Genomic DNA, 60,948 nt, shown 5'->3' with positions numbered 1-60,948 from the left:
CATGTGCAAGAAACCAGTCTGAGATGATTCACGCTTTATGACATGGTGCATTATCCTGCTGGAAGTAGCCATCAGAAGATGGAGACACTGTGGTCATAAAGGGATAGACATGGTCGGGAACAATACTCAGTTAGGCTGTGGCGTTGACACGATGCTCAATTGGTACTAATGGGCCCAAAGTGTGCCAAGAAAATATCCCCCACACCATTACACCACCACCAGCCTGAACCATTGATAGAAGGCAGAATGAATCCAACAGATTTAACTGTTTCGTGTTGTGCTATGTACAGTAAGTTAAAATGACTTGTAAAATCAGCTTCAGCTTAAGAACTTAAGAAACCGACCAACCCTTCACTCATATCTTGTCATCTGGACAATTTAAATAGTTTTTTTGAGGACCTCAGTGACTTAACAGAGAAGTTTGTGTACCTGTATAAACTAAAACAGCTAAGAGGGTGCAAACCCATTCAGACAGACTTCAGGCAAACAAAAAATAGGATCTTAAAGTCATAACCAGTCTAGAGAGGAGTTAATACTTTGTAATTACAGCACATAAGCAATACACCTCTAGTTTAGATAATTGCAGATGAGGTTCCTTTTTGCAGCACGTTTGCTGACCACAATTTGACTCACTTCCCTCTTCTCTGAAAAGCTAGACTAAATAGAGGTCTGCACATTATTCAAGTTTTTTTTTCTTCTGATTTTATTTTGTAGAAGATAGCAACACAAGCTTTCTTTGTCAAATCAAAATAATGTAATACAGCATAAATGTGTTCAAATTTCAATCAATGGTGAAAAAATACATCGTATAAAATGCTTTTCCTGATCTACTTGGAATCTAATGGTCTGGATGATCCAAACAGCTTGTTTTGCAGTTGCAGATTCATTTGAGAAAGATTCAGGTTTAAGTTGTTACATGTTAAATGTTACTACTATTATTATTTATTTATTTATTTTTTTTCATGGTGTATTGTCTGGCATGTTGACATGCAATACTGCTTCCGACCTCCAGGGGCACTAGGTTGATTTGCACCCTTATAAAGAGCCACTTACCATAGAGTAAGTAGGAGTGTTTGGTAGAGTCGACACCAAATGTATCCCTTTTGCTACCGGCCTTCTAATTCAGTCCAATGTTTTGAGAACTATTGAAGTTATCGCTCAATTGTGAGTACAGGTGTCTTTTATTTGATGTGTTATGTGTGAACAGTTATTTATGTCATTTTTGTTTGCTTGTTTTAGAAAGGACTGTTTATATGTTGCTATCCTTGTGCCTCTGGTTTGCTGTTCTCACTGGGATATACCAAGTTTATCCAATTTCTTGGGGAGCAACTAGTGGTGGGCAAAGCGAGGCTTCGTGAAACACTGAAACAGTTGAAGCAAATGTGTCGAAGCTTCGAAACGTTTCGAAACCCCACTCTACAGTGACGCCTAGTGGTCATTTTTATGTATTGCACTGGAACAGCTTCAGCGAAGAACAGTTGAGCAAATTGTAGTGAACTTCACTCTGTAAGTTTGAATCCTCAAGTGATATAGTGGAGTGGTTAGGGTTCCTGACTTCCATGCAGGGATTGTTGGTTCGAATCCAGGCGGATACAGTTATTTTGTAATGCTTTAATATCAGTTAGTGATGCTTTGTTTGTGTATCGTTTTGTTTCTACATTGGTCTGACATCCGAATAAACACTTTGTGAATAAATATGGCTTGTTTTGGTCATAAAACAGGGTTGTTGCTAGATCAGATACAGTTGTGAACAGAAGAATTATTTATAATATTCATTAAATTTCCCATTTATTGTATTTTATTAACGTCTACCTAAACCCAACCATCACAGTACTGTAAAATATTAATTATTGTTTTACAGTTACAAAAATGATGCTAAATTGACGGCGTATCTGCAGCTGTATCCTATCTAGACTACACCATAAACAGTAACATGATTAAAATACATAAAATCACGATTTTGGAGTATTTGTACAAGTCGGGATTCGAACCCAAAAGTCATATGAAGACTGTAACAACATAAACACACACAGTCCACTAGGCCATACGTGACAAAAGCTTACTTATGACTCTGTCAGTAAAATGCAGATTCTCCAAGTCTCAAAACGCTTCTGAACTGATCGATGGTTTGAATCGCTTTAGTCACGTGACCTGGGTGTTTCGGATCATGCTTCGGCACAGTGTTTCAAAACACTTGAGCTTCGGGATCTCGACACTGTGTCGAAACGTCAGTTTCACGTCAGCCATCCCTAGGAGCAACACAAAACTCACTTAAACAAGGCAAATTGACTGTTTTTCTACAAACAACCACCTCTCTTCTAAGGAGTCACAGGACATCATACGTGATTTATTGCATCGCTCTCAAGTGCTCTAAGTGATAAGTGGTCACTGGCCTTTTTTTTTTCAGAAAGACTATTTAGTTTCTGACTTTGTTGTGATTTGATGTCTTTTTTTGTTTATTTGGTAATAAATCCATGCATGCGTGTAAAATAAAAGAGTTTACAATTGATATCATTTTGTTTCAAGAGAGTGTTAATCAGTAGAGCCAAATTCTGTAGAACCCCCCTCAGGGTGATACCAAATCGAGGAGAGGAGGTGCAAAGTAATGTTTAATGCTTAAATGATCACTCTGCAATACTGACCTAAAAACAACTTGTAAAAAGCAAAAGGGTGTCAAGCTTGTTGGTTGCAAAATTGCTTACTTCCATAATATATAGTACACTAAAAACCGAGCCGAGTATTATGTCCGAATTCAAAAAACAGTATGCAAGAAGTACCCGCATGACCTACTACTTCCAGGGAGATTTTTAAGTGCACTAGATTCGAATTTCTAGTATTGTGCAAAATCTGTGTTTGTGGCAAACACGTCACACATTCTGTAACTGAGGAATGGTGGACAACGGAGATGACGTTCCAAATGCAGCTTTATTTAGGCAAAGGGATAGTCAGACAGAGTCAACCGGAGCAAAATGGTACAATCCAATAGAGTAAACCAGAAAAATAGGCGAATGGTCAGGACAGGAAGCAAAACAACATAAACAGAAAAACAAACAAGGGAGCAAAAACCGTGAAAGGCAAGACAAGGAAAAATGCTAGGAAACTCACAGTAACCAAGACTCAGGAAAAACGTGAATGTGTGTGTGTGTGCTGTGATTTGATGATTTGAGTCCTGAACCGCTTCAGCTGTGTGTTTGCAATCAGGGGGAATCTGTGCCAGGTGTGTGAGTGAAGTGCATGATGGGATCTGAAATCCATCAAAGTGGCAGAAATGTATTAGGTGAGTTTTAACTCAATAATTTTCCTTTGGCTTAGTCCCTTTATTTATCAGGAATTGACACAGTGGAATGAACCGCCAACTTCTCCAGCATATTACACAGCGGATGCCCTTCCAGCTGCCCTTCCCATTTAGATTATTCAATTCACCTTTAGCGCATGTCTTTGGGGGAAACCGGAGCACCTGGAGGAAACCCATGCCAACGCAGAGAGAACGTGCAAACTTCACACAGAAAAGCCAACTGACCCAGCCGGGACTTGAACCAGCGACCTTCTTGCTGTCAGGCGACAGTGCTAACCACTGAGCCACCGTGCCGCCCCAGTAGGTAAATATAATAAACAATTGAGAGATTTAACTTTTAGACCTGGTTTCCAATGTCACGCACCTTTCCTGTTAAATGGCATCAGAAGTGTCACTCTGAAGACATCGCATGTAAAGTCAAACCAGCAGTTAGCTTTCAAACCAGGAACAGAGAGCACATGCAAACGAGACTGGTGGTTTGTGGTTGTCTACAGGCAGAGAATATGGAAAGTTCATGCTTCCTCTGTGTCAGTTCGTCGCAGTGGAGGAGTGGTAAGCGTTTTCCTTCATTGGCTGATATAATTAAGACCAAACCCTAACAAAAGAGGAAACTATATTTGTCATCGAGCTACAGAAGTTGAACCAACGGATAAGCCTTCGAACATGTTTCTCAGTAGCAGTTTTGGGTGTTTAGCAAGACTAATGGACAGCTAGAGCCACGTTAGTCCTGATCTGATGTCTGTTGTCGGGAAGACTGTCTTGTTGACGGGGTAAGTTTTCATAATCTAATTGTGTGTCTGTTTCTTCCTGCATCAGAAGATTATAAAAATGATTTGAACAATTATTTACTACACTTAAAATGAAGATATCGGCAGATACTAAAGCTTTAAATTAATAAAATAAATAATGCAAGCTCCTTCACTAGTTTATTGTCCAAAAATGCAACGAGTTTTATTATTGATGCATGTATGTGACCATAGTTTGACTCACTTCCCTAAAGAACTAAGCTAGCTGCTATATATATATATATATATATATATATATATATGTATGTATGTATGTATGTATGTATGTATGTATGTATGTATGTATGTATGTATGTATGTATGTGTGTATATGCCAAAGAAATATATATATATATATATATGTATACATGTTAGGGGTGGACGGTACGCCAGTGTCATAGTCATCACCGATGTGACATTGCGCAAGGACATGGATTTTCTAATACCGTCAATACCGTAATAAATCAATTATGTGCCTTGAACGGCTGCATTTACATCAATAATAGCTCATTCTAAATAATAAGGCATTAAATTTTCTTCAAACATTCAGTTGTGGTCTGAATACCTGTCCTTATACTACAGGGCTCTGAATTGCGACCATTTTCGTCGCATGTGCGCCTGAAATGTAATCTATGCGCCCTCATAATATATTTGGGAGCATTTGTGCAACTGAATATAATGGTTGTAGTGCAACCTGATTTGATTTTCTCTAAAAACTTGCTGAATCGCTCTACCCTGCTGCAGTATTGGTTCATATTAGCTGTCAATCACTTAACGCTTCCCGCTGTCAGATGACAGGGAGCTTTTGTTACTGCAGGAAATGCAAACGGCTGAAGAGTGAAAAGTGCACAGGTTTGCAAACCTCACCTAAAGTTATAATAACAATAATGGCGCAGATGACAGCGATCATGACATGAGGTAAATGTTGATCCCCCAGCTGAAATCAATAAAGTGTTTTCGGAGAAGGTGCCAGAATCTCGTTGCGTTGCAGTCACTGCATGTTCAGCGCAAATGTCCGCTAAATGTAAAATCAGCTCATGACGAGACTGAGCATTTAAAATGACACAAACCAAAACTTTTAAAGAGTGATAGAAGTGAGACTTTCTTTTGTCCTTGAGATGTATATTATTTTGCTATTGAAAGTAATACCATGATATTATACATCACCGTTCAAAAGATGAAAAATACCGTGATATTAATTTTAGGTCATATCGCCCACCCCTAATATATATATATATATATATATATATATATATATATATATATATATATATATATATATATATATATATATATATATATATATATATAGCGAAATACTTTTAGAGAGATAGAGATTGTGTGTTTTTAATGTTAATTTTCTACATGAATTGATAATATTAGTGCTCAGAACCATGACCAACTCTAATACCCTCAGCAATGTCGACATATATGAGCCATAAGGTATTAAGAAAATAACCGCTATCACAACACTTGAAGATTAACCGCACATTTATACTTACATAAATATATAAATATTATATATATATATATTTCACCAGCATGGACCATGACACTTTGAGCTAGACTTCATTGTAGGGATGTAGGGATGGCCAAAACCCCTCTTAAACCAGGCTGGTCAACCAGCTAAAACCAGCCAACCAGCCTAGGCTGGTTTAAGCTGGATTTTTCAGCAGGTTAATATAATCAGATTACAATTTTCCTGAAGTAATCAGCAATTTGTAATCTATTATTGTTTTAAATAACTTACCAAACACTGCTTATAACCTTAACTTAGCTTATAAACTTTATGAATTTGATTGTAAGCCAATAATGTGCACCTGAAAAGCACTATACAGATATACTTGAATTGATTTGAATAGATATATCAGATTTTTTTGTCAGTATGGTAAAATTGTATAATATTCATCTTTCATATAAAGAGTAAATTCTTTATACACACACACACACACACACACACACACACACACACACACACACACACACACACACACACACACACACACAAATACTTACATTTATCTTTCTTTTTCTTTCCAGGATTTCAGCTTGCCTTTTTCTATCTGATGCTGACGTGTGACATCACATCCTCCTGTATGCTAAACAGGAAAAGGCCTTCGTGTGCTTAAAGGCAACATCTACCACTTCCTCCACTAATACCTTTACTTTCTGATGAAGTGAAACACAGGACTGTGTTCAAATCAACTTGGATTATTCTCGGTGGTCAGGCTACAGAGACTACAGGTAGTCACGTGAAATAAAGCCAAAGTAACACATCTCTATTTTGACCACATAAACAAATCAAAATGGAGGGTCTAAATAGCAGCATTTGTGTGATCAACGACAACATGGTGCCGTTCGCCACAATCTACATCATCATCTTCCTGATTGGGATGGTGACTAGCTTGGTGGCGCTGTGGGCCTTCATAACTAGCCGTAGTGCTAAAAAGTGCATCAACGTTTACCTCATCAATCTCCTAACATCAGACTTTCTCCTCATGTTAGCATTGCCTGTCAAGATTGCCAATGATCTGGGCAATACCTCCAAAAGTTTGACCATCTTTCACTGCCAAGTGAGTGGGCCGCTCATCTACATCAACCTGTACGCGTCCATCATCTTTCTAGCGTTTGTTAGCATTCAGCGCTACCTCCAGATTACCCGCAGCTCCAAACTGCTGCGGCTACAGGACGTGGGATTTGCGGTGCTGATGTCCTCTGTGGTCTGGTTCCTCGTACTCTTTATCAACGTACCCAACATGGCCATCCCCATCAAAAAGGACATTGAAGATAAAGTTGGCTTGACGTGCGCTGACTTAAAAGAGGATTTGGGCAAGCACTGGCATGCGTTGTCTGTGTTTCTGGGCATGGCTATCTTCTTCAACGCGTCGGTAGCCGTGGTTTTGTCCAACGGTCTGGTTTTGAGGAAGTTTTGGAGTCAGCATGAATCTGAGCCTGAGGAAAAGGCTATCGCCCGACACGCCGTTGTAAACATTGCATTGGTGACTTTGGCCTACGTGGTGAGCTTCGTGCCGTATCATGTTGTGCGCATGCCGTACACCTTCACGCAGATAGAGGTCATCACTAAATGCACCTTAAAGAAGAGTCTCTTCTTGGCTAAAGAGTCTACTCTGCTTCTGGCCATCCTGCATCTGTGCTTTGACCCTGTGCTGTACTTTGTATTTTGTCGCGCATTCAGGTATCAGATCACGAAGGTCTTCACGAAGAGAGACAGCGTTCCTACTGCTGATCCGGAGTGAAAATGGTATCGTGTGAGTGTTAGATGCTTTGTTAGATGCGAATGTAAGGTTGAGAAAAATATCCCAGGATTTATCCTATCATTTATATGCTCTTTCTGATGTACTCCGAGTACTGATGGAGATAGCTTAACTCTGTTTAATGGACGTTGCAGCCACACTGTTTGGTTTCAAACATTGCAGCCACACTTTTTTTCTACTGACGCTCGTGTGCGCTCGTTTGTGCGATTGTACTTCCGATTCAGTTGCCGATGGAAGAAATGACTAGGAATAAAGCTGCGGTCACTGCGGAAATTCTGTTATACGGCGCTGCGAAAAGGGGCGGGATTAAACAAGATGATTGAACGCTTTAAAAAGCGAGCGATTGCTCCATGTTTTAAATTTCTGTCCAGAGGTCGTGTTCTGATCCTCGATTGGTCTCACGCAGTCAAGTGATGCGATTTCGTAGGTCAGAGTTAACCAAGAGTTTCCGGTCTGACGCGTTCACGTGCGTATGAATGGAAGTCTATGGGGAGAAAAGCCCGGTGTGACCGCAGCTACATAAACAGCAGAAAACGATCAAACAACGTGCTTTTTAAACAAGTGAGTTTATGACAATACATAATAAGTTTAGCTATATAATATGGAAATATCAGTTTGCAACATCAAGCAGCTTAACAAGCAGTTTTTAATGTTTAGAAATCAGTGAACGTAAATGAGCAGACCGGAAGTCTTGAGTCAATAAGATTGTAATGGCTGCTCGTACATTAAGAATAGGGGAATCTGCTTAAGTCAAGTCACAACGTATCGGTGACGTATGGTATACTGTTTCTGGGTCCAAGCCGCTACTCATTTGAATTGAGAAAATATTTGTTTATGGACAGTTTTTATTCCTATTACACATTAGAGTGAATTTTCTATAAAATCATGGTGCACTCAACAGTCTTGACTAGCTTCATCAAAATTACCAGAATTTTTACAATTTATAAAAAAATCATCACTTTCTGGCCATCGGATATTAGAGATACAGTTGAAGTCAGAATTATTCGCCCCCCTTAATTTTTAGCCTCGCTGTTTATTTTTTTCCCCAATTTCTGTTTAACAGAGAGAAATTTTTTTCAGCACATTTCTAAACATAATAATTTTAATAACTCATTTCTAATAACTGCTTAATTTTTTTCTCTGCCATGATGACAGTAAATAATATCTGACTAGATATTTTTCAAGACATTTAAGGCTTAACTAGGTTAATTAGGTTAACTAGGCAGGTTAGGGTAATTAGTAAGGCCAGACATAATCTGCAGACATTGTTCTGCTATTTCTGCGCAGAATTTTGTTAAAAATCTGCGGATTTATGCATTTATGCGGATTAAAAGTGACATTTAAAGGCTTAACTAGGTTAATTAGGTTAACTAGGCAGGTTAGGGTAATTAGGCAAGTTATTGTATAATGCCGGTTTGTTCTGTAGACTATCGAAATAAAATTAGCTTAAAGGGGCTAATAATATTGACCTTAAAATGGTTTTCAAAAAATTAAAAACTGCTTTTATTCAAGCCGAAATAAAGCAAATAAGACTTTCTACAGAAGAAAAAATATTATCAGACATACTGTGAAAATTTCCTTGCTCTGTCAAACATCATTTGGGAAATATTTAAAAAAGAAAAGAAAATTCAAAGGGGGGCCAATAATTATGATTTCAACTACTTTAGATCCCAATAGCTGCTGTTTTATAAAATTCTAAAAAACTTGAAAAAACCAAACAAACAAAAAAAATAAACATCAACAACAAAATAAAACTGACGAAATTGAAACTCTAGAACAGAGATGCTCAAAGTAAGGCCCGCAGGCCAAAGTTGGCCCATGGTAATCTTTGATTTGGCCTGCTGTCCCATCTGAGAAAAGCAGAGATCGTCATTTCGAATTTAACGTGACCTTTTGTTTCTTTGATTTATAGCTGAGTTACAAACTGAAATGAATTGATTCAATTAAATGTTGTAAATGAATCAGACTTTTAAAATGTAAGACATCTGCGAGCAAATCAAAGTAAAGGCAGGAGCAGCTCGACTAGTGTCTTCCACATTGTGTTATAAATGGGATTGGTATTATTGTTTTTACTATTATAAGGTCATTATTAAATGTTACCGCATTAGTTAATTTGATTTAAAGCTATGTTTTTCAGTTATTTTGAAATATTACCGAATAAATTAGGTAAATACCTATGTAATAAATCTATATTTGGTCCACAACTCTCAGTCAAGTTTGCTTTTTGGCCCTTTATAGGAAAAAGTTTGGGCACTCCATGGTCTAGAAGCACAATGTTCATTTTGGGGTGAACTATCCCTTTAATGTACCAGACTTTTGTTTTACTGAGAAAAGAAAGACTTTTGTCTAGGATGGCTTAAAGCAGGGGTCACCAAACTTGTTCCTGGAGGGCCGGTGTGCTGCAGATTTTAGCTCCAACCCTAATCAAACACACCTGAACAAGCTAATCAAGGTCTTACTAGGTATACTTGAAACACCCAGCCAGGTGTGTTGAGGCAAGTTGGAGCTAAACCCTGCAGGGACACCGGCCCTCCAGGACCGAGATTGGTGACCCCTGGCTTAAAGTATGGATTTTTGGGAAAACTATTGCTTCAATAAACTGCAGACTGGAAAAGCAAGAAAGAGAACACACAAAGACGTTTGGCCAAAATAAAGATATGCTGGACTTTGCTTACTACTAGTTCATGGAAGCTTGTGTATATACAGTCTGCTTAAATATAAGACGTCTATAGGAATAAAAGCTAAAGAAGACTGTACAATGATTCTAAGAGATATATAGTATATTGAATTTGACATACACTGTAAAGAATATCTGTTAATGAACAGTTTCTGTATGTAGTGATTCACAAGACGATGGATGTGCTCTTCAGTGTTTGGACTTTCCAGCCTGATCTCACAAGAAAACGTAAGTATTTTACGTTGTCAGTATAGTGGCGAATTCGTACGAGTTCAGTCGTACGAAATTGTACGATTTTAAAAAGGAGGCGTGGCACCTAGCTCCACCCCTAAACCCAACCGTCATTGGCGGATGAGCAAATCGTACTAAATTGTACGAATTAGATCGTATGAATTAGCCACTAAATCAAAAAAGTTACGAATTGGCGTGAGATTGCGTTAGACTGAAAATTAAAGTGAAAATTAAATTAAATTAAAAAATTAAACCACACTGAACTGACCTGAACTTCAACTCTGAAAACTGGACTGACACTGTTTCAATTTACTAGAACTCCTATGTTAAGCTGCTTTGACAATCTACATTGTAAAAGCGCAATAGAAATAGAGATGAGAATTGAACGAGTGTTTTCCCTTTATTTACTGTTGTGAATTGCATTACGGGACCTTGATCTCTGCTCTGTCAACTTTTGATGTTAAAACTTCAACTCTACTGTTTAACAAAGTGACTTTTATTGACATTTTAGTGTAGTTTGAAATAATAAAATGTATTAGAAATAATATAAAGAGAAATACGTCTGTAAAATAACAGAAAGTGTACAGGTAGTTTGTTTCAAGGTTTTTGTAGCATAATATACAACACCAAACCAGCCAATATATCACTTTAAACTATTAAAATGTTAATGAAAGTCACTTTACAAACTGTTCAAGGTTAAAAGGTGTTGGACAAAAGATCAATGTCCAGTCGGTGCCAATGGCGTAGTGGAAAGTGCACCGACACATGCACTGTGGTGTTCACGGCGACCCGAGTTCGATTCCAGCCTCGAGGTCCTATGCCAATCCTTACCCTCTCTCTGCTCCCCACACTTTCCTGTCAATTCTCTCAACGGTCCTGTCAAATAAAGGTGAAAACCCCTAAAAAAATTTAAAAAAAATAAATAAATAAAAGATCAATGTCCTGTAACGCAATACAAAAGCGTAAATAAACGGGGAAAATAAGAAATAAAAACATGACTCACCAAATATTAAAAACTGCTAATCAACAGGTCATTTTTACAGTGTATAAATGTTGCACTTTCATTTTTATTCATGTATAAACTGATCACTGAGTAAATGACTTGACTGAATTGTATTGCACATTGGAAAATTCCTAATGCGAATCATTAAATATTTTTCAATAATCGATGTTACTACATACAACAACGTCCAATTTCTCTGTCTTCTCTATCTAATCATGACCTTTCGGGATTGTGTTTTGGCATAAATGAGTGTCACTTCTATGCGTCACCTATTTATTGATTTGACTGTGTCACAGACGTCCTGTGTGGGATGAGTCAAAAGGTCACAGTATATGTAAATTTGGACATTCCCAGGGCTCAAAGATGACATATTAGAATTACTGCATAAAATTCATACAACATTTATACAATAAATACATGGACAATGTTGAAGTCAGAATTATTATATATATATATATATATACATACAGTTGTATACATACCCATTTTTTTTTTTATAATAATAAATTAAGCATTTGGCCCAATCGGCAGTGGCTGGCTGGTTTCGAGATGGGCCAACCCAATCCGACCTAATCAGAGGTTATGCGGATGTAATCAAAATCTGGCAAGAATGTCAAACAAAGAGTAAGTGCAACACAAGCTAATTGTCAGAGATGAACAGTTAAAAGGGAAAGGTGGAGTCGAAAAGCTCAGAGAAAGGTGCAGTGGGTAGCGCTGTGGCCTCACAGCAAGAAGGTCGCTGGTTTGAATGTTGGCGTGGGTTTTCTCCGGGTGCTCTGGTTTCCCTCACAAGTCCAAAAACATGCGGTGTAGGTGAATTAGGTGGGTATTTTCCGTAGTAAATGTGTGTGTGTGTATTCCCAAAACATTTGCTGGATAAATTGGCGGTTCATTTCACTGTGGCGACCCTAGATTAATAAAGGGACTCAGCCGAAAAGAAAATGAATAAAATGAATGTATAAATTTGTAAAAGAGTTGTTTTTGTTCCAATCACACACATTAAATCTTTAAATATCTATTACATATGGTACTGCTTATATTATTTCACCATCTGTACACCAATTTAGGTAGTGAATGTGCGTGTTCGTGGGTGGGGCTGGTGTGGCTACAGTGCCAGGGCTGTTGTTGTTTTTTTCATTATTATTATTATTATTATTTTTATTTATTTAATTGATAGTGACACCAAAAACATTAGATATTTAATAATTTTCTAAGAGAGCAATGCTTAATTCCTGTTTTAAATACAGCAATATGACGTTTGTTTAGCGTTTGTTGTTATATTGAGTGATATTTTAGTAGGCGTATTTTGTAAATCCGCTATGATAATGTATTAAACACAAAATAAATAAATAACAATCCATAAATCCTTCATCACATCACGCTCAATAAACTTCGTTCACAACTCGATTGTAGCAGGGAAATTAAACCCGGTCCAGTGTAAGGTCACATCATGCGCGGTCACTGGCGCGAGACATTCAGAGCGGTTGCTTGGAAACGCAGTTCAGTGAGCGCGCTTGGCGTAACTCTATCCAGAGGAGACATTGGGATCCAACTTTCCTCTGACAGCATCATTTTATAGCATTTATATATGCAGACTCGCAAGGAAACCGACAGCATGTTGGATTACATTAAGATTGTTACTGCGCGTAATAGTGTGGATATCCATTGATGACTGAGGCTGTGCGCGTCGCCGTGTCCAAACACAATGCCTAACCGTCAAAAGCAAGTTATATTCTCCATCGCCGGTGTGCTTTGTTTTGGTTGTGTTTTAGTCGTGGCGACTGCAATGGGGACTCAGTTTTGGGTTCAAGCGGCTGTTTTGTGTAAAACAGGAGCTCAAATTGTTAACGCGTCCGGGGCAGAGCTGGGCAAATTCATCGGAAGGGCAAACTACGGACTTTTCCACGGACATGGGATGAAACAATGTGGTCTGGGAGACAGACCCTTTTATTTTTCATGTGAGTAACTTCATCATATTAGAAAATATTTCAAATACACCATGAATCGAAGGACTAGGGGTTTAATAGGCTGCTAAAACCTCATTACATAAAATAAAGAGGTCTCAGTTTATATTAACTGGCCTTAATCCTACCCAATACCCAAACCTAAACCCAACTATACCTTACTGACTATTAATAAGAAGCTAATTAGTAGTTCATTGAGCTAAAAGTTGTATTTATTGATTTGTTAATTGTGTGAATTGTACATTAAAATAAAGTGACACAATGTACTGTTGACCCACCTGAACCCCCCTTAAACCTACCAGTATACTACTAAACCTGTCCCTAACCTTACCCGTATACAGTGTTGCCAAATATAGCTGACCCTTTTCCACCCTAAAAGTTGTCCAAATACCATTCAAATGCACAAAAAGTGCACAAAATATTAAAATAACACACACATACACAAGGGCGTCTTGGTGTAGTAGCACGTTCACCTCACAGCAAGAAGATCGCTGGTTCGAGCAGGTTTTTTTATTTTATGGCTATCCAAATAGACAATATTGACTTGTAAATGATCAATTGATGGGCTTCGAATGGGTTTCATTTGACAGATCTTTTACGACAGGTTCAGCATTCCTTCCTAATGAGATCTGGAAAAGCCCCAGATTCAAGAGGCCGATGTTTAGCAGAACAAAAGAATATTGTCATCATGAGTTTGTTTTTAGTCACAAGAAAATACATGAAAGATGCTGACAGAAATGTGCGTAGACTGCTTTTAATGAGTCATATTTCATCATATTTCATACTCACAGTACTTGACAGAGTCAAAGGGAAAGATGTAGTGTTATCACTCACAGTTAACTGCAAGAAGAAAAAAAAAGTTTTTGTCTTGTTCTGGTCCAAATATCAAAAATTCTTAAATCAAGAATTTTTTTCTAGACAAGCAAAAAATATTGTCTTGTTTTTAGAAATAATAAGTCAAAATTAAGTGAGTTTTTTTCCTTAAAGGGCCAAGAAACCCCCCTGTTTCAGCCAAGCAGAAACCTCCCGCTCACCCCCGGGAAGCCAATACGGAAGTAACTGAAACTGCAATTCATCAAAATTCCGCTAGTCCTGGCTCCATTATAGAGCAAATTGCAATTGAGCCCACTGTTAGAATGACCAACTTTACAGCAGAAAAAAAGGTGTTTACAGCCTGGTACAAAGAACGATTTTGGTTCATATAGCTATTATTACCCTTCATGACAACTGTGAGGGGGTGAATGTTTTTATAACTCATCCATTTCCTTTATATTAGGTTATATTAAGTTTGCATAATTAAGGGCGTGGCCACTTGAGTGACAGCTAGGTCTCGCTGGACGCCGTCACTTCACCTCAGCTGAATCGGGCAGATTAGCCACTGATCTCGGCATATTCATCGTATTTTTGTGTTGTTTTATGTGGCTTTACACAGTCAGCTGCCTTTTGGACTTATTTCTTACCATTATCAGATGATATGGGATGCTGTGTGCACTTAATTGTGCTCACAAACCATTCATGTGGCCTCGTTTCCCATGTGAGTAAAGTTATATACTTATATACCGTCTCTATAAATGTATTTGTTTTATTTAAGATCATTTATCATTAATATTTTTCCTGTAAAGGACTCCAGAATGTGAAAGATTGATTAGCTGTAGGCTCTAGAACAGTCATCTGAAGCATTATCATACAGTGTTATGCCTGGAGTTCATCAATAGTCTTGCATTTATTAACACACACTATATCTGAAGTGTTTGGAAGTAATTTGCGTTTTCCTCCTGAAGAAAAACGTCATAAGAGCAATGTTTAGTGGCTCAATGTATTACTACAGTGTTTTTAAAAGTCTAAACACTTTATTGATATAGTGTACAGCCAAGCACATGTGGTCAGAACACAAACGAGTCGCAGGTAATAAAGTATCAAGCGTTTCTCCCAAAGTAAAGTCTGTCTGCCAGGTCTAAGCAAAGTGCCAGAAGGTGTCTGTAGCTCCGCTCACTCTCCGCCTCTTTGCCCTTGTTTGGTATCCCGCCGTGGGTGCGATGACTCGTGAACAAAATGGCGACGGTTGGCCGCGCCTACTTGTAGCTTCTTTTGCAGTGTTCAGAAACATATGGGTGAAGTCACGGATACTCCGTCCATATATTTTACAGTCTATGGTTTCAGCAGGGTGTTTTCACACCTCTAGTTTGGAAAAGGTCAGGTAAGTGGGTGTGTCTAGGTCTGTTTAGGTGGGAGTGTCGGGGGAGGGAAAGAGGGAAGGCTTTACATAAAAATGGAAGTTTCCGTTTGGACACGCGCTGATTTTCACTGAGGCAAAACAAACACACAGACGCAGAGGAGAAAGACAGTAACTGTCTTTACATGGACATCAGTAATCGAATTATTTGCCAAATCATTCATTTGTCGACTTTAACTGCAGTTTGGCACTTTCACTTTCATTCAGAAACATTTCATGCATGCCCCCATGACAAACCAGATATTGCACATGAGGAACTGCTGGAAGAGTGAAGTTTTAATGGAATGTTTGATACCGCACGTCGCATAAGAGAAAAAACCCTCCGCATTTCTCTGTAACTTAGAAGCGCTCGGTAGGTAGCGTCAGAAAGCTGTGTGTGTATAGACTGTTCTGTCACAAAATGCGGCGAAAATTCTACACGACGGTAATATTTTGATCGCGGTGTTTACATGTTTACACTCAGAGAGCCGCATTTACAGCGGATCTTTCAGTCTATAATATTGTAGTGATATTAACGTACTGTAAACTTAGTAACTAAATCATTTTGACTAAGATGTGTCTTTATACACTGAAAGAGTACTGCTGACCATACAAACTAACTTTACCATCTGAATGAACAAACAAAGAAAATTGATCACACACTTACCAAATCTGTAGAGACCGGACAGTCAACACCAACTGGAGCCGCGTCTTTATTAAAAGTAGATGAGCGGCAAATCGGGATTTCACCATTTCCAGATGCGAAAAGCTCTTGGGTAAAATATGATCCTTACAAACGTATTTCTGTTGCGTGCACTGTAATCCACACGTGAGTCCAGCTGCGCTCTCATAACAGGAAATGAAAACAAAACCTTCATTACAGCACATTTATAAACGCAACACTGACGACCCGTGTCTCCAAACAATTCTTCTTCTTCCACTTGTTTTGGCAACACAACATGGCGTCTCTCTGCCGTCTGAACACTGTAACAGGTAAAAACAGGAAGCTATAATGCATATTAATGAAGTTGCACCGCATACACAATAGAGCGCGCTGATTGGTTTGAAGCAAGTCTTTCTCATGAATTAATGCTGCACGCCCAGAGACGTCACAATGCACTCGCAGGTACACACGTCCACTCTCCACGCTGGAATACACGCAAGTCTCTAATCGGCGTGACGCAGCTTCAAAAATTCGTTTCAAACCGGAAGAACGAATTTGCTCGAAGTAACGCAAAAACAACCAATTTTCACTTTTTTTGTGACATATATGTGTCCTAATAGTGTTTTCAGCAGCGTGGGACACATATATGACTGTCGACATCTCAAACAATGTGTTTAGTGTTTCGTGACCCTTTAAATCAAGCAAGACAATCTGTCAATTGAAATAAGATTATTTTGGCCTCCCATTGGCAGATTATTTTGCTTGATTTACGAAAAAAAACCTCACTTATTTTTGACTTATTATTTCTGAAAACAAGACAATATTTTTCACTTGTCTACAAAAGGCTTCTTGATTTAAAGGCCACCTATTTTACCCCTTTTTCGAGATTTCAGATAAGTCCTTTGTGTCTCCAGAATATATCTGTAAAATTTCAGCTCAAAATATTCACCAGTTTATCCATAATACCTTTTTAAATCGGGGATATTTGAGCTGTTAAGACATTGTAGCTGTTTTTGTTGATGGTGCCTTTAATGCAAATCAGCTAGTTCTTCCCATCCACCTTTTCCACGTGGGTGTCAGAGCCATAGAGATCTTTCAGTATTTATCTGATGCATGTAGCCTTCATGTAGATACACAGCACAGTGACAGACAGAAATGAAGCAGATCTCCCTTACTACAGTAAGAACTTTCCCAACTGTTATTTGATATATTTGTTGTGGAGTTAATTCAAGCCTTTCTGCTACGATAAGTCACACACAATGTCATTATAAAGTTTGCACACACACAAACACGTTTAGCTTTGCATGACAAATATGACAGGGTACACATTAATATACACTGATTTATGGATATCTGTTATGTTAATGTATAAAATAAACCTGATTTAAGTCCACAAACCGGGATTTAAGCATCTCCTTTTATACTGACATGCGGCTGTGGTGATGAGTTACATCGATTTTACTGTCTTTATTCCAAACGTGCACTGTTTTAAAAACGTTTTGAACCTGTAAAACTCATGGTGCAGATGATCACAGAGAGCTGAACAGATCTTTTAATCCGGGTTGCTTTGCCCACATCCTGTCTTGTGGATATGATTATACGCGTTACTACAGAGACATGTTAATACGCATCTGTCAATCAATTCGGTGGGCGGGGAAACCGCACTCCTATGTCACTATGCCTCATTGCGGTCGGCCTCAAAATGGGAGGGATTAGGACGCAATTTCACAGGAAATTTAAAAAAGTGACTTGTTAGGTTTCTATGACTTCAATATGACTATGGACACACTCTACCTACACACAGTTTTGTCCAAACATAAAAAACAAGTACAGTTTCCTCATTAGAATATTCATTCATTCACTCATTTTCTTTTCGGCTTAGTGCCTTATTTATCTGGGATCGCCACAGCGGAATGAACCACCAACTTATCCAGCATATGTTCAACACAATCTTACGGCAATTCGTAACTTTTTTTTTAGTGGCTAATTCGTACGAATTCGTACGATCTAATTCGTACAATTTAGTACGATTTGCTCATCCTCCAATGACGGTTGGGTTTAAGGGCGGGGTTAGGTGCCACGCCTCCTTTTTAAAATCGTACCATTTCGTACGACTGAACTCGTACGAATTAGCCACTAAACTGACAAAACGTAAAATACTTATGTTTTCTCGTGAGATCAGGCTGATATGTTTTACGCAGCGGATGCCCTTCCACTTGCAACCCATCACTGTGAAACATCCATACACACCCATTCATTACGGACAATTTAGCCTACCCAATTCACCTATAACGCTTGTCTTTATAGTGTGGGGGAAACCGGAGCACCCGGAGGAAACTTACGCCAACACAGAGAGAACATGCAGGCTTGAACCCGCGACCTTCTTGCTGTGAGGCAAACGTGCTACGCACTGCGTCACCGTGCATCACAGAAACACCAACTATTTGTATGAATTCGTACAATCTTAATCATACAATTGAGTACGATTTGCTCATCCCCTAATGACGGTTGGGTTTAGGGGTGGGGTTTGGTGTCACGCCTCCTTTTAAAAATCGTACATTTTCATACAACAGAAATGTTTCGAATTAGCCACTGACAAAACTACAAATTATTTATGTTTCCTCTTGAGATCAGGCTGGATATTTCATATAATCAGTGTCTGATGTTATGCTCTCTTGGCTCTCTGTGTAGTTTTTCCTGACCTGATGGATGTGGTTCCAGCCAGTCTTCACGTGAGCGTAATCTTCTTCTGCGCGGTGCTCATCGTCTTCTCCTCAGTGTGCTGCGGATTCTTCTTTTACAATGCTTTCGGGAGCCCATATGAGACGCTGCATGGACCCCAGGGCCTTTACCTCTGGAACATGATCAGCTGTAAGAGATGCATACAAACACACACACAACAAGTTTAAACAGACAAGCATATTCTTGACTATGATGAGTGAAATTATTTTCAGATTGGATATTCTGTCTACTTACTATATGATATTCATCCTGGGATGCTTTGTATACTGTATTAAAAGGGCCTATTATGCAAATATCACTTTTATAAGGGGTTTTAACACAGTTGTGTGGTAACATTGAGTGAATATAGCCAGCCTCTAATGGTAAAAATTAATGAATTATTATTTTTTTTATAATGACATGAGATAAAAGTCTGCAGAAACACTTTAATTGACATTCTCCTTTTGTATGTGTCATCAAAGTCGGAAAGCCCCGCCCATTAGTGATGATATCTTAGTCATTAGCATAAACAGCCCTGAGTGAGAAGCAGCCATCCGAGTTTTCACGACGTACCTGCTGATGATAATTTCTTATTTTTGTAGATGATATTAATATTATTTATTGCTGTTGTTATTATTATTAATATGATTATTTAAGTTTATTATTTAATATTAAGAGGCATTATAAATGTAAAGTTTTAGAATGCACAACTGAACACTGGTTTTAAATAATGCAATAGTAAATGTTGAACTAGAATTAATTAATAAATATATTTTTATATAATTATTATATATTTTAAATAATTAATAAATTAGTTCATGTACGTAAATAAATAAATTAATTAATTAAACCTTAGTGTAAAGTGTGGCAGTAAATACAACACACTCTGTATAGCCCTTGGTATGTGCTATGTAATATGTATTATAAAAGAATACAGAGCTAAAAAAGGTAAATAAAATAAAATGTTATTAAATTCAGCCTTCATAATAAAACAAAGTACTGTATTACACTAATTAATAAACATAATAAAATGAAAATAAATGACAGCAGACCATAAGCAAAGCAATATATAATATAAAACAATATGAAATGAATAAAAACAGTAGCAACACTGTAAAGAAAACTATTCAGTAAATCTAAAAAGCTTGTACATCAGGTCATAAGCAAAAATACAACTACAGATTGCTAAATAATAAGTTTAATGAACAAAGCTAAATTATAAAAAAAGGTAGTTAGTATAGAAAATATAATGCAATATAACATAATGCAATAAAAGAAATATTTAAGAAATTCAAAACAAAATCAATACAAAACTTAATTAAAAAACTTGTTGTGGATTCCAATTGTAAGAGCAACAAATAATAACTCGACTTCTAGATGATCATTTGGAAAAGTGGCAGAAGGTAAATCTTTTTCTGATGAATCACCTGTTGAACTGCATCATCACAAATACAAAGACCTATTGCAACTCACATGGATCCAAGATTCTCACAGAATTCAGTCAAGTTTGGTGAAGGAATAATCATGGTTTTGGGTTACATTCAGTATGAGGGCGTATGAGAGATCTGCAGAGTGGATGGCAACATCAACAGCCTGAGGTATCAAGACATGTGCTGCCCATTACATTACAAACCACAGGAGAGGGCAAATTCTCCAGCAGGATAGCGCTGCTTCTCATACTTCAGCCTCCACATCAAAGCTCCTGAAAGCAAATAAGGTCAAGGTGCTCCTAGATTGGCCAGCCCAGTCACCAGACATGAACATTATTGAGCTTGTCTGGGGTAAGATGAAGGAGGAGGCGTTGAAGATGGATCCAAAGAATCTCGAGTCTTGCAAGAATGCTTTGCCATTCCAGATGACTTTATTAATCAGTGATTTGAGTCATTGCAGAGATGTATGGATGCAGTCCTCCACGCTCATGATGGAGTCAGACACAATATTCATTCTGTTTCCACTGCAGCATGACCACATATTCTATACTGGACATTATTTCTGTTAAGTGACAAGACTTTTGTCTAAGCAAAGTCAGACTTTACTGTCCTAATTTAATAATTAAAAATCAAGACATGATCATATTGTATTTAGTTAAAATCAGCGTAATCTAGAGGCCTTTGCCTTTCATATGAGCCACTTCTGATACCAAATGATCAACTAGAAGTCAAGTTATTATTGGTTGTTCCTTAAACTTGGATAGAAAACAACTTTTGTCAGGTAGTGATGCCTTACAACAGTTCATTAGTATAAACAACATCCAATTACAAACAACACAAATCCCGAACATACAGGCAATAAAGCATAATAAATAAAACAAAAAGTGTGTGTGTGTGTGTGTGTGACAGAGAAAGTGAGAGTAAAAATCTCTTTACCAGACCAGCACCTGCTTGAATTTCCGAAACTTGGTTGAAAAATCTGGATCCTGAGGAGAACGCGTGATAAATATTTCACACATACATCCACTCTGACAGTCATTACTGAAACACAGCAGATTCAAGCCTCTGCAGTTGCTAATAACAGTCTGTTAGTAGTGAGAAAGTGATCTCAACCGGCTGGAGAAGAGAGAATTGCATAATTAATAAAAAAATTGATGGAAATGAATGCTCTCGGTGGAACTGGCCAGATTTCCACAGCATCTCTAGTGTCAGGTGTCCACTCCTATAGACCATCCAACCCCCAAACATGTCAGCAAAAATTACTGTTAACACTTCATCACTTTTTGAACATAGCAGTCATTAACAAAACAAGAGATGGGGGCACGGTGGCTCAGATGGTCACTGGTCCAAGTCCCGGTTGTGCGAGTTTGCATTTCTGTGTGGAGTTTGCATGTTCTCTCCATGTTTCAGTGGGTGTCCTCTGGGTGCTCCGGTTTCCGACACAGTCCAAAGACATGTGCTATAGGTGAATTGGATGAACAAAATTGGCCGTAGTGTATGAGTCTGAGAGTGTATTGGGTGTTTCTCAGTACTGGGTTGCAGCTGGAAGAGCATCTGCTGCGTAAAACATATGCTGGAATAGTTGGCAGTTCATTCCGCTGTGGTGACCCCTGATGAATAAGGGAATAAGCCGAATAAAATGAATGGAAGAAACAAGAGATAAGACACTATCAGATGTTTAGAAAGTTTAAAGTCTGTGTCAAATCAAAATGTGCACATTTAGGTGACCAATCAATCCATGCTGAAGGTAACAAATTAATGCACTGGATAAAAAATAAAGATATTTTAACAAACATTATATCGTAAGAAATATCATTATAGCAATAATCAAAAACAGTTTGTGACAGTATCATGCAGTTCTAAATGAAACAAATGTGATAGCAAAAAGCAAGACTTTCTGTAAGCAATGACTTTTGGTTTGTTCCTCACAATACTTGTTTTAATCATACATACTACACTGTAAAAAAAAGTTGACTTAACTTAAGGCAACTTGCTGCAGAGCTTTTTGAGTTGACTCAACTTGATTCAAATGCAGTGAACTCAAAAAAGCTGTGCAGCAAATTGACTCAAAATTTTAAGCTGAGTAAATATTTTTTATAGTGTAGTTGTAGTTTCACTTCTTCTTACATTTATAAATCAGAAATCATTTGTAAAACATGTATTTGAAGGTCCTGAAAAGTGTTGATAAGCTTGCTTTTACAGTCATTTAAGATATCAAATGCTTTAAATGTCAAGCTAAAGTTCCTTCACAGAAAAATAAGGATGTGGTAAAAGCCAACGTTACGATTGAAACTTGAACATTGGTTGCTCTCAGGCTTCACTCAATTATATAAACCTTCTTGGGTTACGTGACAAACATCACGGATGATTCATAGTTTGTAAAATTAGAGTTAAAGAATTTATTCGGCCAAAATTTAAATACTCCCTCAATCGATCTATGATAAAGGTTTCTCAACTGGCTCTGGGGGTAAATGAAGGTCTCCTTTTTCTGGAAGATAAATATTCATATTTAAAAACTTTATGAACTATTCTGTGTAACTTTAAATAAGCGGTGGTCATTGTCTTCATGTTTTGAGGTGATTTTTTTGGGTGCATTAGCGCCACCAGCAGGACAGGAGTGTGTTTTGTCTTTTCTCACTGCTTCCATGTTTTTTTTTTCAACCCCATAGTACATAGTACACACTCAAGGAACACATTCCTGCCCAGCTGATGGTGCTAATGCACCAAAAATAAGTGCCTGAAAGAATCTTCTTGTGAAAGAAACAACTCTTAAACACCTACTGTACATAGGATGTCTTGAGTAAATCATCGGATAATATTTATAAATTCAAATTGATTTTAAGATTTTCTAAATGCATCTGTATTCTATTTTGAATTAATTTTAAGCCCAGTTTTTACAGATTGCAGTGTATGGTTTTCAGACAGCCACACTAATAATTAATCAAATGTAAGTAAATAAATTAAAGTTTATTAATAAAATAATAAAGCAATTTATGAGAATCATACTGAGGTGTATTTACATTAATCCTGTCACATAAAGGAAAACTTACATGACTCGCTGAATTTACAAGTGCTTTTCCTCATAAGCATTTGAATGTATGATTTAAAACTAGCCTGGAGCACAATCTGCTGTTAATAATTAATCTAGAGTGTCACTTGTTTTTAAAAACTAGCCTAGACTGCCATTTACTATTAAAATCTGGCCTATAGCACCATTAGCTGTTAAAAACTAGCCTAGACTGCCATTTACTATTAAAATCTGGCCTATAGCACCATTAGCTGTTAAAAACTAGCCTAGAGTGCCATCTGCTGTTAAAAAGTAGCCTATAGGGCCATCAAGTGTTAAAAGTGGCCTTCTGAGGAACTAGAAAATACGGAGCTGAGTAGCAGTATATAATTAAAGTAATATATATGAAAAAATTGAAGATTTTTTTTTTTCAAATGAAGTATGAGCACACATTGATTTTCATCCTATAAACACAACCATGTCTTAAAAAACACTCTGGACCACCCCTTTAAACTGTAGCCTACAACCAACTGCTGTTACAAAACTAGCCTAGAGCACGATCCACTGTTAAAATTCTGGAGACACAAAAGACTCACATTAAATCTGAAAAAAAGGGATAACCTAGGTGCCCTTTAAAACTAGCCTAGCGCCCCATCCACTGTTAAAAACTAGCCTAGAGCACGATCCACTGTTAAAAACTAGCTTAGTGTGCCATCAGCTTTTTAAAAAACTAGCCTATAGCGCCATCTGCTGTGGAAAAACTAGCCTAGAGTGCCATCTGCTGTTAATAATAACTAGCTAAGAGTGCCAACTGCTGTTAAAAACTAGCGTATATCATCACCTATTTAAAACTAGCCTAGAGCGCCATCTGTTGTTATAAAATAGCCTAGAGCACCATCCACTGTTAAAAACTAGCCTAGAGCACGATCCACTGTTAAAAACTGGCCTAGAGTGCCATGGGCTGTGAGAAACTAACCTAGAGTACCATCTACTGTTAATAACTAGCCTATAGCAGCAACTGCTATTTAAAAATAGCCTAGATTGCCATCTGCAGTTAAATTCTAGCCTACAGCAACAACTGTTGTTTAAAACTAGCCTAGAGCACCATCCACTGTTTAAAACTAGCGTAGAGCACTAACTGCTGTTTAAAACTAGCCTAGAGTGCCATCTGCAGTTAAATTCTAGCCTACAGCAACAACTGTTGTTTAAAACTAGCCTAGAGCACCATCCACTGTTTAAAACTAGCGTAGAGCACTAACTGCTGTTTAAAACTAGCCTAGAGTGCCATCTGCGGTTAAATTCTTGCCTACAGCAACAACTGGTGTTAAAAACTAGCCTAGAGTGCCATCACCTATTAAAAACCAGCTAGAGTGCCATCTGCTGTTAAAAACTAGCCTAGACCATAATCTGCTGTTAAAAACTAGCCTAGAGCATAATCTGCTGTTGGAAACTAGTTTAGAGAATCAACCACTGTTAAAAAAAACAGTCTAGAGTGCATTCACTGTTTAAAACTAGCCTGGAGGCCATCTGCTGTTAAAATCTAGCCTAAAGCAACAACAGCTGTTAAAAACTAGCCTATAGCGCCATTTGCTCTGGAAAAACTAGCCTAGAGTGCAATCTGCTGTTAATAATAACTAGCTAAGAGCGCCAACTGCTGTTAAAACTAGCCTATAGCATCATCACCTATTTAAAACTAGCCTAGAGCGTTATCTGTTGTTAAAAAATAGCCTGGAGCACCGTCTGCTGTTAACAACTAGCCTAGAGCAACAACTGCTGTTAAAAACTAACCTAGGGTCCCATCTGCTGTCAAAAACCAGCCTATAGCATCGTCACCTATTTAAAACTAGCCTAGAGCACCATCTGTTGTTAAAAAATAGCCTAGAGGGCCATCTGTTGTTAAGAAAATAGCCTAGAGCACCATCTGTTGTTAAGAAAATAGCCTAGAGCACCATCTGTTGTTAAAAAAATAGCCTAGAGCACCATCTGTTGTTAAGAAAATAGCCTAGAGCACCATCTGTTGTTAAGAAAATAGCCTAGAGCACCATCTGTTGTTAAGAAAATAGCCTAGAGCACCATCTGTTGTTAAGAAAATAGCCTAGAGCGCCATCTGTTGTTAAAAAATAGCCTAGAGCGCCATCTGCAGTTAATAACTAGTCTAGAGCAACAATTGCTGTTAAAAACAAGCCTTTAGCACCATCTGCTGTTAAAAACTGAGCTCAGAATCAATTTAAGACAGAATTATGGTCATTAAAGAGCTACATTGTATTTTACAGTAAATATAGACTACAAACATATACCTTGACAGACTTCATGAGAAAATAAATGTTCCTGCACTGCTGAAAATGTGATAGACCACTAATGCAATGTTCTGTTTCCTGACAGCTTTCTGTGCCTGCTTGGTCCTCATTTTGTTTTCCTCTGAGGTAAAGCTGCACCACCTCACCGAGATCATCTTCAACTTCAACGAGGGCAGCTTCGTCTACAAGACTCACAGCGAGCGTTACGACAAGTCCTTCTGGCTCATCTTCCTCACCTTCCTCTTGCATGGCCTCAACGTCCTGCTCATCCGCCTGGCCGGGATCCAGTTCCCCTTTCAGGAGGCCAAAGAGTCCGACGCCAGCACTGGAGCTGCAGATCTCATGTACTGAGCGGCTCTTTTCTTTTGTTCGTCTTCCTCCCCTGCACACGACATCCACCCGCAGCGAGGAGCGCTTCTCAATAGGAGTCTTCTGGACGCCAGCATCCGCTTTGTTTACAGCGGAAAGTCAAGGCACATTTGAGCCTCTTAAGCCATTGAGAGCACGTGGTGGTGTTGAGCCTGGAGATGCTCGTGTGTCTGGAGGGAAGAACATTCAGTCTGTCAATCACTGAAACAATTAACGCTCACTGTTTCGAGCGGCTGATGAAAACAGCCTGTAGTTTCCAGTCTGCATGGGGACATCAGTTTCCTCTGCTCGCCGAGCTTTTATTCGCACAAAAGGGATGCGACAATTGGCGATGCTCTGCGGTGACAACAAAAAGTATTTTGACCCTTAAGCCACACTTAAATATGTATGAATGTCTGCATTAGATAAGCTGACCCACCAAGCAGTTTTGTTTAATAGATGTCTAAGGCCATGTCCACACATACACAGGCATTTTTATAGACTGGATTTTCCCCGCATTCGTTTGTATGAATAATAATAAAATGTAAAAATAATGCAAACCAACAGGCGGCGATTAGGGCAGTTTTGTGCTGGGTTCACACCAAATGGGGAATCAAGTATTTGCATGAGTAAATTGCTTACAAATCAATGCAAAAGTGAGAACAGAGGTGAATTACTGTCCTGCGGGTGAACGGCACGAAGTATGATAATGGCAAAAAGCCTTATTTGTCACTCACTTTTACATGTAGCGAAATTGGACCCCCCCGACCATTCTCAAACATCACATATTTCAGGGGAAGACAGGTCAGATCAGAGGTAGCTTTTTGAAAGAGGGAATAAGATACATTAGGGAAGAGGGAGGCGAAAATAAAGCCCCTCTCATACTATCCTTGAAGTAGGGCAGTGTGAAATCAGGGGGGAAAAGCCCCAGGACAAGCATATAAACATAGACATAACATCGCAATAGGGGATGGAAACAGGGGATGTGGAGATAGTCTGAGAAGGGCAGCAGCCATCTGGTCCTGCAGCCAGGGGGCGCTAGTCACAGACCCACCCTCCCACACCAGTGGGTGAAAGCACACAAAGGCGTGGGACGCAGGGGTAGGCAGTGATTCAATCTGTAGGTGTGTACATGTGTGTGTGTAAGCATGTAGAGTCTCAACAGGTCTGCTTGGAACAGGGAGCAGGAATTCAGAGCATCTCATTATCATGTTCTCTGGGGGAAGTTGTTTGTCTCCAGCCGAGGCCGTCTGGCAGGAGAGTCACAGGGAAGCTGAAAGAGAAGAAAAGGTTTTAAATTTGGGTCAATATCTTCCAATTTCACAGATATCTAATGTCCGACACTAGTCTCCAAGTCTGTCGAAATCTCGTTCCAATTTGCAGTCTATAGCCACAGTCTGAGTACTAACAACCCTGCTCACCACTGTTTCACCACTGTAGGCCAGCTTGTTGGGGTTTTGAGCCGCACTGACCACTTTTATCAATCGTTGATACCCCAGGGCTCCACCTAAGCCCATCAGCAGAAACCCTCTTAACAAGTTCTGAATAGATAGATATCTTCAATATCCTCCAGGGACAGAGCGGCTAGGCACACGACGCACCTCTTCTCCCACCCGTCCATCATGTATCCAACTGCAAACGTTCCTGCAGGACAGTTGGGTTCCCCCAAACCCAGACTTCTTGTTCGAGAAGATGGTGTCAATTGCGTTCGGAGACCAGTTGATCAAATCAATAAGGGCAAGGAGACCCTCAGATATGCAAATATGTGATGCGTTTTGTGTAAACCCAGCTGTTTTGGCCAATCAGACAGGAGAAAACGTTGTGTACGCTGACATCATGATGCGTAAACACGGTTGTAGTGTCTACATGACTACGCTGTACCCGGAGTGTTTGGAAAATCCGTTTAGAGTTTTCAGAAAGTTTCGGTTTCAGTCCTGACTGCGTTTTTGTGTGTGGACAGGGCATAACAGATGCCTAAACATAAACTTTTTGGCTAAAACAGGGCTAAATTTGGGTTGACAGCAAAAATCTAAGGCTGAATGTCCAAGTGTTTTGAACTGTAGAAACTCGAGCACTGTTTTAAAAACGCTCACTGGAAAACACCCATACACTCTCATTCACACACACACATACACTACACCTTACCCAATTCACCTATAACGCATGTCTTTGGACTAGTGGGGGAAATTGGAGCACACGGAGGAAACCCACGTGAACACGGGGAGAACATGCAAACTCTGCACAGAAATGCTAACTGGCCCAGCCGAGGCTCAAACCAGCAACCTTCTTGCTGTGAGGCGAGAGCGCTACCCACTGCACCACCATGCTGTCCTAAACAATATCATAAAATAAAATAAAACATCATTCAGGCATACGAATCCAACTATAGCCACAGTTAACATTAAAAAGTTGTAAATCATTGTTAATAATTTGTCTAATAATTGATCATTTATTCAACGATCAATAGTTTTAATCTTTTAACAAACTTGTTCACATTTAAATAACACTAACATTAAATAAAATTGTTTTTGCTTCGTATTTTTCATGAATAGTTCTCATGTTCTGCATTTAGAAACTCCTATTGTGCCAATATGCCACATAATCAATATTGAAAATATGTTTAATAATTTAATTATGTAAACCATATTAAATTCTCAAATAGGATTCCTGAGATTTTAAATAGTCAAGAAAGATGGGATTTTTAAAATGTAAATCAAAAAGCTTGTCCTGTATGTTTAGCTGTTTGATTTATACAGTATCATGCTCGTGAGTTGGGATTGTTAGGATGTAAAAGGGGCCAAAAAATAAACAATTACAAGCAGAAAACACAATTATGTACTTGCAGTTTCAATTCTGACAGCAGCTCACCCTAAACTTCTGTGCCTTTACTCATAATAAATCTGTATCATCAATGGCTTGTTTTTTATTTGTATAACATATAGTAAATTTTCTGAGCACTGAATCAATATGGCAGGATTTAAATGAATAGTTCACCCAAAAACTTTACAGTTAATTTACTCACCCTCAGCCCTTTGAAGAAAAACTCGCTCTCTCTGCTTTCCTTTGACTTTTGTCAGTGACGGTGCTGGGTTCATCAGTTTCCCACATTCGTCAGAAGTTAAGACCCAAATTGACACAGGTATTAAAATAAATTCAAACTTCAGTCATGCTCATGTTGTGAAAATCTCCACCGTTGATTATGTTAGACTTCTGTTCTCAATAGCGATTTAACACTTTTAATAAAGGAAGTCCTCGGCTATGCATAGACTATTATTTATCAGAAACTGAGCGTACATAGTTTTACGTTAGGAAATGCAGTCTTGAATTTACAAACAGTCGGCAAGTACCGGAGAACAGACGTAACACATTGATCAAATGTAGTTTTCAGTCAGGCTCATGTCAAAGTAACATTCAGCTTGTTTAGTTTTGCCTTCATTCATTTTTGTTTTCAGCCGTGAGTCCTCAACACATGATTTTTTTACAACACGTTTTTAAACATAATAGTTTAACTCACTCATTTCTAATAACTACTTTTTTGTCCTTCCCATGGTGACAGTGAGTGCATAATATTTTACTTTGCAAGATGGTTGTATTCAGATTAATTTAAAGAATTAACTACAAAGTAAAAAATATATGATCAATTAGTCATGATAATATACGTTTGTAGGTCATTGTAACTTATGAAACTAAGTTAATCATGTTCTAACTTAATTTTATAAGTTACACAATCTGTTTTAAGTCAGTTTAACGTAAGTTCAATGGACTCATAGGGTTAATTTAATTCAGCTTAAAAATTTAAGGCAACCAGGATTTTCTTTCCAGCGTAGGTTATGTTAACTAGCAAAGTTAGAATAATTACTCAAGTTATTGTTTAACTGGTTTGTTGTGTAGACAATCAAAAATATACAGTAAATATTTCTTAAGAAGGCTAATAATACTGACCTTAATTTTTTTTTTTTAATTATAAACTGCTTTTGTTCAAGACAAGCTATAAGAAATAAGACTTATTATGACTCCAAAAGAATTATGTTTGTTTTCTAGGAAATACTGTGAAGATTTTCTTGGTTTGTTAAAGATCACTTGGAAAACATTATGTTAAATTAAAAGGAGGGCAAAATAAATTGACTTCAACTGCATTTGTTCAAGTTTACAGGCGCAAAAATTTGCCTTGATGTATACTTAAATGTTTAAAAATGGGTTATCCTACTACAATACAAAGTTACTTGTCAAATAAATTAACCTGTAAGATTATTTAAAGGGCACCTATGGTAAAAAATCTACTTTTCAAGCTGTTTGGACAGACATATGTGCATGTATGGTGTATAGACCGTCATATTAGGGTGATATAAACACACCCAGTGCTTTTTTCTCAATTTAACAACATAAAAACGGTGGACTAATTGGAGCGGTTTTCAGATCGACCACAACTTTACGTAGGAGTGCGGTCCCCCCGCCCACCAATATTGATTGACAGGCGCGTCATCATATCCTCAGTTTGTTGATTCACGTCCGCCATTTTCAGCGTGAGTCGAAGCGATATCACTAAAGGAACACGCTAGCTCTATTTTTAGATGCAAGGCTCATTGGGCTCAACACAAGAGCAATATTCTCCACATTATCGCTCTAATCGGAATTATTGGTTGTATCTTTAGGTAGGTTTGCAAACATGTGTACTTCTCATTGAGTCTACCTTATACTTCAGCCGTTTGCATTTCTCGCGATCCCAGAAGCTCCCTGTGATCTTAACTAGCATGTGTTTTAGAATTCTAAACATCGGTTTCTATCAGGGTACACTCAAGTCGACGGCTGGGCGCCGCGGACCGCTGCAGAAACCTATGTTTAGAATTCAAAAATGCGTGGCGCGACGATTCGGGACACTTCATGTTTCTGCCGCGCCACAGAGAGTGTCTGGTGTGCCGTGTCGCGGCTTCGAGCGGCGCATCCGGTGCCTCAGTCAAAGTTAACTCAGTGTGCGTGGTTATTAGTCTCGGTGTACAAGCTCGGCACTTGAAACTAGCACACAGTTGGCTGTAAAACTGTACCAAGACACAAATGATGTTGTACTCTCTGCTTGGTCTGTGTCAGAGTCGTACATGTACGACTGAATGCTGATACTCTCCTCCTTTCAATCTGCCTGTCTGTGTTGCAAACACAGAGCGGGTCATGGCCCCGCCCCCTTGTTACGTTGGGCGGGAAGCCGAAACTAGTCTACATGTGAAGCAACACACCCATAAATCAGCAAGCTGTGGACACGCCCCCAACATGACACTTTTTAACACATTATAATAAAAAAATCTGAATTGTGTTTTAAACTGAACCCAAACTGGCACACTCAGAAGAACCAGAATATTAATATTAAATCATAAAAAAGAGGTCAACTATGTGCCCTTTAATTATTTATAACTATAGTTATTTAATTAGCTTGTTCATGAAGACTGCAGAGTGATGCATGAAAAAAAATGACTTCGAATAATTGTTTAAGTAGCTTCTGATGTATGTTAGTGCATCTTGTAAAAAGGAGCATAATAGGTCCCCTTTAATATTCTACAGAAGATTAAAAAGTCACATATTTGGTCAATGGCCTACATTTTCATTTTTGAACTATCCCTTTACCCATCCAGAGACAATACAGTGAAAGAAGAGAGCTCTCATCACTCACGACATCACTAAACAGCACTGCTTTGTTCGCACTGAAATCAAACCAAACAGAAAAAAAGTCCTCCTCCTGCTGCCAGGAAAGAGTAGAGTGAAAAGCGTCTATCTGTCATGTGCGGAATATAAAGTGTCGGGTTTATAAGCTTTGTCTGATTGACCTCTTTCACACTGAGGTCTGAAGGATTCTCACCAGAGTTTGGCAGTCCAGCGGTCATGGCGAGAGATAAGGTAAGATTCTCAGAAGTTTCTTTCTGCGGCGCTTATCAAATGCAGAGCTGAAAGGAAGCGACGTTTAGGTTTGTGGTTTGTGACCGATGTAGGCTGACCCCATTCTCAAATGACTGAAAAATAAATGGCAAATGAAATGTATTTCGAGCAACGCGAACAACTTCTGTTGAAATGTATTTTTTAAAGTCTGAATGTTATATTTAAAAGTATCTCTAGCTCTTTTAAAGAAATGAATATTACTTTTATAGACTTTCGCAACCCAGGCTCATTCTGAAAACGTAGTCCCGAGGACGTTTCTGGAGACCGCGAAATACGTCCAGGGAGGTACGTATTTTAGCAGTTTTTAGTTCTTGTGAGTCCGCGATAGGCCGCTGTGTGCGCCTTTTTGGCTTCTCAGATTTCTCCCGCGAGTGCCGTTCGCGCCCGTGCTGTTCTCGCATAAACCCACCAGAGGCCGCTGTCGAACTAATATTTATCTGTCCGACTGGCTGAATGATTGACCCACCCTCCTCCTTCCCTGAACCCAACCAATTTTGCTGATTGACCCGCCCGCCCTAAACCCAACCAACGATTTACAAAAGCCGTCTAGAAAAAGAAAAGCCCTCGTCTGATTTTTTTTACCACGTTTTCGGATTTTACCACATTCTCACCTTGTTATGAACTTCTTCGCTTTATTTCTTGGATTCTGTATTAGTCTTGACTGATTTCTGGAACTGCTCTTCCCCAGACTTGAACCCGGTCATCGTCGTCGTGGTCAGCTCCTCTCTGCGTCTCAAGTCCGCCGACGTACAGGACAAGCTAACCAGACAAACTGATTGCGGTGGGAAAGGCCTCCACACGAAGGTAAGCGGTCAGCCAGCAATCGCTAAAAGGAATGGCGTCATACCGCCCAGCAGCGTTCGCTTAAAAAATTAAATGCAGCCATACGTACCTCCGGCTACATAATTCACGGTCTCCAGAACCGTCCTCGGGACTACGTTTTCAGAATGAGCCTGGGTTGGATTTTCAAGTTTATTAGCAAAATTAGTACTTTTTTCTTAAGTTTTTACTTTCTTTTTACTTAATTTGCAAACTGGGATACTATTTTATTTGTGTGTGTGTGTGTGTGTGTATGTGTGTGTGCATATATGAGCAATATCACATGAGTAGCAGTGTGATATGTAGTGATGGGCAAGCTACTTGAAAAATGTATTGCGCTATAAGCTATTAGCTAGTCTACTTAAAATGTAGCTTAACTACCCTAAAAGCTACACCCTGGGAAATGTAGCAAGCTAAGCTAAAAGCCACATGGCAAAAGTAGCATCTAAGCTATTTTTACAATTGTCATTTTTAAATCGAAGCAACTTAAATCCAAATCAATCATATCTTAGTGATCAATAAAACTGTCAATGAAACACGAGGCATAATAGTTCAGTTCAGTTCAGTTATTTACTGTAAATAATATGCTGTACTAAACAGAAACACATTATAGTGTATATAACAGCTAAAAAATCCAATAAAACCAGGTGTTACACATTTAAAATACTATAGTCATTTATAGTAGAGGGAAATAATTTGGAATAAGCATTATAGTGTGTATATATATATATATATATATATATATATATATATATATATATATATATATATATATATATATATATATATATATATATATATATGTGTGTGTGTGTGTGCGTGTGTGTGTGTGTGTGTATACCTATTAAAGTATTTTACGAAATTTAAGAAATTATGTTATTGTATCATAACGTACTTCTCGAGGTATGGTCACAGGGAATCCTGCTTCAGAAATAACTCCTCTCCCTCGGTCATCTTTCCATCAAGCAAGTTTCACCAGAGGTGGCAGTAACGCACCAAAAACTTTGTTGTCGACCACTGTAAAACAGGAAGAAGAAGAAATCGTCATTCTCGCCATCATATTAATTTACTTTCATCGGCTAGACAATGCAATCTGCGATCAGTAAATGTAGCTTGTGTGGACGCTACTGCGCTACTTGACTAATAAAATAGCTTCGATACTGAAAAACTATTTGATTTAGACAGTAGCGACGCTACCGCCACGCTACTGAGAAATGTAGTTAAGCTAGTAGCATCACTACTTGTAGCGAAGCTACTGCCCAGCACTAGCGATATGGCTGTTCTCCCCTAAGAACATATTATTTGGTCTCTGGCGCCATCTTGTGGCAGAGCGTCAACCGTCTTTGCTTTGCTCAATGACAGGCTGATGCTGCCAACGTGCTGAATCTCCAACATTATAAATATTTAAAAAGAGACACTATCCTTATTAATAAACAACATAGTTGCAATCTAAACAATTACATTCTTGCCTAAAACCGCCTCAAAAATTATGTTGTCCATCAGCAGCAATATTTGTCAAACTCTAGTGAGTCTATTGATCTGCTGTCACTCTATGTGGGAGGATTAATGCACAAGAGTGAAGAGGCTGAACAAGTGCTGTTATAGCAGCATATCACACGGCTATCAGCCTATCAGATTCAAGAACCAGACAGAACTGTTGTATAAATAAATAAATACAAATAATTATATTTATTATTTATGAACAGATTTATTAAATGGATATACTTATTAAAATAATATTTTAGTCAGCGACCAGCTTAAGAAGTATAATACATTTAAATTCATGTGAAATATTGATAAAAATTACAAAGTACAATTAAAATTACAATTGTTTTTAATATATAAATATTAATATATTATATAATGATAATAAAAATAATAATAATTGTATTTTTTTATTTTATTAATACTTAATTTTGAATAGTTTATTTGTTCTATTTTAATTAAAAGGGTACATGGAGTTTCCTTTAAGTGTTTTTGTCTTAATATTGTTTAATCATAATATCATAATCATAATTTTGTTTGCTACAATACATCTATAATATATTTTAATAGTTTTATTCAATTTTAGATACTTTTTGTACATTGAGTTAAACTAAATTTAAATGTTGCATTACTGCGTATCTGGAATAAAAAGTCGAATCTTTTCTCATAATTAGTCTTAAGATAATTAATCTTTTTCTCATAATTTCTCATAATTTCATTTCATTTTATTTATTTATTTATTGTGTTGTTGTTTCTTGAGATAATGAATCTGATCACCTTGAAATGTGCTTCATTAGTAACTATTGCATTGTGTTGAGATTTAGTTCACACAGTCTGTTGAAAAGCAAAAACAGGACTTCTTGATATTTTACAAATCACCATTTTCTTTCCGAAGCTCATGAACAAATGTAGAAAACAGTCCTATGTGTCTCTTTTTCTGGTTAACCAGAAAGTGTGTTCATCATATGTCAGCATTTAGTCTTTTTGATAATATTTGATATGCATCAGTGACAGCCTGATGTGCTTCAAATGCATGTTTCCGTTAGCATGCGTGCTTTTGTTACTGAAATCTGTGACAAGTTTGACAAGATAATTGCTATATTTGACATGTTAGTTGCTATAATGCACCAACAGATGGCACTGGAGGAAAAGATAAGAGAATATATTTGAGTAGACTAGGGTTTTAAAAAAATAAAAATAATGAATTTAAATTAGTTAAATTGATTTTTCTAGTCATCTCAGCTTACATCAGTCAAACTGACGAAAAAATTCTAAAATAAAATATATATTTCATGACTTTTTGTCAAATCATTTTCTTACAGTGTCATTACAGTGTGGAGCAAAAACATTTCCACAGAATTTCCTATCATGTTTTATTTCTGGAGGAAGTCTTTTTCCTCTTTAGTTTAGCTGGAATTGTAATTTTTTTTTTTTTATTAAATGTTGATATTATTAGTCCCCTTATGATTTTTTTATGAATTTATTTCCCCCAGATTGGATACAGAAATAGAGCTGTTGCCCAATGATTTTCCAAATTAACCTAACTTACATATAGCCCCCTGTTTATTTATTGCCCAATTTCTGTTTAATGGATGTTTTTCAACACATTTCTAATCATAATAGTTTTAATAACTCATCTCTAATAACTGATTTATTTTATCTTTGCCATGATGACAGTAAATATTAGACTAGATATTCTTCAAGACACTTCTATACAGCTTAAAGTGACATTTAAAGGCTTAACTAGGTTAACTAGGCAGGTTAGGGTAATTAGGCAAGTTATTGTATAATGATGGTTTGTTCTGTATTGAAAAATATATATATATATATATCTTAAAGGGGCTAATAATATTGACCTTAAAATGGTTCTTAAAGAATTAAAAACTGCTTTTATTCTAGCCGAAATAAAACAAATAAGATGAAAAATGAAAAAATATATATTATTAGACATACTGTGAAAATTTCCTTGGGAAATATTTAAAAAAGAAAAAAAAGAGGGACTAATAATACTTCAACTGTGTATTTATTTATATATAAATATATGCTTCCTAAATTCTTAAAAATGTACGCAATAAAAGAGTTACATTTTTTAAGACGTTACATACATTTTTAAGAAGTTTATCAGACCTTTGAACACAGCAGATGTTATCCAAACCAAAAAATCTTTCAAAATACATCTCGAAGACATACGTGTGCTATATTCAATTCACCTTTATTTCTATATCGCTTTTTACAATGTAGATTGTGTCAAAGTAGCCTAACAAAAATGAAGAAAACAAGATGAAATATTTAAAATTGTGGAACATGCGACTACAAGATAACAATTCATTCACAGTTCATTCACAAAACTATGATTAGTACTATAGCCATTATATTCTGTAAACACAGTGCATGAAACATCTATTAGACATCTATTATTACAGAAACATCTATTAGACGTCAATTTTCAGATGTTAAATTGACATTAGTAATATGTCTTTAAGATCATTCAGCAGACATTTTGAAGACATTTATCAGCCCTTTGAACACAGCAGATGTTTTCCAGACTAAAAAATCTTTCAAATACATTATGAAGACATACATGTGCTATCTATTCACTTCTTTATTTCCAATGTAGATTGTCAAAGTAGCCTAACATAGATGAAGAAAACGAGATAAAACATTCAAAACTGTGGATTATGCAACCACAAGATGTCATTTTTTGTTTTATTCACAATCATGATTAGTACTATAGCCATTATATTCTGTAAACACAGCGCATTTCACCCAAACAGAAACATCTATTAGACGTCAATTTTCAGATGTTAAATTGACATTAGTGATATGTCTTTAAGATCATTCAGCAGACATTTTGAAGACATTTATCAGCCCTTTGAACACAGCAGATGTTTTCCAGACTAAAAAATCTTTCAAATACATTATGAAGACATACATGTGCTATCTATTCACTTCTTTATTTCCAATGTAGATTGTCAAAGTAGCCTAACATAGATGAAGAAAACGAGATAAAACATTCAAAACTGTGGATTATGCAACCACAAGATGTCATTTTTTGTTTCATTCACAAAATCATGATTTGTACTAGCCATTATATTTCGTTAACACAGCGCATTTCACCCAAACAGAAACATCTATTAGACGTCAATTTTCAGATGTTACATTGACATTAGTGATATGTCTTTAAGATCATTCAGCAGACATTTTAAAGATGTTTATCAGACCATGTTTTCCAGACCAAACATGTTTTGTACTATATATATTATATTTCCATAAACATGGCGTAAGCAAGAAGTGGAGAAAAAAAACGGAACTTGAATGAAGTGATGGAGATACGAATTACTTACGGATAATTATATGACAAACAAATGTTTTCGTTACCTAATTTGAGCTTATTTGCTTGATGAATAAACGTAATAGCCTAATTAACTAATAGGGTTATACTTGGAAACAGGTTAGCTAAGGTTGCACTTAGCATCATCAGCATGTATTATGTATGTTTGCTAGGTATAACATAGGCTACATAGAGTAGGTGTTACTAGGAAAAACACACACATTACCAGTGACAGCTTGTCAAGCTTTGGTAGACTACACTCAAAACTATTATGCTTGCTGTTTGTTCAAACCACTTACTTAAAATGAGCTGAAACAACACAATTCTTGAGCTTTTCGGAGGACAACTTGATAGTTTTATGTTCAATCCACTTTAATTTGTAAAAACTAATAAGTTAACTTAATTCCTTTCCAAATTGATTTAGTGCAACCCAGTGTTCTGCATTAAATCGCTCTTATGGCAGTGACATCTATTTGATGTTTATATCTGAAAGACATATTTGTTTCAGCTCTTGCTGACCTTAGACGTCCCATTTCAGATGTTAAAGTGATATTTGTAATATGTCTTTAATATGTTTCAAATACAATGTTCATTCAGCAGACCTTTTTAAGAAATTTATCAGACCTTTGAACAGAGCAGAAACAATGTTTAAAGTACATCTCGGAGATATACGTGTGCTATTCAATTCATTTTCATTTCTATATTGCTTTTTGCAATGTAGATTGTGTCAAAGCAGCTTACCATAGATGAAGAAAACGAGATAAAACATTTAAAATTGAGGAATATTCCAGCAAGTCAGTCTATGTTTATCAGAAACCTGCCTAAAACCAGACAAATACATTATCATAAACGAATCTGCACCCGAAGGATGTCATTATATACATGATCACTGTCTTTAAAGTAAAGGTGGAGGCGTTGGTACAATATATACACTCAAAAAAATAGCTCATTGGGTTAACTCAATTTAATTGTGTGCAGGTTTTCCATCCAATAAATATACGTAACCCTAACCTAAAGAAAGATCATTTACGTAATGAAATGTAATTGAGTTAGTCCACCTCAATTTTATCAAATATAGCTAAGCAAATAGAAATTCATTAAATTACTGTAATTGATTTACATTAGTTCAACTCAATATAAATTAATTACTTGGAAATAATTATTTTTCATTTGACCCCCATTACTACACACACACACACACACACACACACACAAGCCAAACAGATTGAGCTTTTTTTTTTTATTGGAAAAAAAACTGTTAGAAACACTTCCACAGGTCTTGCACTTGGTGTGAACTAAATGTATCCCATGTCCCCCAAAGCCACAAACACATTAAGGGAGTAGAGGCACCAGCAAAGTATGCAAAATGAAAATATTCCAATAAATCTGAATGCTAGCTTGATCAACATTCAACTTAATTATAACCTGCATTAAAATTAGCACAATATATATAGATATATGTTGAACAATAGAGGCAGAAACTACTGCCTGTTTTACTTGACTAATTTAAATTGTAGTATGTCAGACCTTAAAACCAAGAGATGTAAAACCAGTCTTGCATGTTAATGCACAAAAAAAAAAAAAAGAAAATCTACCTAAAACGGAGCACATTTAATGAAATGTAAAGCAGCAAACATTTTTGTAACATTTCTTAAACGGCATAACATGAGCACAGTAAGGAAATGAAAAATGTCTGGCTACTCAAGAGGTACAGCATTTTCAATATGTGTAGTACAAATGGTCAATTCAAACAAAAACACAGTTAAAAAAAAAAAAAAAACTGGCTGTGGGGACCAAATTTGGGCTATAGGAAGGTGAAAACAGACCAAGACAGTATACTTATAAGAAGGAGACCCATTGTCACCAAATCTTGTACAAACAATCTCTGAACATTTGACTAGCTGTGCGAGTATTGGTCTGGCCAGTCATAATTCAAAAATCTGTAGTGTGTTGAATCCGGTTTCAACATCAATTCAAGTCCATTTCAAAAAGTGTTGAGTCATGCAATCACCTGACAGGTACGAGAGTAATGGAGACACAATACTGTATTTGAATGAGCTATGACGTGCAGATGTTTGATTTGCAATTTGATTTTCAGCTGCTGTATCTTTGGATTGAGCTTGTGTCCATCCAGATTCATAATGATTTTCTGGATGAACTCAAAGGTGTACTTGAGGTTTTCTGGAAAGCTCAGGTCAAGGGCATAAATTAGCCCAAACAACACGATGAAACCCATGATGACACTGCCTACGTTGGTCAGGACTTTAATGCCTTCAATCACAATTCCCACATCCTCTGGCTCCCCATTGTCATAACTTCGAATAATGTAAATCCCCATGATTGTGCTTGAGATGTCCCTCTCCACATCCTCAGTGCCAGAGACCTGAAAAGACATATGGAATGATAAATAATTTGTGTGCATATGTGTAATTTATATAATAGTCACAACATTAGTGAATCTTTCTGTGTGCATCCATTTACATTCACAGTTATTTAGTTTCATAATCGTGTGCCATGGGAGAAATAACAGAGTTAAACTACAGAGTTACACTGTTAGAGGCTACATTAGAAACAATCAAACTTACCAAATATGCCTTAAAAAAATAAGTCAGGATCTTCACTGAGGTAGATGACAAGGCTTCTCAGGAGGCACTCCCTTTTGGTGTTGATGTCATCACACTACAGAAGAAGGATCAATCAAGACAGGAATTTGTAAAAATGTAAGTGCACATGTAACAGAACAGAGGGTATGCCCATCAAGATGTCAGTCAGAGAAATGTAAAAGTTCACTACATAAGCATTATTTCCCAAAAGTGTTAAAATGAGCAGCTATGGACAAGAACCATACAATAACCACCCCAATACAGTGAAAAGATGTTTCAAGCACATCTACTTACCAAATCATTATTCGCCAGGACATCCTTGATCCTTTGCCCCTTCATTCCTCCTTTCTTCATGAAGATCTGTGTCAGAGAAGTGATCCAGCTGTGACAAGAACTTTGATTGTAGTGACTTGGTGGTGATTCGCAAGAACTCTGCATTCACCTGGAAATTAAACAAAAACAGCCATTTAAAAAGTGTATCATTTCTACCATATAGGGGTCCAGGATTATTGACAAATTAAAACTGCAATTATGTAGCTATTATTTGCAATGGACAACAAAAAAATGGTCAACACATACAGCACAAATCTACTTCATTCTCTTCAAACAGTGCAGGCCATCTGTTTTTGAACTCTTCTATCATTGGTCTCTGCTGCACAATTTTAAGACGTCTGAGAACTGCTATCTAGTTCCAAACTGCATTTTTTGCACTGCCACATACACTAACCTAAAAAGAAGATGAAATACATTTAGCATTCATTATATTAATAATAATAACAACAACAACATATAACAGCATAGAAAGACGACATTACTTACTATCACTAGGAGGTTGCCAGAAGGAACCCTGTAAAGCTGATCAAACTGCAAAGATAAAATAAATGCATTAGTAGTGTGTGTACAAGTGCAGAAATACTTAAAAGCTTACCAACAAGTCAAAATTGCATTTGAGAACCTGATAGATATATAAAAACTATAAAAAGTTAAAATTTTGACCGTTTCAGCAATTTTTAGTAGCAGTGAAGACTAACAAAATCATGAAATATTGTTTAATAAATTTTACAGTGCTATTTTAATTTAAATAAAAGCCAAATTAACAATATAATATTTTCAACTTTGTGTTTGAGGTCACACATGAAAAGCATTTTGAAATTGGTTCAAAGACCGGTCAGAAAATAACAAACATTGATTTACAGTTGAATTTTCATAGTAAATATCTTACGAGTCATCACATTTTTTTGTGTTCAATCAACATTCACTCCGTGATCGCAACATCAGACCAATAACGTTAAATTGATTCATAGATAAAATATATTGACTCAAACAGTCTGACGTTGATTCAATTAAGGTAAAGTTGGTTTTATATTCGCACATTCCTTCATTTAACGTTCCCTATATTATCTAATATGCTAATTTGAATATTGGGTCTGAAATCACATGTAAATTTGACTTGAAAACAACATCAACACTATTTAATTAACTGTGAAAATTGATAGTCATTGGCTGATAATATTCACTATTTAGAGCTTGCAAATAATACTATTCTGAAATGATATCAAGGAGAAAGTTTGAATGTGCAAATATAAAACCAACTTTACCTCAATGTTGATTCAACATCACCCCGAAGACCAAAAAATTATTAAATCAACGTCGGAAATATTATGATAAAAAGCGTTAACGTAACGTTTTCCCCTGCATGATGAGCGGCTGGCTAGCCAGCTAACGTTAGACGCCAACTTTACTGAAAACCGAAGCAAAACTTATCACGCTTGTTGCACACGGTCGAGAATATAACATGCATTCATAGCAAGGTACTCGCTGAAAAAAATAAACGAATACTCACCAAAGAAATGACTTCTTGTTATCGGGGGCGTCTCATCAACTCGTCTTCAGCCACAGGTGGAAAATGGTGGATGGACAAACGGAATGCAGGTGGCAGTGAAAACGCGCGGTCTCACGCATGCGCAAAACGGGGTCACCTTATTGAACTCATTTGATTTGGTTTAATAAAGATTATAGGTGAAACGACTAATACATTTTACGTTACATCAAGTAAATGTAAATGAATATTTAAAAAATAGATATATTTAAATAAAGGGAACAGTATTTACTTGTGTCACATCTAAGAAGGGCTTGAATCATTTTTTTGAGTGTAATAGTGTCTTCAATTTCACTCAGCAATTTGGATTCAAATGCAACACCTTCGAAGCATTAGGGATGTATTGGTGTTAGCATATATAGAAAACAATAAATAGCAAATCTATCTGGTTAGGTTGAGTTATTTCATAGTTTATAAGCTAATAAGATTCCATTAAGATCTGCCTCAGTCTAACAGATTTCTCAGTCCATCTTCCTTACAGAAAAAAGCATCAGAGTGCTAAAATATTAATACATTTACTTACATTTTCAAACTCTTCTATTAAATTTGTGAACATAGCTAGCTACAATAAGAGGATAATAATAATAATAATAATAATAATAATAATAATAATAATAATAATAAAAAAATACAGTAATTTTTCCTTCTTTTCTATAAAACCAAACTGGAAATCAAGTGTGTGGATTTCAAGGACATGCTTTATCTCATTATTATATCATGATTAAAATTGCTTATTTCTCTGAATTTGAACATTCTTTGTTCAGCAAAGTCAGCAAAATAAAAAAAAAATTTATAATAAATAAATAAATGAATGAATGAATGAATGAATAAATGAATGAATGAATGAATAAATAAACATTGTGCCTTTTAAACCCTATCACTACTATCAGACAGAACATACCCAAATCCCTCTGAATTATGAAACTTTTAAGTTCATTGCTGTCAGATAATAAAGTTCAGTATAACAAATATTTTCTCTATGAAATATCTTTAATCTGTGTATTTGGAAATATTAAGATGAAATTTGATATTGTGTTAAAGAATAAAAACTTTAAAAGAAAAAATAAAACTATGTCACATTGTCTCTTGTCTACTTTTAGTATAAAGTATCAAGCTAACAAAGAAAAATAAAAAACAATGTTTAAGTAAGGACTCTAATTTTAATTAATTTAGCCTCTTACCGCCAATTCAACCTGTTTAGTGAACATAGCTAGCCACAAAAACACGATAATAAAATATGTTCATTTGTAATGTTTCGCTGTTATCTAAAGCTATACTGGGAAATGAGTGTGTGTTTTCGAGGACATTCTTTGTCTCACTATAAAATTGCTTATTTCTCTTGTTTTGAACATTCTTTGAAACATCTGAGATAAAAGTAGTCAGCAAAATAAATAACAGTATTATTTTGGGGGGGGGGGGGGGGGGGGGGTGGTTATTTTAATAAAAACCAAAACAAACCTCATGACTTTAAAACCTTATCACCACTATCAGACAGAACATACACCCATCTTTCTGAAAATTATAAATTCATCACTGTCAGATAATAAAGTTCAGTATACAAACAGTTACACACAATTATTAGCCCCCACGTATATCCCCCCTCCCAATTTCTGTTTAACAGAAAGGAGATTTTCTCAACACATCCCTACTGAAAAAAACAGCTTAAACCAGCCTAGGCTGGTTGGCTGGTTTTAGCTGGTTGACCAGCCTGGTTTTAGAGGGTTTTTGGCCATTTCCAGGCTGGTTTCCAGCCATTTCCAGCCTGGTCTTAGCTGGTCAGACTGGAAAATGACCAGCTAAAACCAGCTTGACCACCTAGCCAGGCTGGGAGCCCAGCCAAAACCAGCTATGTCCAGTCTAAACCAGGCTGGTCAAGCTGGTCATTTTCCAGCCTGATCAGCTAAGACCAGGCTGGAAATGTCTGGAAACCAGCCTGGAAATGGCCAAAACCCCTCTAAAACCAGGCTGGTCAACCAGCTAAAACCAGCCAACCAGCCTAGGCTGGTTTAAGCTGGATTTTTCAACAGGGATTTCCTAACGTAATAGTTTTAATTTCTAGACTCATTTCTAATAACTGAATTCTTTTATCTTTGCCATGATGACAGTATAAATAATATTTACTAGATGATCTTTTTCAAAATACTAGCTTAAAGTGACATTTAAAGGCGTAACTAGGTTAATTAGGCAAGTTCGGGTAATTAAGCAAGTCATTGAATAACAGGTTTGTTCATTAGACAGAAAACTGCTTAAGAGGGCTGATAAGATTGAGCTTAAACTTTCTTATAAAGCTGAACTAAAACAAGGCTTTCTCCAGAAGAAAAAAACACTGAGAATTTCTTGCTGTTAAACATAATTTGGGAAATATTTGAAAAAGAAAGTAAAATTTTGACGAATAATTTTGTCGTCTACTGTATACTCAAACATCTTTAATCCGTGTATTTACGACGATTAAGATGAAACCTGATATTATTTTACAGATTAAGTCGTTTTTTAAACTGTCTTAGCAACAAAGAAAACAATTACCAAGTAATGTTTTAGACTCTAATTTTAATTAATTTTGCTGTTGCCGCCATTTCTCTTCTTTTCACAACACTCACAGAAAACCGCAAAAAGGTGTCACTTATTTATTCTTTTGTTTTGTGTACCTGGGGGAGCTGTGAGTGTGAACTCGAGTCCGGAAAGTGAGCGAAGACTCTGCTGTGATGTTTGCTGTCACCCGCAGATGGACGCGAATGGGGAACTGGATGAGATCCTGCAGCGGGTCGCGGATCTGCAGAAATGGAGGGACGTTTTTGACTCCCGCGGGTACGCGCTCTTCAGTCTCTTTCAGCGGTGAAGTCTAGAAGGGATACAGCTGCGGATATTCACGTCAATTTATATTACACATTAACAGTAACTAATGTTTTTACATTACTGTGAGGGGTAAGTTTAGGGTTGGGTGGGTTTATTCGCTAATAAAATGCAATCTAATGGGTAATTGAATAAATAATACAAAAAATACTCGGTATAATTACTGTTTTTACATAACTTTGATGGTTGTGTTTAGGGTTGGGACAGGGTTATAGGTTAAAAATATATAATTAATGGGCAATTTAGTAAAGAATATAAATAATTATCGTTATAACTTCCAGCCACAGCTGTATCTCTTCTATCACTTCTTTCTGCTGCTTAGCGAGTCAGCGATCCTCCATGTTTAGTCAACCTTTGTTTACCTTACAGGTTGGAGCTACAACAAGGATGTGTTAAAGTAAGTCTTCGACGTTGTTTTCTGTTTTAATTACGGCGTTTACACTGGATTCATTCACTGGCACTGTTTTGAAGGCTATATTCCATAATTACGCAACAAGAAATGAGCAAGTCCATGTAAATGTCACCTTGTCATGAAAAATAGTGAGTGTTTTTGGTCACATGCATAATGCCCTTGAAATTGCTTTATGATCACCTAAATCTCTGGTTAAAACAGATGTAAATACTGTTAACATATACACTCTGTGAATTTAGGGTTCAGGTTTTTACTGCAAATGTCACATAATGCTGGAATTTCTCAAATAACTTTTCTGCTGCAAAGGTGTAAAGTAGGCTACATGGCATTTATTATTCATCCCACCCAGATCCAAATGTGCATTTGTTTTCATTTTCTTTCACAAAAATGTTTTTGCTTGCTTTTTGATTAATAATTTTTACCGGATATGTAAAAAAGAAACATAAAAGTAGTGTAAAACTCATATCTTCTATATGGTTTTCAATCATTTAGATGCCACAGACCCCCAAATGCTTGAGTGCAGGACCCTATCCAAGTATCATTCGTTTTCTTTATGGCTTAGTCTCTTTGTTAATCAGGGGTTGCCAACCGCCAACTTATCAAGCATATGTTTTACTCAGCGGATGGCCTTCCAGCTGCAACCCGATGCTGGGAAACACCCATGCACTCTTGCATTCACACACGTACACAATGACCAATTTAGCTTATTCAATTCACCTGTACTGCATGTCTTTGGACTGTGAGGGAAACCGGAGCACCCGGAGGAAACCCACAGCAAGATGAGGATAGCATGCAAACTCTACACAGAAACGCCAACTGGCCCAGCCAGGGCTCGAACCAGCAACCATCTTGCTGTGATGCGATCGTGCTACCCATTGTGACACCAACTCTTTTTATTAAAATACTAAATCCAGAGATATAAATGTACAGTTCTAAATTCCAATTCCAAGTTTGGTTTAAAGTCTGAGTAAAAAAAGTCATAATAACAAGATCTTATTAGCAGTTGCAAGATTGTATTTTTTATGGCATAAAAAAGCTTCTTTAATAACCTCCAAAATTATAGGCCTACACTGAAAAAAATATTCAAAGATGATTCCTTGGATTTACTAATTTTCTTATAGTAGTAAAGTGGTTGTAAGCAATTTTTTGGAGCTGAATTTAAACAAATTAAGTTGAACATTACTGAATTTAATTATTTGTTTAAATTTAACACATACAAATTGTTTGCAACAGTTTTGCAGACATCGTTTTCTTCAGTGAATGTCAAGTCTCAGTGTCTCTCATACATTGAATTATTTGTAGCGGCAGGAGTTTATTGATGCAAAAGTCATAGTTTATTAACAGTTTATTAATAGTAAGTAATTGTACTTATACTACAGACCTTTATATATATATATATATATATATATATATATATATATATATATATATATATATATATATATATATATATATATATATATATATATATATATATATATAGGATCTTATGAGGGTGGCGCAGTGGCGCAGTAGGTAGTGCTGTTGCCTCACAGCAAGAAGGTTGCTTCTTCGAGCCTCGGCTGGGTCAGTTGGCGTTTCTGTGTGGAGTTTGCATGTTCTCCCTGCGTTCGTGTGGGTTTCCTCCGGGTGCTCCCCGGATTAATGAAGGGACTAAGCCGAAAAGAAAATGAATGAATGAATGAGGATCTTATGAGCTCTATATATATATATATATATATATATATATATATATATAGTTTAACAGAAGAAGAAAATCAAGCATTGTGAAGGGTGAATAAACGATGGCAAAATATGTACAGTTGAAGTCAGATTTATAAGCCCCCCTGAATTATTAGCCCTCCTGTTTATTTTTTTGCCCAATTTCTGTTTAACGGAGAGAAGATTTCTTCAACACATTTCTAATCATAATAGTTTTAATAACTCATCTCTAATAACTGATTTATTTTCTCTTTGCCATGATGACAGTAAATAATATTTGACTAGATATTCTTCAAGACACTTCTATACAGCTTAAAGTGACATTTAAAGGCTTAACTAGGTTAATTAGGTTAATTAGGCAGGTTAGGGTAATTTGGCAAGTTATTGGATAATGATGGTTTGTTCTGTAGACTATCGAGAAAAAAAATAGCTTAAAGGGGCTAATAATTTTGACCTTAAAATGGTTCATAAAAATTAAAAACTGCTTTTATTCTAGCCGTAATAAAGCAAATAAGACTTTCTCCAGAAGAAAAAAATATTATCAGACATACTGTGAAAATTTCCTTGCTCTGTTAAACATCATTTGGGAAATATTTAAAAAAGAAAAAAAATCAAAAGGGGGCTAATAATTCTGACTTCAACTGTGTATTTTTTGATGAATTTTCTAAAAAAAAAGCCAGTATTCAGAAAAGATTCATATTGTCTTTTATTTATTTAGTATTTTTTAAAACGGCTATTAAAATACCATTTGAGAAACACAAGTTTATAAAAACAAAGGCCAACCAAAAATCTCAATACTTGATTTCTGCCAATTCTGTTGTTCTGTCTCAATCTTATAAAGTCTGTGAAGGTGAAGTCTGATTTTTCCATAACTGATTCTGCTCTCAGGGGGGCTGCATATCAAGTTTCCCATGACACGCAGGCAGCCAATCAGAGCTCAGTATACTATGATCCTGTGTGCCTGCCATGCTCTTAACAAACTCAGACTCGCAGACTAGAGGAGAGAGAGAGAGAGAGAGAGAGAGCTGTTTGCATTTGGTACCACGTTAAATGGAAAACATTATACTTGGTGTATTGTTGATGCCATGCGTGCAACCGAATTTACATGTAACAGTACAGTACATGTGAAGGACATCATGACGGGTTATCAGGACATTCTGCAAAACATCAAGAGTTTGCAGCACTCCAAACTGAGCTACATAGAGCTTCTTCAAGAGGAGGTGAAGAGAAACCGAGATGTGAGTTATTTTCAGATGGATCTGGCTTTGTAAACCTGGTATAATCATATTCCTGAGATTACTATTGTTATGAGTGTTTGGGCTATATATATATATGTATATATATATGTTTGAATGTCTGTATGTGTGTGTGTGTGTGTGTGTGTGTGTGTGTGTGTGTGTGTGCGTGTGTGTGTGTGTGCATATATATAGTGTAGTTAACTCAAAATTTACTGAAAGTTAATTCTACTCATTTGAAAAGAGTTTTGAACTCAGTGTTGAAGGTAATGAGTTAATTAATTACCTCATTCAACTTAAATGGACTAAGTTCACAGTACTCATATAGATTTGTTTTTTTAACTCAAATTGTTTGTAGCAATTAGTTTCCTCAAACGGTTTGAGTTGCCTTAACTTATTGAGTTTTACAGTACTTTTACAGGTTTGAGTTCTCTTAATTTACTGGATTTTACTGTGCTCAAATTGCTTCGTTTACTCAAATGGATTAAGTTCACAGTACTCATTAGGACTAGTTTTTGAACTAAAATGGTTCATTGCAACGGGTTTCCTCAATTGGTTTGAGTACCTTAACTTCTTGGGTTTTACAGTGTATGTATGTATATATATATATATATATATATATATATATATATATATATATATATATATATATATATATATATATATATATATATATATATATATATATATATATATATATATATATATATATATATATATATATATATAGACCAACTGCCTGGAAAACTGTAGCCACCATATCCAACTCCAAATCCGAAGAAGGCAGATATGGAGGGTAGAAGCAGATCTTTTATCCGACATGGACAACACATTCTCTGATGCCGCGATAGACATCTTGTTTCATTATACGCTAAATCTGTGATCGTGGAGAATGTACTAGCAAAATAATCTAAACCAGGGTTGGGGCGCGCTGATGAGGAGAGGGAGGATTGCAAGGTATTAGCTGGCAGTTTTACAACTACTTTAACCTCCAGGTCCCCCAGCAAACTCACGGCAATGCAGAGGGGGCTCGCACATTTAACTGGATATGCTCTCGTGTTGAGGAGTGGCTACACTTGTGAGAGCTGTGCTCGCCAATTTCAAATGCATTCCATTGGCCGGTCTTAATAGAAATCAGGGAGATTGATGATTTATTTATTTTAAGATTTATTTTTGGCCTTTTTGCCAGTATAGAGACAGGAAGCGAAGTTGGAGAGAGAAAGGGGGGTAGGGAAAAGTCCTCAAGCCGGGACTCGAACTCAGGACGCCCTGACGTGCTACTACACAATATGTCAGCACACTAACCACTAGGCTATTGCGCCAACGTGATTGATAATTTTAAGCGAATCCCTTACATTAATTTACTGTTATGTTTACTTCTGCTAAACGGGGTTTTATGTTACAGTGTTTCAGCTCTTTATCTTTCTCACAGAAGAAGTCTGAAGAGGATGGTGATGACTCTTCTCATCCGGCGTCTCGTCCGCCTTCGACCTCTGCACAGAATCATCAGTTTACAGCACCCTACTCCATTCCTCAAGCCCTCGCAGTGTCTGCTAGTCTGGGTGGGCAAGCGATGTCACCAGAGCTGGCGGTGGTGAGTTGAGGAACATGAACCTGTCACCTGACTCTCCTGAGTGTGTGTGTGTGTGTGTGTGTGTGTGTGTGTGTGTTTGTTTGAAGACAAAGGGCAGGATACTGACTGATCACTTATTTATTAGGACTTTAAGCAATAGATTGGTCTTTTAGATTTAACACATGCTAACAGTTAACATCTTTGAGTAACTGAAGTAAGACTTTTTTTGTTATGCCTTTTACGTTCCTTTAGTGCTTAATGTCTGCAAACACACATGAAAAATTACTATAGTAATTGTAGTGTTTTTGTATCATACTATAGTAAAGTACTCAAATTAGTCTGTTGTGGTAATTCTGTAGAGTTGCTGTGGTAATTCAACATCTACAGCTACATATATATATATATATATATAAGGGGCGAAGCAGTGGCGCAGTAGGTAGTGCTGTCGCCTCACAGCAAGAAGGTCGCTGATTCGAGCCTCGGGTGGGTCAGTTGGTGTCTCTGTGTGGAGTTTGCATGTTCTCCCTGCGTTCACGTGGGTTTCCTCCGGGTACTCCGGTTTCCCCCACAGTCCAAAGACCAGGTACAGGTTAATTGGGAAGGCTAAATTGTCTGTAGTGTATGAGTGTGTATGGATGTTTCCCGGAGATGGGATGTGGCTGGAAGGGCATCTGCGGTGTAAAAACTTGTGCTGGATAAGTTGGTGGTTCATTCCGCTGTGGTGACCCTGGATAAATAAAGGGACTAAGCGGAAAAGAAAATGAATAAATATATATAATTATTATTATTTTTAACTTTCTTTTTTATCAAACAATCCTAAAACTTAAAGGCACTTTATTTATTTATTTATTTATTTATTTATTTATTTATTTATTTATTGTTTGTCACTCATACAGAGTTTAAGAACGGTTTTGTTCGGGAACACCTTCCACATATTCAACTACGAGTGGAAGAAATCATTCTTCAAGTTTCGGGAGCCTTTCTCTGAGATGGCGTATGCTCTGGAGACCGAGAGGGTGAGTAGAGATTTTCTAACTAACCTAAGCAACATATGTAGACAGGGCAGGGCAAGTCCCTGTTTTAATGAGCGATTTATTGCAAATAATATGTCTTACGATTCATTCAAAATGTCTGAATTGATTCCTTTAAAAACAAATTTGTTTGGAATGGGTGATAGAATCAGACTCAAATGATGTGTACAATAAACAGTGTTGTGCTGAGACCCACAGTTTTCAGGTTGTGATGGTGAAACAGAGAAAAAACTGAACATAATCAAATATTTGTCTCCTAAAACCAACTGTTTTAGTATAAAATAAATTAATTTTAAATTGATTAAAAACTTATAAGGGTGACATGATGGCTCAGTGGTTATCACTGTTGCTTCACAGCAAGAAGGTCGCTGGTTTGAGTCCCGGCTGGGTTAGTTGGCATTTTTGTGTGGAGTTTGCATGTTCTCTCTGTGTTTGCCAGTCCGAAGACATGCACTATAGGTGAGTTGAGTAAACTAAATTGGCCGTGGTGTATGTGTGTGAATGAGTGTGTATGGATGTTTCCCAGTGCTGGGTTGCAGCTGGAAGGGCATCCGCTGTGTAAAACATATGCTGGATAAGTTTGCGGTTCATTCCGCTGTGGCGACCCCTGATGAATAAAGGGACTAAGCTGAAGGAAAATGAATGAATGAATGAATAAAAACGAATAAACACATAATTAATTAATTAAACTGCTTTCAAAGAATGTAAATATATCACATACGTACATTTACATTTAGTCATTTATCAGACGCTTTTATCCAAAGAGACATACAATTGAGCAGGCATTCAGCGATTCAACAAGAAGAGGCAATACACACAAGAAATGCTAATTACACACAGTGCTAGAGTAAGGAGGGCGATTTTTTTTTTTGAGATATGGAGTGATTGTAAGAAAGCGTCTAGTGTGAATGTGCAAAACTGGTGCAAGTGTCAGTTAAAGTGTCAGAGAGCTGAAAGAGTGTTTTCTACAGGTGGTTTGTTAAACCCACTCACCTGTGTGAGGCACACTCAGAATGGCATACACATAACTATAAGAAAGCAACCATGTTTTTATTTATAGGGTCATCCCCACATATTGTTGAATAAAAATTACAATATTATAGCAGACATTATTATATAGCATATATTATATTATAGTACACTTCTAGCTGCTATTCTTATTTCAATTCAAGTTGTCCGTCGCATCTCAAAAAAAATATTGTACTGAATACATTTTCTTTATTTTTTTTAAAGAAGATAACCACTGATTTTTCAGAATTAAAGTCAAGTTGTACTCTTTAATACTCAATGATTTCAGAAAATTACTAAAATAAACTCCAGTTTTCAGATATCAAGTTTTATTTGTTATTGTACATAAATACAAAGAAATTTGAAGATTTGTAAAAGCTGTTATCTGTTTTTGCAAATATATGTCAAATATTATCCATCAGGTCTTTAACACCCCTTTATTTATCTATAAAAAATCCTAGATAAACATTTAAAAATTAAAATTCTGTCAACATTTACTAACTCACTCTTATTATTTTACCCTTTTATCATATAACATCAACAATAGTCCACATTGCTATCTTGAATAAAACAAAATGACACTCCGGGCTCTCACACACTTGGTGCAAATAGGGTGCAGGACTTGCATGGCATGATTTGTTGCTATTTTCAGAGCAGCGCAATCCTAATTTTCCAGTTTTGCGCTACATTGTTTAAATAGCAAATCCATTTGCGCCACTTTGTGGACTCATCATGGGTGTGTTAAGACACATTGTTGATGTGTTGCTTTTTGAGGCACTGAAAAAGACCGCTTTTTTCATTTTATTTCTGACAATTTGCTTCTGTATAATCTTATTATTATTATTAGTACTAGTAGTAGAAGTAGTAGTATTTATTATATGCATATTTCTATTTGTTTTAATAAAGACAAGTTTAAATTTGTCCACCTGTCGGATTTTGGGCCGTATGGGGAATAGGACGTGTTTGGATATAACTCAGTTTTTTGACCACACTTCGTTATTATTGTTCATTTATTAATTTGCTGGAAATTAGAGCTGAATTTAGAATTTAGTTTTGAAACTAATCTTTGCGCTTAACAAACAAAATTTTGTTTGCTAGTTCTTTATCCTTGCTGCACATGGTCTGCTTAACTGTTTTCTCGCTAGTGAAGCATTCAGTTTTTCCACTTACAAAGTCCACCATGTAAATAGAAATTGCACCCTGCCGCAACACAACTGACTCTTAAAGAGAATGGAAGTCTTTGATTGGTTTAATATGCAGGTTATGCTCAAAACACACCCATAACTCATTAAAAGAATAAGCACAACCCTGTTAGACCATGCGCCAGGGCGCAGAGCGTATTTTTCTGTCCTTAAAATAGCAAAAGTGGATTCGGACACGCCCTTAATGTGCCTAGATCGTTAAAATAGAGCCTTCTATGTTTAACTATAAACAATTTTTTATTTTGCGTAGAATTTTAACAGATTTTAAAATGTCTGCTAGTTGTGGAAATAGAAGAGTGCTTTCAGTAAAGCACAAACTTGAGTGTCACGATCACCAGCAATCTAATCCTTGCAGATCACAGGAGAACTACACATCTGTCTATGAACTGGACTACAAATACCATCATGCACCTCACACACACCAGTTCCTGATTCTTCTTGATTTCACACACATATCTGATAACTCATCATGGACTGATTACCTGGACTTTATATTCAGCTCTCTCTCACACACACGTTTTGCTGAGTCTTGTTAACCTGTAGCTTTACGAAGCGTTTTCCTTTGTCTAGTCTTGCTGTGTTTCCTGACCCTCACTTTGTTTTATTGTTTATGCTGTTATGTTTATGGACCTCTTCGCCTTTGACCTGACTACTCTTTTGGATTGCCTTTTAACTTACTGTTTTCTCCATCTTGGATTGTTTATTAAATAAAGATGCTGCATTTGGATCCTCAGCTCCGTTGACAGTATTGTGTGTTACAGAAGACTCAGTCAAACATGGATCCAGCAGAGCAAATCTGTCAGTTCAACTATGGAGCAAACATCTACGAGAATCACATTCGTAAGTTTTTACAACAAGACCAGCTGACTGCGGGACTTGCTATTTACAAGATGACTGCTAGCACTTCGTCGCTGCCAGAGCCATTGTCACCGCCAGAGCTGCCAGAGCATTTGTCACCACCACCGCTACCAGAGCTGCCAGAGCCTTCGCCACTGCTGCCAGCCAGAGCTCCAGAGCTTTCGCCACCGCCACCAGAGCCATCGACACTACCTTTAGAGCCATCGACGATGCCAGAACCCTCTGAATTTCTAGAATGGTGGGCGCCAGATCTTTCTAAGTGACCCGAATGGTAGTATCCAGATCCCTCTGAATTCCCCGAATGGCAGGTACCAGATCTCTCTGAACTCCCCGAATGGCAGGTGCCAGATCTCTCTGAACTCCCCGAATGGCAGGTGCCAGATCTCTCTGAACTCCCCGAATGGTGGGTGCCAGATCCTCCTGAAGTCCCCGAATGACAGGTGCCAGAATTCTCTGAAGGGCGGGTGCCAGATCCTCACGAATTCCCCGAATGGAACCTCCAAAGTCCCACGAATGGCCAGAGCCGCCACCTGAGTCCCACGAATGGCTACCGGAGCCGTGTGACTTTCCAGTTTCTGATTCCCTCTGATTACCCACACACAGCTGCTAACATATCATGACTGATTAGCTGGACTTAATATTCACCTCTCCCACACAGAGTTTGCTGAGTCTTGTTAACCTGGAGCATTACGAAACGTTTTCCTTTTGTTTAGTCTTGCCATGTTTCCTGAACCTCACTTTGTTTTATTGTTCATGCTGTTAGCTGCCTGGACCTATCTCTGCAAACATGACCCGACTACTCTTTTAGATTGCCCTTTAAATTACTGTTTGCTCCCTCTTTGATTGTTTATTGGTGTTTATTTAATGAGGAAGCTGCATTTATATCCTCAGCTCTGTTGCCAGTATCATGTGTTACCTTGAGACTGGTGACCGTATGATAACATTTATAAAGTTACGTCTCCTTTGTTAGAATTATAAGTGAAGGGAGGGTTGTGTTACAAGCTTTAGAAGATCATTTCTTGTATAGGTGTACATCCTTCTTGGAAGGGCATGACTCTGTATATTTCATATTGATTAACCTGACACTATTGTCTGAATATTGCGTCTCTACCCGCCACTTCATTATTGCATAATGAGCTTCAAACGTTGGCTGTTATCTTAACCACAGATCCTTTCCATTATCCTTGGGTAGTGAAGTGTGACACATGTCATTAGTGGATTACACTGGTATTAGGCTAGTACAAGAAAACACAATCACATTAAGAGCTATTTTATTCACATGGCTCATTGAATGTTTCATTTTTGGTGCAATTTTAAATAAAGATATTTTCTAAGTGCTGTTTAAGGGAGAGAAGAAATCGACACATTTTTAAACAGTGATTTTAATAACAAATTTATTGTCTGACAGTACATAATATGCATAATAATTATTGCAGCCAAACCAAGCAATATAAGACTTTCTCCACAGTAGGTAATATTGTGAAAATTTCCTTGCTCTGTTAAATATCACTTGGGAAATATTTGAAAATTAATTAAAGTTTCACAGGAGGGCTAATAATTTTGTCTTGCATTATATATTTCATAATCATATTTTTTATGTGAACCCAGACTGTGTTTTCTCTTGCAGGGGGGAGCGTGTGCTGTTCAGATGGTGGTTCAGGCTCATATTATTAAATACTTGCTCTTCAACCGGTCAGCAGACTCAGACTGTACAATTCAGAGGTACAATTATTATTATTATTATTATTATTATTATTAGCAGTATAAAAAATGCTCACACATCCCAGGCCTCAAAAATACTTGCAAAATGATCAATTATAATCCAGACTCAACATTTCAGATCCTGCGATGTGACTATTATGAATGCTCACATTGCTATATCGATGCTGAAACGATATATTGTGCAGCCCTAATATATATATATATATATATATATATATATATATATATATATATATATATATATATATATATATATATATATACATATCAATAAAGAAAAAGAAAAAAAAAACATGTTTTATATATATTTTTGCCAGGTAAGAGCTGGGCCAAAAAGTAACAAACAATTTAAATAAAGATGTACAAAAATCACAAAGTAGTTCAAAAATGGGCAGAAATAATAATAAATAATTTTATCCGAACGAAAGTTAAGCAAAAACAACGAATAACAAAATCATGTCGGCAAAATACACAAAAAACAGGATCAAAGGAAAAGCGCTCTCCCATCCGCTCTCCCTGGCGTCCTTTTATGTCATCGCGCCACGTCACCCAATGATGAGTGACGGGTCTCCCAACCAATCGGCTGTCGAGAAGGCGGACCTAAAGGATATGACGGGCTGAGAGAGAGAGAGAGAGAGAGAGAGAGAGAGAGAGAGAGAGAGAGAGAGAGAGAGAGAGAGAGAGAGAACAGGAGGCAAAAATCCTGACAATGTACGGCAACCGTAACAATATATATATATATAAATGTATAAATAAATATATTTATATATATACACATTTTTTATTTTGATCTTTTTCTTTATTAATCTATAATTGTAGATTGTCGATAACATTTTTTGCAGATTTACTCTCTTACAGAATCATCCCCATCTAAAATTATAAATTCTTTCCATATAGAGATATTCAAGTCATCTGGTAAAATTGTATTCATATCGCTATATATATCACAGAATAAAAAATATCACAATGTTAGATTTTTCTAATATTGTGCAGCCCTAATATATATAATGTTTAATCACTTTTTTTATAGGATATAACTCGACAAAAAGAAAGAATGCAACTTGCATTACATCAATATTTAAAAAAATAAAATGTAAAGTATAATAACAATTAGAATCATTTCGAAATTTTAACACACCCTACAAATGCTGGGTTGTTTTAATCTAGCATTGGGTAAAATTTGGTCAAACCCAACTGTAGTGTTAAAATGTGTAATTTAAATTTAATTAAAAAAATTAACCCGATTTTGGGTTTGTCCATATTGTCCAGTGTACAGGTCAAAGGAAAGTATGTTGTTTAATTTTAACGTAAGTATTTCTGTTATTCTGAATAATGATGAGACATTACTTCAACTGTATTGCTTTAGTTTACAACAAAGTTTCACAATCAAGTAGACACAATCTTGCTTTTAATTTACAGTGGGGGAAGTAAGTATTGAATGCGTCGTGTTTTTTTTCTGGGATTTATATTTCTAAGCTGTTGACATGGAACCAATAACAACAATACAACAATACAAACATATAAATAAAACAATGAAAAATGAGTGGCATGTAATAACAATGACTGACACACAGAGAAAGTCCTGAACTACTAAATGTATTTAATACTTTATACAAAAAGGCTTTTTTTTGGTGATGCCAGCTTAAAGACGCCTATCAAGTCATGTTTGCTCAGGTGTGAGTTTTCACAGACTTCAACAGAGTGTCAAAATCTTGATGGTTCTGTGGGTCTTGTCTATCAAATCTGATCTTAATTTGTATTTTCTATTGGGTTCAAGTCAGGTGATTGGTTGGGCCATTCTACAGCTTGATTTTCTTTCTCTGAAAGCATCTGAGAGTTTCCTCGGCTGTGTTTTGGATCATTGTCTTGCTGAAATGTCCACCCTGATTATATTTTAATCCTCCTGCTAATGTAGATGTTGAACTGAAGCAGCTAATATCCATCTATACTGAGGAAGGGCAGAGGGTTGCTGAAGAACTACTGAGAGATTTCAGCTGCTGTCTGGGCTTTCACTGACTTTTTACATCTCCCTTTCTTCATGTGTTCAATACGTTTTCCTGTGTCATTTCATTTTATTACACATAACTTGATTTGTAAACTATTTAATTTTGTTTTCTTTGCATATATGGTCTTATTTGGTTGTTACCAGCATTTCAGTTCAACAGCACCTTTAGAAATTTGTTTGCTGAGGAAAATGGTGCAGTATTAACCACATATCTCCCTCTGTACTTTTTTGCTGATTTAACTTGATGACATCAAATTAGAAAATGACGTCTTTTACCAGTTTATTTGAATTAAAGCACATGAAATGTTTCTGAGGTGTTTGACTCTATCACCTCTTCTCCTCTGTCAGTATGGTGACTGTAGGAGAGATGGAGCAGAGGAAGGCACTGGCCGCTGCTCTGACTGATATCTTGTGGGCCGCCGGTGAGGAGCAGACGGTCACCGTGTGTTTGGTGACATCAGAGCGCTGCTTCACGCCACACCTCAACTACAAACTGGACAGCTTCACCGAGAGAGTACGTGCAGTTTCATAACACAATCTGTATACAGCTGAATGAACATGCTGTAATACTCTGTTTTCCAAAATGGTGCAGTTGCAGCTTTTCACCTTTAAGAAGAAAGAAGAAGCTAGAGCATTCATATATGAGCACATCCAATGTGTGGGTAAATTTGACAGATTACTATTTTATATTGTATCATTGTAGTACTAAAGTGGTATAATAATATGCTTCCTTTTTGATTCATCAGATTGTTTTAAAGGGTTAGTTCACCCAAAAATTCTGTTTCATTCTAATTACTCACCCTCATGTTGTTAAAAGGGGATCTATTCTGTCCCTTTTTACAAGATGTAAAATAAGTATCTGATATCCCTAGAGTGTGTGAAGTTTCAGCTCAATACCCCACAGATTACATTTATATAGCGACTTTTCTGGACACTCAAATCGCTTTACACATTTTTGGGGGGATCTCCTCATCCACCACCTGTGTGCAGCATCCACCTGGATGATATGACGGCAGCCATATTGCGCCAGACCACACACCACACGCCAAATTGGTGGAGAGGAGACAGAGTGATGAAGCCAATTTTGATATCGGGATGGGTAGGAGGCCATGTTGGATAGAGGCCAGTGGGAAAATTTGGCCAGGATTCCAGGGTTAAACCCCTACTAATTGTTTTGAAAGACATCCTGGGATTTTTACCGACCACAGAGAGTCAGGATGTCGATTTAAAGTCTCATCCGAAAGACAAGAAATAATGTTTTATAACTTTGAAACTGCCCCTTTTAGGCTTTGGTCCTAATTGTGCTATTTTGGTGACTGTCACTTTAAATTAAAATGAAATCGAGCTCTTTTCAAAAGAGGGCGGAGCTACAAATGCCTGTGTGTCAGCATAGTGGCAGATTCAAAAACAACACTAATGTCTTAAGCTAATGAGGGAGAGATCTGAATGAGGCATACAATCTGATTATATTCGTAGACTGTTGCCTCATATCTGTGTTTAAGCCCCTAATAAAAGTAACGCTTGCATAATAAATCCTCTTTAAGGGCCCTATCATGCACATTTCATATGCATTTGCGCTCATATGTGCGCCCATAGGCGTTCTGGTCTTAAAAAGGAGGTGTGTTGAGGCGCATTGCTGGCGTGTTACTATTTTGAGGAACTATAATAGACTGTTCAATAGACCAAATCAAATCAGGTCTATTGTCCAGCGCAGAGCGCGTTAGTTGTGCGCCTTGCTTACACATTGCTTAATACACACAGGGTGTACAGCAATACGCAAATATCTTTACAAATTTAAAAAAAATATATATATATTAAGGATATATATATATATATATATATATATATATATATATATATATATATATATATATATATATATATATATATATATATATATATATATATATACACTATAATAAGGATATATATATAAATATATATATAGGATATAAATATAAAGGATTACAATATTAGAAAACATATTATTTTCTAGCCTACATAAATAAATATAAATATAAAAACAATACTTTCATGCCTTCTTCATCTCGTGGAGCTTTTTCAGTTTATTCATAACAATTTGCTTTTGTATAATGTTATTATTATCATCAGTATTATTTATTATCTGCATATTATATTTGTTTTATTAAAAACAAGCTTAGATTTGTCCACCTGTCAGGTTTTAGACCATATGGGGCACAGCATGTGTATTTGGATATAACTCAGTTGTTTGAACACACTTCGTTATTATTGTTCATTTATTTGTTTGCTGGAAATTAGAACTGAATTTAGAAATAGTTTTGAAACAAATCTTTGCGCTTAACAAACTAAATTAATTATTTATAGGATAATAGATGTCTGTGTGCAATACGTTTCCCGATCCAGAAGAGTGAAAGCGAAAGTAAATAATGAGGAGGCTCATCTCTCATTCTCGCGCTGTAGATGCTCTGTTTAACTATTTTCTCTCTAGTGAAGGGTTCAGTTTTTCCAACTTACAAAGTCTGCCATAAATAGCAAATGCACCATGGCACGACGCAACTGGCTCTTAAAGGGAATGGGAGATGAGACTCTGATTGGTTTATTCTCAAAACACACCTATATTTTATTAAGAGAATAAGCTCAACCCTGTTAAACCGTGCGCAGCGACGCAAAGCGCATTTTTCCATCCTTAAAATAGCCTTAAATCCATCCTTAAAGTGGATTCTGACACTCCCTCAATGCTTTTTCGTCAAAATAGAGCCCTAATGAGCTATATGCACAGGACTTTTAAAGTGTTTTCTTTACACAGTCATGCCATTATAAACTCACCACTTTTGAGATCTGTTTTTTTTTAAATCAATAATCTTCACTGCTTGATTGAGATACAATATGAAATGTGTTTCACACAAGACAAAGCACTGCATTAACTTTCCATCTAACAGAATTTCCGCGTCATATTTTTAATAAATAGAAATTTATTTTACCACAATATTTTCAAGAGAGTTTCTGTGCTTACTTGCTGCTCCTGACGGTCCTTGCGTTTAAGCTTTATGCTTTTCATCTGGTTTTACCCTTGAACAACTATATAAATGCTGAAGTCTATTTAACTGATTATATTTAAATTAATTTACATTATTTATATTTTTATGTAATTGAAATAGTCACATAAACTTTTCACTGGAAGTATATTGGTGGCTGAAAAACACTTGCCGTGCATGTAGCCCATCCCCCTGAGACCGTTCATATACCAAGCAAAAGTCCCGAAACGTTTAAAACAGGGTTCCCACAGGTGATGTAACTTCCGGAAAATCGTGGAATTTTAAAAAGCTCTATTCCTGATGTTGAAAGTCAGTTAATTCCATATTTAGAATGTTATAAGTCTTTTAAGTAATGGAATATGAGGGATTGTTGTTTGCCATTTTAA

General features: G+C 36.7%; 3 protein-coding genes and 1 long non-coding RNA gene across 4 annotated transcripts in view; 3 read left to right on the top strand and 1 right to left on the bottom strand.

Annotated features, from left to right (window-relative positions):
• Positions 1–3,851: 3,851 nt before the first annotated feature.
• Positions 3,852–11,384, top strand: gpr171 (G protein-coupled receptor 171). Its single transcript, XM_056473025.1, has 2 exons — positions 3,852–4,065; positions 6,121–11,384. The coding sequence occupies exon 2, from the start codon at positions 6,387–6,389 to the stop codon at positions 7,335–7,337; it is 951 nt and encodes a 316-aa protein (XP_056329000.1). The 5' UTR covers positions 3,852–4,065; positions 6,121–6,386; the 3' UTR covers positions 7,338–11,384.
• A 1,554-nt stretch (positions 11,385–12,938) lies between these two features.
• On the top strand, positions 12,939–26,266 carry clrn1 (clarin 1). The gene is made up of 3 exons (XM_056474226.1): positions 12,939–13,224; positions 18,798–18,977; positions 25,647–26,266. Exons 1-3 carry the CDS (start codon positions 12,972–12,974, stop codon positions 25,910–25,912), a joined length of 699 nt encoding a protein of 232 aa, XP_056330201.1. The 5' UTR covers positions 12,939–12,971; the 3' UTR covers positions 25,913–26,266.
• Positions 26,267–38,702: 12,436 nt separating this feature from the next.
• On the bottom strand, positions 38,703–42,120 carry LOC130241936 (uncharacterized). The gene is made up of 6 exons (XR_008838925.1): positions 41,913–42,120; positions 40,889–40,933; positions 40,649–40,796; positions 40,364–40,511; positions 40,052–40,145; positions 38,703–39,849 (listed from the first exon to the last, which is right to left on the bottom strand). It is a non-coding gene; the product is annotated as an uncharacterized LOC130241936 (long non-coding RNA).
• Positions 42,121–47,939: 5,819 nt separating this feature from the next.
• Positions 47,940–60,948, top strand: part of mindy4b (MINDY family member 4B) — a 22,363-nt gene continuing 9,354 nt past the window's right edge. Inside the window, exons 1-6 of the mRNA XM_056473039.1 lie at positions 47,940–48,149; positions 49,579–49,740; positions 50,616–50,735; positions 55,446–55,540; positions 57,894–58,059; positions 58,138–58,203. Coding sequence (XP_056329014.1) covers positions 47,997–48,149; positions 49,579–49,740; positions 50,616–50,735; positions 55,446–55,540; positions 57,894–58,059; positions 58,138–58,203 — 762 coding nt within the window. The 5' untranslated portion in view covers positions 47,940–47,996. The remainder of the gene's footprint in view (positions 48,150–49,578; positions 49,741–50,615; positions 50,736–55,445; positions 55,541–57,893; positions 58,060–58,137; positions 58,204–60,948) is intronic.

Source organism: Danio aesculapii, chromosome 15 (genome assembly GCF_903798145.1).
Source record: "Danio aesculapii chromosome 15, fDanAes4.1, whole genome shotgun sequence".
Lineage (NCBI taxonomy): Eukaryota > Metazoa > Chordata > Actinopteri > Cypriniformes > Danionidae > Danio > Danio aesculapii.
Note: the sequence above shows the minus strand (reverse complement) of the source record. Positions and strands in the feature narration are given on the sequence as shown.

Coding starts and splice junctions, on each gene's coding strand:
- gpr171 (XM_056473025.1), top strand. CDS start 6,387: ATGGAGGGTCTAAATAGCAGCATTTGTGTGATCAACGACAACATGGTG.
- clrn1 (XM_056474226.1), top strand. CDS start 12,972: ATGCCTAACCGTCAAAAGCAAGTTATATTCTCCATCGCCGGTGTGCTT. Junction 13,225..18,797: donor CAGACCCTTTTATTTTTCAT/GTGAGTAACTTC, acceptor CTCTCTGTGTAG/TTTTTCCTGACCTGATGGAT. Junction 18,978..25,646: donor CCTCTGGAACATGATCAGCT/GTAAGAGATGCA, acceptor GTTTCCTGACAG/CTTTCTGTGCCTGCTTGGTC.